Source organism: Schistocerca piceifrons, chromosome 11 (genome assembly GCF_021461385.2).
Source record: "Schistocerca piceifrons isolate TAMUIC-IGC-003096 chromosome 11, iqSchPice1.1, whole genome shotgun sequence".
NCBI lineage: Eukaryota > Metazoa > Arthropoda > Insecta > Orthoptera > Acrididae > Schistocerca > Schistocerca piceifrons.
In genome coordinates this window covers 285,975-358,063 of record NC_060148.1, presented here as the reverse complement: position 1 = coordinate 358,063, position 72,089 = coordinate 285,975, and the positions used below count along the sequence as shown (strand labels likewise).

The window sequence follows — 72,089 nt, the reverse complement described above, 5'->3', positions numbered from 1 at the left end:
GCGTATTGTTCTCAGCAACGTGATTTTGTATCTTCAGTTCCGATATCTTTATTGCGCTGCATTCTTAGACCAGAGTGGATGATGATATACAGGACATAAAATCCCGTCTGGGGCCTGAGATCCTTTTTATGTCAATAATTGGCAACCAGTGCTGTACAATAGCAATAAAGTCACGGGATGTTCAGTTGACTCTTTTATTAGAACATGTTACGCGCTTCGCGATTACACCCATCTTCAACATCTGTTACCAGAAAGTACAAAACATAAGTGAACAGCACACTCAACACGTCTCAACGTTACAGAAAATAGGATCTGGTCATACGAGTTACATACCACAAACTTCAACTCCTTCCTAACCAACCAGGCGTACAGCCTCGACAACTCAGACAAAGTGTCCGACAACATATGACTACAGCTGCGACACGAGCAGTCTTGAAGCAGAGCGTAAACTGACGGCAAACAAGTCGACTAGCAGCGGAGCGCCCTCGTTAGGGGGCTCTGCACGGTCATGTGCTCCATGCGTCCACACGTAATTTAATAATAATACACCCAGCATATAACATCTAACAGGGTGTACACTACTGGCCATTAAAATTGCTACACCAAGAAGAAATGCAGATTATAAACGGGCATTCATTCCACAAATATACTAGAACTGACGTGTGATTACATTTTCACGCAATTTGGGTGCATAGATCCTGAGAAATCAGTACCCAGAACAACCACCTCTGGCCGTAATAACGGCCTCGATACGCCTGGGCATTGAGTCAAACAGAGCTCGGATGGCGTGTACAGGTACAGCTGCCCGTGCAGCTTCAACACGATACCACAGTTCATCGAGAGTAGTGACTGGAGTATTGTGACGAGCCAGTTGCTCGGCCACCATTGAACAGACGTTTTCAGTTGATGAGAGATCTGGAGAATGTGCTGGCCAGGGCAGCAGTCGAACATTTTCTGTATCCAGAAAGGCACGTACGGGACCTGCAGCATGCGGTCGTGCATTATCCTGCTGAAATGTAGGGTTTCGCAGAGATCGGATGAAGGGTAGAGCCACATGTAACACATCTGAAATGTAACGTCAATGCAAACTAGAGGTGACCGATACGTGTAACCAATGGCACCCCATACCATCACGCTGGGTGCTACGCAAGTATGGCGATGACGGATACACGCTTCCAATGTGCGTTCACCACGATGTCGCCAAACACGGATGCGACCATCATGATGCTGTAAACAGAACCTGGATTCATCCGAAAAAAATGATGTTTTGCCATTCGTGCACCCAGGTTCGTCATTGATTACACCATCGCAGGCGCTCCTGTCTGTGATGCAGCGTCAAGGGTAACCGCAGCCACGGTCTCCGAGCTGATAGTCCGTGCTGCTGCGAACGTCGTCGAACTGTTCGTGCAGACGGTTGTTGTCTTGCAAACGTCCCCCCCCCCCCCCCCCCCCCATCTGTTGACTCGGGGATCGAGACGTGGCTGCACGATCGGTTACAGCCGTGCGGATAAGATGCCTGTCATCTCGACTGCTAGTGATACGAGGCCGTTGGGATCCAGCACGGCGTTCCGTATTACCCTCCTGAACCCACCGATTCCATATTCTGCTAACAGTCATTGGATCTCGACCGATGCGAGCATCTATGTCGCGATACTATAAACCGCAATCGCGATAGGCTACAATCCGACCTTTATCCAAGTCAGAAATGCGATGGTACGCATTTCACCTCCTTACACGAGGCATCACAACAACGTTTCACCAGGCAACGCCGGTCGACTGCTGTTTGTGTATGAGAAATCGGTTGGAAACTTTCTTCACGTCAGCACGTTGTGGGTGTCGCCACCGGCGCTAACCTTGTGTGAATGCTCTGAGAAGCTAATCATTTGCATATCACAGCATCTTCTTCCTGTCGGTTAAATTTCGCGTCTGTAGCACGTCATCTTCGTGGTGTAGCAATTTTAATGACCAGTAGTGTAATTAGGACTAGCAACCGGACAGTCATATGTTATTCAACACTTCCTTTGAGTTGTCAAGGCTGTACGCCTGGTTGGTTAGGAAGGAGTTGAAGTTTCTGGTATGTAACTCGTATGACCAGATCTCATTTTCTGTAACGTTGACACGTGTTGAGTGTGCTGTTCGATTATTTTTGTACATTTCTTGTAACAGATGTCTGAAGATGGGTGTAATCCCGAAACGCGTAACATGTTCTAATAAAAGAGTCAATTGAACATCTCGTGACTTTATTGCGATTGTACAGCATTGGTTGCCAATTATCAACAGATTGGATGACGCATCTGAAAGCATAGCACTATGACACATTTACAATTCCCTCTACATTACAAATTATAAAACGCAAGTGAAGTAAGGCGGGACTCGCTCTGTATTTTCTGTGTTGTTGTGTTGCAGTTGTGGTCGTGCGCAACACGCCCCTCCTGGCCTCGCCCTGAACGCCGGAGCGGAGAGAAGACGCAACGCCAACGTTGACGAGCGCAACGTGCTTACGTGCGTTCTTATAAGCAACTCTGACTGATTCTCACTTTGCGATGTCTCAATGAAACGAAAGTCTTGTTTTATACATAAAATCTAGAGGTGTATATTTTGAAGTAATTTTAATAAAGAAAGAAATGCCGTCGATTGTCTTATGTTTCTGTAGCGTATGAAAAACTTTGCAAATTTCACCTGAAACGTGTTACATAAACAAAAGAGTATTTGATATTTAGTATCTCGTTAAATGCAAGGTTTTTTTTTTTAAAAAAAAAAAAACATGAGTATGGCGCACTTTGCTTGTTGTAACAGTGACCTTATTTACAGTTTTCAGTTTTTTTTCTTTTTTTTGCGCAACTGGTGTGGAAATACTGACTTGCGTCCTGGAGTACACCTGTACAAATCCTCAAAGCTTTTTCCCAATAATACAGTGTGACCCGGCCATATATTCCAGAACGTGCAGTGTGTCAATAAATGCTGCCAATGCAGAGCTTTTGCATCGTGTAGAATCTGACGTAATACCCCAATGGCTTTATCTTTGTTAACTGTCTAAGGACGTATACGATAGTGAGTGTATCGGACGATTCACACCAAATCAGAAAAAAATGAAAATTTCTTTCCTCAAAGTGCACATAAAAAAATAAAATGAACATAAAAGTGAACGAAAACCGTACTTTCGAGTAATAAACCTATTGTTTGGTTTTCAGCACATAATACAATAGACGTCTTGGAACAATGGTGGTTTTCAAAAACCTCATACCAGTATTCATTCAAAACATAAAATTAAAACTCAGTTAACTCACAAAAGAGCAATAATTTCATACAACAATAACATGAGTACGTGCATTGTTGATTCCTGTGGTCGTGAATACCTTCCAAACGGCTCACAAAATTCGCAACTGTCCCTGAACATTCTACTCTATATTGCGAATAAAATTTACATGTCTTCGCAAAAAATAGGAATATCTGTAATTACCACTTGCAGTGACGTCGCATCAATGACAAAGAGTATTTTGATGATATTGTAAAAAATACTAATTAAGTCACTAATGTAAGCTCACTCCGGAAGACACTGAAAACAAGATTTATTCACCATATTTACATATGCTGGCAATTTGAAGAGCCAGTCTCTAAACGGTGTGCGTTACGTCGTGAGTTCCAACTCGTCCTGAAAATCAGTATTTTTCTTATATTACCGTCACTTTCCCACTTACATTTCTCCTATTACACTGGGCAATAAAAAAATAATTTTTGAATGTTTCGAGCACTTCATGAGGAAATTCCTACTAATTTTGGGTTGAGAAAAACAATTATGACAATGAAAAAATTTTATTAACTCTAATATACACAAGGTGGAAGTATTACATATTAACGGATTGAGAGAAAAGGATAAATTTTAATTACATACATGCTAACGACAATGAATTTTTTTAACTGGTAATTACATGCTAAGACTTATAAATTGCTGTAAAAATACTTCGCAGATGGTCGTGTCTGAAGAGAATCATGTGGTGGCCTATTGACTGCGTCGTCTTTTAGCTTGCCTCTTGTAATGGAGTCCCGCACAATCCCTACACAAAGACCAACAGTAATCCGCAAGTTCTACTTCATTCCAACGGCCCTGATATCTTTGCTCCATAACAGAAATGTCCTGATTGAATCTCTCACCATGTTCACCAGTAACAGCTCCACAACTAGGAGGGAAAAAGTCTAGGTGGGGGTGGGGAAAATGGATCTTAAGGGACACGTTGCAGCCAAGCTTACGGTATTTTTGCAGGAGCACTGTCACCAAATGCTTGGTAGTTGTCATCTCTCTGGTCGCCTAAAAATCCATGAACGACACCCTTGAAGGCTTCCCAAGCTTCCTTTTCTTTCCCCTCCAAAATTTGTGATCCGACAAAAATGCCTTCCTTAACTTTTGCATCACTTAATTTCGAAAATTTCTCTCTTATGTGCTTAAAGGCCCGTCTTTCTCGGTTCATACATAGCTTTGACAAAGTTTTTCATCAAACCCAGCTTGATGTGCAGAGCTGGAAGAAGAACGTCTTTTGGGTCCACAAGAGGCTTGGCAACGACATTTTTCTCGCTAGGGCGAAAATTTCTTGCAGGCCAGTATTCTTTAATATAACGCAATTTCCTATCTCTACTGTCCCACATACACAAGAAGCAGCAACGCTTTGGGTAACCCAGTTGCATTCCTAAGAGAATGGCAACGACTTTTAGATCTCCGCAGATTTTCCATTTGTGTTCATGATATTTAATTGAGTCCAAGAGAGCTGCCATATCTGCATATGTCTCCTTCATTTGAACAGCATGACCAACAGGAATAGATGAAAGAAGGTTCCCGTTGCGAAGTAACACAGATTTCAAACTAAGCTTGGAGGAGTCTATGAATAGCCTCCATTCAGTTGGATCGTGGCTCAGATTAAAAGATTTCGTGAAACCATTAATGTCACAGCAAAGAACAAGATTATTTTTCAAAACATCCACGGGTATGCTGCCGGTCTATAGTGTCCAACGGGCACTATAGACCGGCAGCATACCCGTGGATATTTTGATTATCAAATACGCCGGGAGAAACTCAGGAATCAAGATTATTTTTCTTCTCAAAAAAGAGAAGCAGTTCCATGTGAGATTCTCACATCACTTCGGAGAAGATTCCATAGCTGCAGTCGAGACCCAAGAATTTCTGCACTCTCCTTTGACAGGTCAAGGTCTCTAATGAGATCACTCAATTCCGCTTGACTCAGTCTGTGCAGTTTATCATCTTTTCCCTCAAAATCAGGGTCATGGGATGTGGAAGGCTTGTTTGGTTCTTCTTGTTCCACACTGTCTTCATTTTCTACTTCAAACACGCAATTTTCGGGTGGAGTAGGAACTGGTAAACTATCCGAATGTGGGATGGGTCGAATAGCAGATGGAAGATTCGGGGACTGAACTGTTCTTGTTTTCAACATAGACAATCTTGCCTATATAGGTGGAGTCAGGCAGAAATAGCAGTCATCTGTATGGTTTGTAGGCTCCCGCCAAATCGTAGGCACAGCGAAAGCCACAGACCGTTTCTTCTTTTTCAGCCATTCTCGCAGTGTGACTGAACATGCGTTGCAACATATATGTGGAGCCCAAGACTTATCCTGGTCCCCTACTTTCATACCGAAATAATTCTGATAGGCAGTCTTTACAAGAGGCGTCAGATTGCGTTTCTGTGAGGAAAATGTTATTTCACCACAAATATAACAAAATTTATTCACCATATTTACACATTTTCGTGGCATTTTTACAAATTTTACACTAAAGAAGCACTCACGATCCAGAAGTTTTGCATTAATTTGAGTAGAAACTACATGTAATTAACAGTCACAGCGACAGGTATCTATGTTTATTACTTACAAACAGCTGAAGAGCGTTTGTGTTTTGTTATTTGACAGGTGTGTCAACTCCCAAAAAAAAAAAAAAAAAAAAAATTCCCCAAATTTAAAATCTTCACCCTAAAAAATGAAATGTCACTTTATCTTCAAAACAAGAGCTAATCTGTCATTTTTATGGTCATTTTTGAATTCAGCAGATGGAAATACATGTAAATTTACTGTTTTTAAGCCCGAAACATTTTCATTGTTGCCCAGTGTTACCAAAGCCGCAGTACTACTCTGTGGTTGGAGCTTTTTTTGGAATGCAAACCAAAATATAAATTTTGATAACAGTTTGCAGAAATAGCCGCATCACTAGAGCCGAATGTGCTATACCGGTGTTTAAGCACTGACGCCGTAAGGAGGTGCAAATGTGCGGATTACCCACAGGTGCGTGGCTGGCGGACACTTTGACTAGGAACAACTCGCACCTCCACAGTCTCTCGCTACGATTACAGACTGATATTTACGTCTCGTTTCTCGAAGAAGAAGATGCACCGTCCAGCTCCGTTGCATAGGTTGCACTATAATGCAGTCATAAACAATGTGACTCTGTTTTCCAAAGTTTGCAAACTACGATGTACGCAGATATCATTTTCAGGATTAAGCAATTTAGAAATGAAAGAAACTGCCTCCCTATCCAGAAGATGTGTTGTAAAGACTTTTACACAAACATATTCTTACGGCATAAAGTCTAGCGCCGCCACGCCAGTCGGAAACGACGGAGAAGATACTCGCTGTGAGAAGATGTCAGCCAGTCGCACACTGACCGGACCTCTTTCCAGGATGACAATGCGACGGCAGCGGCCCCTGTGTGAAGAGCGGCCATTCGCGTAGGAGCTTCGGGAGCGGCGACTCGGGTAGAAGCGTCAGCGCTCGTTACTTCGCTTGTACGCTCTGTGTGGCTGTACAGACCTGGAATTGTTTACACTGAAGGAGATCGATGATGATACAACGAGCGTAGTGTTTTTAAAACACCTTCCGAACATGGGGTGGGAAGTACGTGTGGGTGACTGACATCAATTTTTACTACTGTTATAAATTTTTCAATCTATGCAATTTTTTATCATTTTATTGTTATTTCAAGTAAACAGATGATGGGGAAAATTAGATTGAAGGAAAGTAAAGTAAGTTTTCAACTTTCATGTTTATTTTAACATTCATCAGTGTTCAATGAAATGGATAACACATGATCAGTCTGTCTCAACGCTGGTGCCTTATTTTCTGTTGTAAATTAATTAAGAAAAGTGTTTGTTACTCAGAGGGGGTTCAAATAGCATAAAATGTGATTTTTGAAGAATAGGAAATAAAGAATAGGCAACGAGATGGGGTCCCACATTCAAACAAGCACACGAACATAGTTCAAGGGTACATAAAAAGGAAGTGAACCATCACCATTCCATTCCATTTAGGCAAAGAAATTCCGCTTCTAGCGTAGTCGTGTTCCCAATGGATAACCACAGACTGGTATTGGAAGTTAAGACAAAGATCACGTGGTTCAATATAATCACAATCTTTCCAAAATGCTCTATAAAAATGTTTATAGAAATGGTGATACAGCAAAACTGCTCGCGATAGCGATTAATTACATTTGAATACGCGATATATTATGCAAAAAAAGTAGCCGCGCACCAGTTTTGTTGCTACACCACATGTTCCACATGCACAACTACATTTACAGAAAATATTTAAAAAGAAATCAAGTCCAAACACATTAGTTACAAAAGAAACTTCCGAACTGCGTTAATAACGGCATAGTATTGACCTAATGGCTCTGTATGATAAGATTGACAATAACAGTGTGTTTATTGTATGACAACTTTTTCTTGTTTATATGTGAATATAACATATTCCACTGCTCGGTCTCCTCCCAGATAAATTTGAGAACACCACAGTAAATTTAGAGGAGCAAATGTATGACGTAAACAACAATACATCGAGGAAAGTGGCATGAAAGATTCTAACAGAGACCTTTCAATATTGTATGTCGGCCTTTGCTTGCGACACATCTATGTAGCTGCAAAAGGTAAGTGTTGCAATTACCGTTCTGAAATTAAACTCATTAATACGATTTGTTTGAACTGTTTGTCTAGCGAACCGAGGATGTAGGTTTCGTAGACACCACATATTTGACAACGAGGCTGGACGTAGCATTTATATTGTTGTCTGACATACACGTAGTGTGTCAGTAGTGGGGCAACTAATGTGTCAGCTCACTCTGCATTGTTGGCAAATTTATTCAAGATAGCGGTGATGCCGTCATCCAAGATGGCGGCATGTAGACTTGGCAACACCATATGACGTCATCCAAGATGGCTGCTTTGGCGGGAAAATAGGCCAACTGTGCTATGTCCACTAACCTAAGCCTCCGGAAGAAGAAAAATGGAGGGAAGTTTGAATTCCAACAGGATAACGCATGCAAAACCGTACTTGTTCAAATGGTTCAACTGGCTCTGAGCAATATGCGACTTAACTTCTGAGGTCATCAGTCCCCTAGAACTTAGAACTACTTAAACCTAACTAACCTAAGGACATAACACACATCCATGCCCGAGGCAGGATTCGAACCTGCGACCATAGCGGTCGCTCGGCTCCAGACTGTAGTGCCTAGAACCACACGGCCACTCCGGCTGGCAAAACCATACTTGTTCTTGTTACTAATCATTATCCTTTATTATCATTTATTATTATCATTCATTATCATTTATGATTATTGATTATCATTCATTATTATTATTATTTATTATTATTGGCCTACCTCCACTACAAAATTCCCTCCAAATTCAAATTCCAAAACGATAATGGCTGCAAAAGTATACTTTTCTTTATTATTATTAATTATCATTCATAACTTATTATTATTTATTATCATTTGTTAGTTATTACTATTTATTATCATTTATTTATTATTATTATTCACGTTTGGGCCCTACTGGACCACGCGAAGTACAATCACGGGGCATTCAGTTATTTTCTTTTAGACTTTCTCTCTGCCCAAATTGTTTTCATTCTCTCGGAATGAGCTCTTTTCCTTTCATCAGACCATGTGGTTCCAGTTTTCTTTGGTTTTTCAGCTTGACCAACTACCCAGTCATGAATTTTTTGCCTAAATAATTTTCTGTCTTGAATTTCATCTTGTTTTATATCTGCCTCTTTCATGTCCTCTTTTATAGCAGCAATCCATTTTATTGTCTCAAATTTAGCTTTACTTCGATTTTCGTAGAATTCCACTACTTGTTTAGTTAGTCTGGTAGCATCCATTCTTTTAATATGCCCATAAAATTTTAATCTGCGTTTTTTCATATCCGAATATATGCTGGTGTATTGTTGAATTTCACTATTTGCTCTTAGCCTGTATGTTTCTTCTTCAGTATATTTTGGACCTAGAATTTTTCTGATTACTTTTCTTTCTCTTTTTTGGATTTCTTGAATGTCCTTTTTTCTGTTTAAAATTAGCGTTTCAGCCCCATAAAGGCACTCTGGTTTTATGACCGTGTTGTAATGTCTCAATTTAGAGTACCTCGAGAGACATTTTTTGTTGTAGATGTCTTTTGTAAGTCTAAAAGCTGTCTCCATCTTTTGACAACGAATTTCATTTCCAATTTTTTCTAGACCAGTCTCTGAGATTGTTTCACCTAAATATTTGAATTGCGAAACTCTTTTGATTTTTCCATACTTAGTTTCCAAAAGTTTGGGTGCCAGTTTGTTGCTAGTCATATACTGTGTTTTTTCAAATGAGATTTGGAGACCTACTCTTTCTGCTGTTTCTTTAAGAATTTCTATTTGTTTCTGAGCAATTTGGATGTCCTGCGTTAGAATAACCAAGTCGTCTGCAAAGGCCAAACAGTCTATTCGAATATTTGTTCGTCCTAATTTCACTGGTTGGTCAATTTTGAACTCCAATTTTCGTTCGCGCCACTCTTGTATTACTTTTTCTAGAACGCAGTTAAATAGCAACGGAGAGAGTCCATCACCTTGCCTCACGCCTGTTTTTATTTCAAAGGATTCTGAAATTTCTCCTCTGAACTTTACTTTTGATTTTGTACCAGTTAGCGTGTCTCTGATAATTGCCGTGGTTTTAGGATCCAGGCCGTGTTCTTTCACAATTTGGAAAAGAGATTCACGATCCACTGAGTCATAAGCCTTTCTAAAATCTACAAAGGTACAAACTAGTTTTTTATTGTAAATTTTTTGATGTCTGAGAATTAGTTTGAGGACTAAAATCTGTTCTGGGCAAGATCTATTTGGCCTGAAACCTGCTTGATATTCGCCAATTTTCCATTCAAGTTGTTGTTGTGCTCGGTTCAGAAGACATTGAGAGAGGATTTTGTATGTGACTGGAAGAAGAGAAATTCCTCTGTAATTATTAACATCAGTTTTGTCTCCCTTCTTATGAAGTGGGTGAATCAGGGCGGTTTTCCATTCATCAGGAATTTTTTCAGTTTGCCAAATGTTTTGCATGATTGAAGTAATTTCTTTAACGGTTTTTGGACCAGCTGCCTTTAAAAGTTCTGCAACAATTCCATCTTCACCAGATGCTTTGTTGTTTTTCAACCTATGAATTTCTTTAATGATTTCCTCTTCATTTGGTGCAAGTGAAACTGGATTGCATTGTTGGGGAATTTTTGGTGGAAATCTTTCTGTGGGCTTGGGGCAATTTAGAAGATTCTTAAAATATTTAGAAAGTTCTTTGCAATTTTCTTGGTTGTTAAGAGCCAACTGTCCATTTTCCTTCTTGAAGCAAAGATTCTGGGGTTGGTACCCCTTTATTTTGGTTTTAAAAGTTTTATAAAAATTTCTGGTATTGTATTTCTGAAAATCTTCTTCAATTTCTAAGAGTTGACTATTCTCATATTGTCTTTTTGTTTGTCTAATTAGTTTTGAAGTGTCTTTTCTAGTTGTCAGGAATGTATCATATGTGTCTTCTGTCTTGTTGCTATTCCATGCTTTAAATGTCTCTTGTCTGGCTTTGATTGCATGATCACAGTTTTCATTCCACCAAGCATGTTTCTTGTGTTTTCGTAAAGGAATTTGATCTTGAGCTGTTTTGATAATCTTGTGTTTGAGTTGTTCCCAATTTTGTACACTTGTTTTGTCAAATTCGTCTGCTAATAATGATGGTTGGATTTTACTGGTGTCAAATTTGGGGATTAATGGTGTCCTTTTGTTGAAATTTTGGGGTTTTAGCTTTAGTTTCACACGGGTTAAGTAATGGTCTGAGTCAATATTGGCGCCTTTACGAACTTGAACATTTAAAATTTCTTTGTGACGTGGATACGAGATTGCAGTATGGTCAATTTGGAATTCACCTATGTCCTTGTTAGGTGATCGCCATGTCTTTTGTTTTGAAGGTTTTTTCTTAAAATGAAGTGACATAATTTTGAGATTGAAATTTCTGCAAAATTCTACCAGCCTCTTTCCATTTTGATTGGTCCATTTATGTGCAGGGAATTCACCGACCGTTTTTCTAAATTTTCTCTCTTTCCCTAACTGTGCATTAAAATCACCCGTTAAAATCTTTACATGATTTTGAGGAATTTTGGAGACTGTATTCTCTAACACTTCCCATGACTTATTTACTTTTTCTGGATTTGTTTTATTCTCCTGGTTGATAGGCATGTGTGCGTTAATTAAACAGTACATTTTATTTGCACATTTCATGGAAATTGTCATTAGTCTGTTGTTTACTGGATTTACTTCGATTACGGAGCCAAGAATGTCTTGCGAAATTGCGAATGCAACACCCAGATGCGGAGTGTTTTTAAGAATTCTTTTGTCTGTTTTACTTTTAAACAATCGGTAGTTTCCAAAATCCATGGTATTCTCATCAGGCAACCTTGTTTCTTGCAGGGCTAAAATTTTGATATTTTGTTCTTTTAGTGTGTCTCCTAATTTATAGAGTTTTCCTGGTGTCAAGAGAGAGTTAATATTGATAGTTCCAAAAAATGTTTCGACCTTGGGCATAAGTCGGTCAAAAGACTTCGATTTCCTCTGGTTTGGGATATAGCGTTTCAGCCTAGTCTCCCCAGAATCCGATAGACTAGTTGCGCCACTGATGGCGGAGGATTTGTTACCATCTGGGGTAATTTTGTAATTACTAAAACGCTCCATAATAGTACTTAGAATCAAAGGGTTGAGCTCAGAAAGGCTCAGTGGTTAAGACTGGAGTGGTTAGTTCCAGAATTTGTACTACGGCCGCACCTCTGGTGAACAGACGCCGACCACAGTGCCGCTTGTTACAAGTCAGACGCAAGGTGGATTTATTGTATTATGTGCCTCTTCCGCTAGTTATTATTATTTATTATTATTTATTATCATTGGCCTACCTCCACTAACATAGAAAATCCCGCCATGTTCAAATTCACACGCCATAATCTCTGGAAAACTGTACTTCTTTTTATTATTATTATCATTTACTATTATTTATTAGCATTTGTTATTATTTATTCAAGATGGTCGATTTTTGTGACAAGAAAGCCAATTCCCTTACACGATGATCTGTCACACGTACGAAAAAAAAAAAAAGAAACCAATTGGGCCATATGCACTAACCTAAGTGCACCTCATCCTAGGAAGTTTGAATTTTTCGCTGTCACTTATTGTTTCACTCCCAAGCTATGAAAATGGCGTCAAATAATAATAAAGTGCACTTTTACTGACGTAAGCCACCTCCTGTGAATTCGTGGGGAAAGGACTGTAGTCTTCATTTCAAACAGTACCATCATCACTTGTTCTCCAACATCACATCTTCGAGATCGCAGCAGCATCCACCGTGCTCGCTATGAGGTCTGGAGTCCAACTGTGTGTTAGTTCGTATCTCAGCCACCCGAGGACGTCGCTGTGACGTCATTTAAGATGGTGGCAAGAAAGCCGATTGGGCCACGTCCACCAAGTTTGAATTTTTGCGGCCACTTATGCTTCCGCCGCTAAATTATTATTAAAATCGCGCTACTTGTACTAACCTAAGTCACGAGGTGGGGAAAAGGACTCTTCATTTCAGGCATTACCGTCATGCAGGTGTGTCGCACCACGAACTCCAGAGCCCATACGGTTTAGTTCACGCCCTCGCCGGCAGAGGGACCTACCCCCCACCGGTCGGCGGCAGCCCACGCGCGCCGCTGGTCCAGCCAGCAAGCCGCCGCTTACGTCACAGGCGCCAACATCGGCCGGTCGGTTCGCGATCCACCACGTGGCTTTGTGGGACAAGCAACGCACCAAAACACGTTTGTCGCCGAAGTTGCTTGCTCAAGAGGGGAATCTGCCCTGACGTCACACCCGTCGATAGGCCAGTCGCAACCTGCTTTTGCTGTACATTCGAATCTGCCCATGTATTTCTATATCGGCACCCGGACATACATTATTAAAATCTCGTCACTCGTACTACGCAAAGTGACAAGGTGGGGAAAAGGACTCTTTATTTCCGGCATTAGGGTCATGCAAGTGTGTCCCAACCGACTTCGCCATCCTCACACGACGAACTGCAGAGCGCGGCTGACTTACGCGCGGCCTACCCTGTGCGGCTGAGGTACGCGCGGCCTACCCTGTTCGGCTGACGCGCGGGGTTCTCTCCGAAGACCCCAGGGGGCAGGCGGGCGTCGACCACCGCGCGCTGGGCTCTGCTCCAGAGGCCGCTACGTAAACCTCCTGTCGCTGGACACGACGGAACCTGTCGACCACGTGACTGTATAACAGCACGTTTGGTCGTCGCGAGAACGCTCGCTAATTGACTCTCACCACCCCACTGTATTAAATAATTGAATTTACAATTTCATATACGTATGCAAACGTGTTCAACTACCCAATTTCAACTACTTTTCGAGGACCACACAGTCACCTCTTCCTAGGAACCAGCACCGAGTTTGAATTCTGGCAGTAAAGAAAGGTCACTTCCGCTTTCTCTACCAACCTAAGAAAATTGTTCTGAAGAAAGGCCACTTGTACTAACCCCAGCCACCCGACCGCCACTTTGTCCTAGAAACCAGCGCCAAGTTTGAAATCCGCCAGTAAACAGAGCTCACTTGTCCTTCCGCCACCAACATAAGAAAATTGTTTCAAACTCAGCCACCAGCACTCAACCTCTTCCTACACGTTTCTGGTAAAAGGACTCAAATGGTTCAAATGGCTCTGAACACTATGGGACTCAACATCTGAGGTCATAAGTCCCCTAGAACTTAGAACTACTTAAACCTAACTAACCTAAGGACATCACACACACCCATGCCCGAGGCAGGATTCGAACCTGCGACCGTAGCAGTCCCGCGGTTCCAGACTGCAGCGCCAGAACCGCACGGCCACCGCGGCCGGCTAAAAGGACTCACCCTGTACTAGGTTCACGGATGGAGAAGCGAATTTATTTAGGAATGGAGTATATGTATGACACCGACATATCCCACATCATACAGACCTGCAAAACATTCCTACATATTTATAATGCTCTAGACACACGCTTGCTAATTGTAAACAGCTAAAAATAATGCACAGCCCAGCCTACAGATATGCGAAACACTCGTAAATAATGCAAAACATTTACGTCCAAATAGCCAAACAAATCCTAATTATGGGAAATAATTCAGTGCATAGGCTGATGGAAGCAGTGTACTTTATTTATTTGGGACATATCTTTTTGAGACTTTTGCATCTCATAGGTTTCGATGCGTAAGTCTGACATAAGGCAGGTTCTGAACTCGAGTAGTGCACTACACTGGCAACACAACCACACCCATCAAGATATTCATTCCAGTCCGGGGCTGTAACTCCTCTAGAGATAAATTTGTCCAGTTATTGGTCTACCCACTCACAGTCTGACCAGATTGCAGTTTTTGCGTAAAAACCGCTCAGACTGCGCTGTGCTGCTCGGGGAAGTAATGAAGGACTGAACTCTATTTATTTGGAGCCCCTTTTATTTAGTCGTGGAGTATATTTGTCACAAAACACTCGCACTGATCTGACTGTGGTCATCTGACACAGGCCACAAAGACGTAAACAACTCCTAATTTCACCACACAATAGCAAACTGCTCTTAAATAATGCAGTACACAATATCGGCAGACGAGCTCTGTACTCTTAAACTCTCCAAATAAAGCACAGCACAGTGCAACAGGCGCCCCCAACCACCTCCCAGCTGCCAAACCAGCCATAAAGTCTCTGCTCGGTCTCCCCCAAACATGACCTTAACACAGTCGCATTCGCGCCTATCACCGGAGAAATTGATATCGCCTAAGCGCCTTAGATTACGCTCCAAGGCAGGCGGCGCGCGCGTGCGGTCGGCGGGGGAGGGGGTTCCAGAGTCTCCAGCCAAGTTCAGCTTCCGAGCGCTCGTGACAGCCGACACATGTGAAAGCTGCATTGTTCTTCTCATGTATACCGCCGCCGTCTCAGGTCTGCACCTGCCTTCACGTGTATTGTCAGAATAGTGCATAGCTCGTCGACACACACGAATAACGCCACTGCGAAAAACTTACTGCCGTCACGGAAAACCGATCATTCTGATCTGCGCTGCATGGGCCTGTAATGACTGATAACACTATTTATTTTTTCAAACAACTTATTTAACCATACGGTACATCTATCACACTATCAGAAAACACCCAACCACATTTACCCTAGGCCACGTCTCACAGCCTACGGACACGCACTCAATCGTAATTCCAGTACACACTACAGCAAACTGCTACTAAATAATACATCACACAGATGTGTAGACACGCTCAGTACTCGTAAACTAGCCAAATAACGCATAGCCGAGCTTCCAGATCCGCTGCCAAAATAACTCAGCACACGTGCGCAGGTACCCCCCACTCCGCACCCTGTCCACAGGATCGTGAAGTCACCCATCCGCCTCATTTCAGACCTCGCACAGCCCCTGCTCGGCTTCCGCAAGCGTGAGTTGGCGCGGTCGTCAACGGTCAAAGCAGACACATACGTCCGTGCAGGACCACGATCCGCCACAACCCCGAGCCGCGACCACCGAACGCGAGTGAACGTCTACTTTATATCAACCTATCGTAATTCCAAAGCGCAGCCTCCATACGCTAGACACATCATAGGATGACCCTGTAGCACACTGCGCATTGCTCCTGACACGACATTACACGGCCCTTTAACTAAACATAACTACACATCGCTGCCCTCGCCTTGTCGCGTGACCAGCTATCTAAAACCTTCTCAGTATTATTATTACTTTACAACATTTTTTAAAAAATAAGAGCTAATTTACTCCTCCCACCATCAACAAACGGAAACGTCCTCAACCCTATCTTGACGCTCATATATCACCCCACAAACCATGTCCATCAATAAATTTACCATTCTCATCCCCTCTTTTCGAATTACAAACGTAGTCTCTATCTAAACACCCATCAACTCATCTTTCTCGCACTTTCAAGAGTAAAATTAATTTTACACACACCCCGAAGTACCAAACCCAATTAAAGATTGCAACTTTTAAACAGACCATCAAGCACATATCACACTCACACCAATATTCAAAGCCTTGTCCATATTTACCACCTCCAACTTGAATTAAATATTATTACCATGGCCCCAATTATACGACATTCATTTACAGGTCCTAATGATACCGACGTAGATGAGTCGTGTCATCCACTAGCTCACTCATTCGACACACGCTTTCACAGAACTTGTTCTACTTATATGCCACCCACTCTCTTATAATAATTTAGTACAATCATTTACGCCCCCACATACAACCCAGCTCATTAGAACATAATAATTCCTTTTTGCACAGATAGTCATATTGGTTGAACAATTAAACATAATAAATTACGCATACATCTAGTCAAATAAGTAAAATACTTTCACCGACATACACACCCCTCTCACTGAGGATAGTGCATTTAATATTATATACAGTACTTAAACACATACCAATGATGACAATATTCCCATGTACACCTTGTCCTTCTAATAAAGATAGAATTCGTTTTCCTATGTGGTACAAAATGACCATTTTACATCAGTGCACCTTCAGTCAACCCATTCGCTCTCATAACAATTCAGTTGATTGGAGAGCGTTTTTCCACTGGCAGAATTGCGTCAGTCTTTCTGATCGGAGCCTACCCCCCTTTTCTACAGATATCTACATACTCGCATATTAGAAGACCAAAAATATTTTTAATATAATATTATAAAATTCATCTCATACTCGTCCATATTAAGCACAGTCCTAGTACTTTAGTGTGACATAGACCTATGACTAACTAGAAGTAAATATAAAAATTTATATATTCAGTACTCAATAACAATCTCTTCTTTGTAAGACCTTCTACATTTAATTTATAATTTTTCTTTTAATAAATCAATAACAATCTCTTCTTTCTAAGACCTTCTAAATTTAATTTACAATTTTTCTTTTAATAAAATCACTAAATCCCTTCTCGTCTATAGAGAACCTACAAAGACAGAGAAAAAATATTTTTTTCCCCTTTCAATTAAATAAAAATATCGTCCTTGAAAGAGTGATCAAATTTAGATCAGACCCAATAAGGTCCTCCCCCAAACACACCACCCTCTACTTAAACCTCAACCCAATCACCACAGCTAACCATCACATATTAAATATTATATTTAACAATTTAAATTATATCGCTCTTAATTGAGCTACACTCACATCCGCAACAAATTAATTCTAATCTTTTATCACTCCCACATCGCTCACCTGCACAGCGGTCAAACATACACACACAATCATTGTATTAAAATCAGCCTCATATAACACCATGCATAGAAGTGAATTTTACCAAACGTCGTGTGAGTAAAGAGCTAGTTGTGTTTCACAAGAACGATATTTTCCAAATCGTTGTTGACTGTATGTCAATAGACCATTTTCTTCAAGGTAATTCATAATGTTCGAACACAGTATATGTTCCAAAATACTGCTGCATATCGACGTTAATGATCCGGATTTTCTTGAATACTGGTGTGACCTGTGCAACTTCCCAGTCTTTGAGTAGAGATCTTTCGTCGAGCGAACGGTTGTATATGATTGTCAAGCATGGAGCTAATGCATCGGCATACACTGAAAACAACCTAATTGATATACAGTCTGGACCAGAAGACTTGCTTTTATTAAGTGATTTACTTCTACGTTACTCGTGTTGGCAGCTGTTCTCGATTCGAATTCTGGAATATTTCCTTCGTCTTCTTTTGTGAAGGCATTTCGGAAGGCTGTGTTTTGTAACTCTCTCTGTGGCGAGTGCTGTAGTTGTGGTCAAAACGGAAAGTGTTTAGTTTATCTTGATTTTTATATAGGAACATCACCATCTCATACATGTAAAGTGAGGGGATAGACAGTATTTTTAAATTTTATAACAGTGGTCGACAGTATTCCCATTCCTTCGCAACACACGCTTCTAATTACTTTCTTTTGTAATACTAGGAGCCTAGTGACATTTGCTGAATTTCCCCAGAAGATTATGTCATAACGAATAACTGACTCAAAGTAGCAGTGATAACTATGTTCCTGGTATCCATGTTTGTGGCACCTGACAAAACACACATTACAAATGGTAGGTTGCTCAGTTTATTAGCTAAGTAATCTATGTGTACCTTCCAAATTAAATTTTTGTAAAGATTTAGGCCTAAGAACTTCATGTGGTTTGCTTCTGTGATATCCTGATCATTACAAGTTATCTTTATTTCAGTCCTTTCTACTGATTTAGATTCAAATTGCAATCATTTTGGTTTTAGTTACATTTAGTTTTAGTCCATTTTGATAGAACCAAGATTCGAGTTTTTCTAAAGTATTGTTGGCTCTTTCTGAACTATTTTCAGATACCTCATTTTCAATTAGAACTGATGAATCGTCAGCAAATAAAACTGAATGAACATCAATAGCAAGTGGTAGGTCATTTACGTAAAAAAGAAACAGATAGGGACCCAATATCGAACTTTGTGGGACTCCTTGGGGAACTGTTTTCCAGTCTGAGGAATGATTGGTTCCATTTTAAGTTAAAATTACTCTTTGTTTCCTACCAGACAGGTAAGAGCTAAACCCATTTAAAGCAGTGTCCCTGATTCCACACATCTGTAATTTGTAGAGGAGTAATGCATGGTTCACGGAATCGAAAGCTTTAGTTAGATCACAGAATATTCCTGTGACCTTTGTACCTTTAACTAATGTGGAGCATTTTTTTTTTTTTTTTTTTTTTTTTTTTGGATAAACTCATTCATAGCATTCACAGTGTTTCTACCCTGTTGGAATCTGAAGTGGGTTTTAAAAATTATCTCATTTACAGTAAGAAATTTATTAATTTGTTTTGCTGCAATCTTTTCAAAGACCAGCAAGAGAGAGATAGGGCAGTAATTCCCCACATTTTCTGTAAATCCTTTCTTGAATAGAGGTTTGATCTCAGCATATTTCAAAAGATTTGGAAAGCATCCCTGTTCAAAAGATTGATTTATAATAATTGACAGTGGTTGAGAAATAATATCATACACACACTTGATTACAGATGTTCTTTCATCCGACCCATGTGAGGTTTTGTTTTTTAGAGACAATATTTCCTTTTCCACATCCCTTTGGCTGATTTTTTCAAATTGTTTAAAAAATGTGTTCTGGCTGTTTTCCAAATTTGTGATGCCCTGATAGAATGTCGTATCTACATCCAATCTTACTACATTTAGCAAGAATTCATTGAAACAACTTGACATCTGAACAGGGTTTACTATAATTTCATTTTCATATATAATTTTCAAAATCTCATGAATTCTTACTTTGGCTCCTAATTCAGACTGAACAACTTACCACACTGCTTTTGTTTTATTTCTGTGTTCTTGTATGAATTTATTATTTGCCATTTTTTTAGCTGCCACTACAACTTTCCTACATACAGTTTTATACTGTTTGACATAAGCAACAAAATCCGGATTTATGTTTGATTTTAACTCATTGTGGAGCTCTCTCTCTCTGGGACTAGAAATTTTTATTCCTGTTGTAATCCATTAGAGTTTACCATTTACTTTCTTTTGCTGATATTTACGAGGAAATGATTCATTAAATACCTCTAAGAAACAATTTAAGAATTTGTCAGCTTTAAAATATGATGTAACTGACTAGATTTCAATATTTTTCAAAAGGTCGGCACAAAGTTCCCTCAGTACTGGGAAGGATAATTGTATTTTCACAGGACAATTGTCTATATTCAAGCATTTCCAGATGAGCTTTTTCAGCATTTTTTGAAGTTCTCTTATGGGTCAAGCAAATGTTTGATCATTTGTGCTGTGATTCTATCAGTACCTTTAATATCTACTCTTAGTTCTGTATGGTATGGGTGTAACACACTGGAACAATATTTGAAAAAATACAAAATAATTCTTTCATAAGTTTTTCCCTGGTATCCTGCCAATGTACACGAATCTGCCACCTACTTTAACTGCCACTGAGACTATATGATCATACTTAATCCATATCATATTCCCATAAACAGTTACACTTAGGTATGAATTGATTCCAGTTTTGACTCACTGAAATAGAAATCGTAGGGTAGTATGTTTTGGAATTTTGTGAAGTGCACAGTCTTATAATTATGAACATTTAAACCGAATACCAACCTTTGCATCATTTTTAAATCTTTTTTTTTTATCATATAGCACCTCATTACAGAGAAGTGTCTCATCTAGAAAAACTCTGATATTATTACCGATACTGTCTATCAAGTCATTAATATACAATATGAAAACAAAGGGTCAAACACACTTCTATGGAGTACCCCTGAGGTTACTGCTACTTCTGCCAGTGACTCGGCATTCGAGGTAAGATGGTTCTTTCCTACCACGGAAACATCAGTCTCACTTTAAATCTCTTATGATCGTACTTTTGTTAATAAAAGTCACTGTGGGAACGTCTTGTCATTTTCGAATTTATTAAGCACAGCAGCTACTTGATTCCCTTGACTAAAGGATTTCCAGTGTCATGTAAGAAAAAGTGAGAGCTGGATTGCACAGGTTTGACATTTTCAAAATCCTAGATGGCTGACCTGGAGAAAGTCTTTCTTTTTGAGGTATTCAATGATTAGGTCAAAGTATGACACATTTATATTGGTGGCCTGGTCTGTTGGTTTCTTTCAGGGTTGAGAATGCAAATCAGGTGAAGCTTTAAGTACTCAATGCTGTTCCAATGACATACCAAGCCCACAATGGACATATTAAATCTGACTCATACACAACAAAACAACTTTGAAATATGTTTTAAATGAAAACTTCTCATCAAAGTTTGAAACTGTTGTTGATAACTTACTATATGAAGGAACTTACTCTACAGGGGTATGCAGCACTGGTTACCTGCATTGATTCAGAAAACTCACCACACTATCCACTTCCACTCACAACACTATCCACTTCCACTCTCAACAAAAATTAGGAAACTGTATAATTTCAATCAATAAAAACGTCTACATTTCAATTAATTGACTTAATAGCAAGTCACTTGTAAATTAGAATTATTTAACTTAACCATGAGCCAAAATAGAGAATTTTATGTCTTGTACTTTTATGATATTCCTTGCCACTTTACCTACTTGAGTCTACCTGAAATGGGTCCCATTTTGTGTACAGCAATGTGAAATATGTTTTGTTATATTGTTGCATTCACAGTTGATTTCTCAACTATCGCTTCAAGTGCAACTTCAATTCATTGGACAATTGTAATTCAATAGCAAAAAGTATTGATGACAATATTATGAGGATAGTACTTTTACTTGTAGAATGTGCTGTCTTTCATTTATGACTGTATTGCTACTTTTGGTAACTTCAGGTCTTTTACAGTGAAAAGGAAAGTATATCTTCAGCAGAAATTCCATAGTTGGTCTTTATGTCAAAATTCAGCAGCTAAATTTTCCTACTATTAAACAGAGTATGTTATGTTACCATTATTTCAAAATTGCTACTCAGTAGTCAGTGGCAATCTACCATCAACAACAGACTTGATTGTATTGATTTATTAACTATTTTAGTAAATTGCAAAGTTCTTTATGTCTACAGTTTGGAGAAATATTATGAGATATTGTGATCACTGTTGCTTTTCATTCTTTTGGAAGCAGAGTAGCACATGTGTGATGTACATAGTTTTGTGATTCAAATGTTTGCACAAATTCCTAACATAGCCCCATCAGCTGTATTGTTCATTCGAGCCATCTGGGCAGTGAGAGCAGTGTCAGAAATGGTACCTGTCGAGCCAGAGTTGCCAAGTGGCGACCCCTGTAGGCGCTCTGCCTAAGTGACACTGGGCTGAGGGAAAGGCACTTAAGATTGTGCAAAATCTGGAAAGCAGCAAGACTTCCTGCAGTATCCTGCAAGGTGAGAGCCAAGTTTGATGTTACCTGCCTCAAGTTAACAAGTTTTATACCATCAGAAGTATAGCTGTGTTCATGTGGGAAAGAAATCATTTGATGGGGTTCTTCGATTCCCTTTAGTTCAACATTAACTGCTAACATAGTACCAGATGATAGGCCCATCATGTGGAATGAATATTGCCACCAATGTCGCATTACAATTAAACACATGAACTGCTACTGCACTGCACTGAACTGAAGAAATATTCTAGCTACATAGCTTACACTGGAAAGGCAAAAGATTATAACCACTGGCCACCGTGACATCGGATGCCACGCTTTGACGCTGTGGGCACCTGACGCAGTAAAAAAAAAAGGATGTAATCGGATCATATAGAAATGGGGAATCACCTAGCAAGCATATGGGCTGCAAACGCCGAAATACATTCAGGTAAGCGACTTTGACAAAGAGGAGATTATTAACACGCAGAGCCTGTGAACGAGTATCTCGAAAAATACTGAAGCTGGTCAAATGTTGACATGCTTCTATCATGAGCATCTACGGAAAGAGGTAGAAGATCAATGAAACTAACACTAGCTGCTAAATGGTTGGATCTCAATGTCTCTTCACAGAACGTAGAGTTCAGAGGATAGACAGTGATGATGTGGAATTGTGGCATCTCTGCCAAAAGACCAAAATACTGGCGCATGTACAAGTGTTTTGGAGCGCACCGTTCGTCGTACACTGTCGAACACGGAGCTCCGCAGCAGACCGACCGTACGTGTTCACATGTTGACCGAACGACATCACCAGTTACGATTGCACCGGACAAGGGACCGTCGGGATTCAGTTTCAACCGAAGGAAATGTGTCAGCGCTTTGGGTGAATCACATTTTTGCTACTAGGTCGATGGTCATCTCCACAAATACTGTCATCGAGGTGAACGGCAGCTGGTGGGACCAGTATTATGCTATGGGAGACATTCTCCTGCACTTGCACGGTACCTGTGGTAGTAATTGAAGACACGCTGACAGCCTGCAACCACCTGCATCCCTTTATGCTCGAACTCTTCCCTAATGGTGATGTCATCTTTCAGTGGTAGAACTGTCCGCCTCAGAGTCAGAACGATGGTACAGAGGTTTGAAGAGCATTACAGTTAACTCACTTTGTGTCTTGGCGATCAAATTCGCCTGAAGTAAATCCTCTGTGCCACCTATCTGAGTCGCTATAGGTACGCAAATTGGCAGCCTGTTATTTATGCAAATTACACGACTTGTTCGTAGACATCTAACGCCACACACCTCCGTAAACTTACCGACTGACGGATCCCTGATGTGCAGAATGAGTGATGTATTTCATTCCAAAGATGGACAAACGAGCTATTAAACAGGTGGCTGTAATGTTTGGGCATGGTGCAGTTCACACTTGCTTGACATAGCAGCATACAAGGTCCAACCAAGTAGTTTTGAGAAATCAAATAATGTACAGGATTTGTTCAAACAATTTACAGAACCGCAACTATGAGAAATCTGCACAGAACGCTGATATTTCGCTGAGTGTACTCTGAAAGCATTTTTCTGCTCACCTTTTGAAATATGGAAGCTGTCAAATCAGCATCCGGCTGCATTTCATTAAGTTGTCAACATTTTATGTGCTAGGAGAAACGAAGGCACAGGACTTGAGTTAACAGGTAATGAAGAGATATTTCAGTTGATATTTCCTACTGTTTATTTTCAAAATAATGGAAAGTCACATAGCAAAGTTTTGCTCAACTCCGCGTTCCTCGGTAGGAGTCCGGTCTTCACGTCAGCAGCTGCACGAGCTGCTGGTGGCTGTACAGCCGGGCCTCGTCCAGTGGGGTGTCCCCCACATCGTCCCTGGCCAGCCTGTCGGCCCCTGCCGCCAACAGCGCAGCCGCCGGCTCTGCGTGGCCCCACCTCGCAGCCAGGTGCAGCGGAGTGCTGCCCCGCTGGTCCCTGGCGTCGGGGTCCGCCGAGGCCTCCACCAGCAGTCGCACCACGGCCGTGTGCCCGCCCCCTGCAGCCGCGTGCAGAGGCGTCTGCTGCCTGTGGTCCCTAGCGCCCACCTGCGCGCCACCCCCCACTAGACACCTCACCGCCTCCAGGTGTCCCTGCTTCGCTGCCCAGTGGAGGGCAGTCTTCCCGCTGCCGTCCCTCACCTCCAAGGCCGCTCCTCCCGCCAGCAGTGCCCGCAGCTCCGCCACCGACCCCTCCTTAGCTGCCAGGGTCAGCCTCCTGCGTTTCTCCCATGCTGAAAGATTCCTACAAAACAAAGAGCCTTACTATTGACTACAAACATACAACACAAAAGAAGCAAATCATTATAGAAACAAAAACGTTAGCAGTTCTTATACACATCTGACTAACGGCAAAGAAATCTAGAAACACCCCTCACATTATACACTGAAGAGCAAAAGAAACTGGAACACCTGCCTAATACCGTGTAGGGCCCCCGCGACACGCAGCAGTGCCGCAACGCGACCTTGCGAGGACTTGTCAAATGTCTGAAGTAGTGCTGGAGGGAACTGGCACCGTCAAACCTGCAGGGCTGTCCATAAATCCGTAATAGTATGAGGGGCTGGAGATCTCTTATGAATGGAATGTGGCAAGGCATCCCAGATATGCTCATTAATATTCATATCTGGGGAGTTTGGTGGGCAATGGAAGTGTTTAAACTCTAAAGAATGTGCCTGGAGCCACTGTGCAGCAATTCTGGACGTGTGGGGTGTCGCATTGTCCTGCTGGAATTGCCCAAGTTCGTCAGAATGCTCAATGCACATGAATGGATGCAGGTGATCAGACAGGATGCTTATGGAGATGTCACCTGTCAGAGTCGTATCTAGACATGTTGGGGGTCCCACATCACTCCAGCTGCACATGCCCCACACAATTAAAGAGCCTCCACCAGCTCAAACGGTCCCCTGCTGACGTTCAGGGCCCACGGATTCGTTAGGTTGTCTTCATACCTGCACACATTCATTGAACCAACTTTTATCACTTGTCACAATGTTGTTAAGCAAACTATTATTTTCATGCTCAAAACGCGAAATGAATCGTTGACAGGTGCCCAATCTGCTCTGCTTCATGCGAGGACTGAGCAGTCAAGCCAGCCACCACACACAGAGTTTCCCTGTACCGCAGTTCTGCAGTGATGGCCCTGTACACGCTCTCGTGATCCCCCTCACGTACCCGACACCTGTGTCTGTGTTATCTGCAGATTTTCTCGTGCGAGTTCATCAACTCAATTCAGACGAGTCTCGTCGGTTTCCATATGCAATCGTCCACTCCAATCTTTGGCACACACATTGAGGTTGGCACACTGTTACCTTCATTAAGAGTACTAATAACCCAATGTCGCACATTACTGATGCATATAAAATCAGAATGTACATGGCTTTCATTCTTCTTTAGATTTCAATTGGAGACACGTTTTGTGCATTTGGAAATTTGGTCACAACAAGTTGTTTCTCACACACCAACATATTTAAGTTACACACCGCCCTTTTACACGCTACAATTCAGAGCCCACTAGTGCCAAAGTTTTGCAACATGCGTCAGCAAAATGAGAAAGTTGTCCAAGTAACATGTGTGACATTTAAGTTTTCAACCGATATTAAAAAAAAAAGCCACAAACCGAGAGGCATTGCTTTTCAGCACACCCTCGTGCTTTACATGTCTAATTCAGTGGTTCCCATTATCTTCCCCATCCTCGAACCATTGACCACTGCTGGTTGTTCTGCCTTTATGGGCAGTTTACCACCCCATAGGCAAGAGAGTAGCGAACTTCCGCTTGCTCCTTTTCGCTCTTTGACATGGCTATTGGGAAAACAAGCATGACTTCTTACGCCACAAGTGTTTGCCCACCATTGCTACTGATTTTTATTCAGAATTTAAGCAACGGTTGGGTTCTAACCTGAGACCAAGGACACTGTGATTATTATGATGGCCTAACATATGTGAAACCCGAGTTTCTCCTGGCATATACAGTTTTCAAACAACTTACGGGAATTCAGCCAGTTAATATGCCGACCGGAGTGGCGGAGTGGTTCTAGGGGCTATAGTCTGGAACCGCGCGACCGCTATATTCGCAGATTCGAATCCTGCCTCGGGTATGGATGTGTGTGATGCCCTTAGGTTAGTTAGGTTTAAGTAGTTCTAAGTTCTAGGGGACTGATGACCTCAGAAGTTAAGTCCCATAGTGCTCAGAGCCATTTGAAGCATTTATGAACCGGTTAATATGTTCAGTGACCACCGATATTACAGCAGGAGTACACCCCACCATTTTCAAGGCAATAATCGGTGGTCGCTGAAAATATTACCTGGCTGAATTCCCGTAAGTTGTTTGGACTAACATAGTTTATATATTCTAAATGGCCGTGGTGTTCTGACAATGACGTGAAACGGTGCTTGATCTTTTATATCAATAGCGAGAGAGGTTACGTGAATTCTGAACGACTTTACAGTGGCCACTGGAAGTGGGTTTGACACCCAAAGTGCTTTCCTAGGAGCAGCTATGGTGGAGGTGGTGGACCTTTGACTAGTTTGGAGTGTGTACGGGTTCACACGAACCCACAGACTGCTACGGAATGCTAGGAATGGTAATACTTCATTTAAAAACCTGCACAGCATGGAGAGATGAAAGTCATGTGTACTGATTCTACTAGTGTAGGTCAAACCCTGAACTGTGGAAACTGCCTGGTAAGGAGCAAATGAGGTGGCTCATGCCATTCACCGTATCTGCTGTTATCATAATGAGATGCAAATCTGGTTGCATCAGTGATGTTTTAAGACCCTGTTTGTCCCACATCCTCTCATTATTATTATTATGCATTTTCTTCGACCTGCACTGTAATTAACACCTGGTTGTATCATTATTGCTTCCATGCAAGAACTCCCTCCCTAGCCCAAGTCCAACACATGTTCTGGAAAGCTGAGTTACTGCAAGTCTACAATCTGATATGATGGGATAATTCGTGGTGGCGCTTCTCTGTTTTCGTGTAATTGGCTGTTAAGAGAATGGGGGTGAACTCAGTAGTTCAAATCTGTTGTTGAAGCAGACACGTGTTTAAGGCTGAGAGATGTTCAGTTTCAGTTTCATGTATGTGTAGTTATTGGCAACAGGCAGAGCCACCAACCTGCGGAGGTGTGAACGGCAGACGTGTTTCCTCTACAACCAGAGGAATGGTGGCAGGACACAGAGAACCAGGCAGTCTGGTGATTGACATTCCTCTCACAGATTTCAGCAGGTACTGTCAATGAGTTATGGAGAGGGCGATGAACAATCACATGTGTGAGTATGTCTGACGAGGAATCCATTGAGTGTGAGGTTACAAAAGACCAATGGTGTTTACGGCATTTGACACCCCACATATAGTCCTAAGATGCAACGACAATGGGAACAGGGGCGGGACTGGAGGTATCGATCGGTGAGCACACCACGAGACTACAGAGCTAATTGAATACCTTAGTCAATGAGTAACTCACAACAGTGCCGCAGTGCTAGTGGTGTTTATGCACAGAAATGACAACAATAAAGAAAGCAGACATTGCATTATGTCTACAACAACAGTTGTCAAAGTTGACATCTTGTTAGCAGGGAACCCAAGGAATTTTCCAGGGTGAGAAAGAAGTGACAGATGAAATATTAGCATTTCTGCAAGATGAGTCAGTGGAATGTGTGGAGTCGTATATGCTCGACTGTGCAGATAATGCACACGACGAGTGTAATGACGATACATGCTTAACAAGTGAAAGTGATAGTGAAAAACGTGTTGGGCTATGTAGGTCGTGGTACTTGTCGGACAGTGAACCACAAATCCCATCTGCAGTGAAACGTAGTAAAAGACAATTGTTGTCCAAGCAGCAGATACTAAACATAATTAAATACATAGAGGATCATCCACAGCATAGTAAAACAACAATTATGAACAGATTTCAAATAAATCCATAGCAATATGACAGTCTAGTGCACAAGAAAAACTACATATATTCAAGGGAGGACATGGTGCAGTTCTTACAAAAACTGGCATTTGCACATTTCAAGGATGCTCAATACCATTTACGGGATGTGCACGATAATGACCTAGTATGTTATGCACATCAAATTCTGCGCAACATATATTACAGTGATTTCAAGGGAAGCACTGGATGGCTGCATTACTTCAACCACATCTATGTCACAAGACATATCAGACATCAATTTGGATGCAAATTTCAACATATTTTCTATGCTGCTCTTCATTTTCATGTAGCTTTAATGGTTTTCTCACAAACAGTGTTTCTGCTCATACGGGTTCTACTTTGCATCCTTATACCACTAATAAATATTAAACAATGAAAGTAATTACAGTCATGAATGCCACAATCACCACCTCACCATCCATTACCCCCAAAAAACGAGCAACACAGACAAGATAAAGGCTTAGGAAACATGAAACATTAAAAACGGCAAACATGAAAGAGCAAGGAGATTAAAAAGGTGGGACGTGTAGGGGCCAGGCTAGACAAACAAGAAAGGAGTGCTATGGGATTCGTAGGCCACACCAAGTGAGGGCCATCCCTACAATCCCTCAGTCGGTCAATAAGGGCAAGTGTCCCACCTCACAATGACGAGTAGAAACCACCTCTGCAGGTGGAACGCAAAACCTGTCCGCTAGCATCAGAGGTAGAATGTCTGCAAGTTTAAGATATTGCTACACTGCAGCCAAAATTGGGTAGTCTAGCTGCACGTGGGCCACCATCAGCTGGGCAACTCGTCAGCAGTATGGGGGTTTCTCACATCAGAAAATGTTGCGGTGCTTCAAATGAGTGCGAATGATGCATAGCTGCCACGGACAGAGGATTCCCTATGAGAAGCATGGAGGGAACACTGCATGTAGTCGTGGTCTCCTTTACTGCCCTCTGTTTGGGCAGTCGAGGGCGAACTATCCCGAGTTCCAGAAATCCAACAATTGGTGCCGTCAAGTCGACCGAAGGTCCAGTTGCGGTGCTCTATCGACAGATTCTGCTTATGGCATTGGAGAAATCACTAATAGTCTTGTGATTTCTGAGGCCCACCAAAATATAGTCTTCCAAGTGGGGGAGAGGGGTATCCCGAAGAATAAGGGATTTCCACATCGTCTGCCAACAGGTTGGGTGCTGCTGTATTCTGGACAGCCACGCCAATGCCTCCACGTAGTGGGAAGCTCAGAATTACAGTGGAGGCGAAAACATCTCAGTAGGCACCGTGGAGAGCCAACCTAGGTGGGTGCCCACGTGAGTGTCGCTGAGGGAGAGAAAAAGAAGACTGGGAAGTGGTCACTACGACAATGGTCATTGTGGAACCTCCAGTGGGTGGATAGGAGATCAGGCTTGTAAACATAAAGTTCAATGGCTAAGTAAAGTTCCATGTACTGCACTGAAGTGTGCGGAGGCACTAGTATTCGAGAGACGGAAGTTGAGATCTGCCAGGAAGTTATCGATGTCTTTACCACGGCCACTGATTGTGGTACCACCCCACAAAGGGTTATAGACATTGAGTTGCCAAAGATTATGAAATATACTACATCCTGAGGCACTCCACCGTTGGGAGGATGATAAATGTTACAGATGGTATAATCCTGAAATGCCCTTGCCCGAACAGCTACAGCCTTCAACATTTTATCCAGAGGCACAAGTTCGCTATACATAAGGTTCAAACATATGTGCAAATTCCACCTGATACCCTATCATCATCGGCACAATTCTTAAAATATCCCCAATTACCCATGAAGGGCAGGGGTCTAAACTGTGTGAAACCAAGTTTACTGAAGACAATGCAGAAAACAGAGGTGGAGCTTAGAAGATGTTGCAGCTCAACCAGGTGGTGGGAAAAACTGCTACAATTCCACTGTAGAATCGTGGTGTCAGTATAATGGGAGGATTTGAAGGGAACAAGGAAATAGGGTATGTCACAGGGTCACCTGCAGCCACCGGTTGAGTGTTGGTGTTGTCAACACACGTGGGATCTAAGAAATGTTATGTGGTGCGTTCTGGAGCCCCAGGGGCTGTCAGGATCACTGCTGTGGCCATATAAGCAGAGCATGTGGGATCCTGTGGTGTGGGAACACTGGAATGTCCTCCATCTTTTTGAAGGCCTCTTTTTATCTTTTTTCTCCTTAGTGGGTTTGGATGACTTCCCTGCGTTAGCTGCAGGGACTGAAGAAGACCGTGAATCCATACGACCAGCAGCCTGCCTCTCCTACAGCCACTGGCTGATATCCAGTTGGAGACCAGCAGAAACCGTGGAGGGGAGTGACCTGAGGGACCCTTTCCTGGCAATAGAAGCTGGACGAGGATGATCCCCAAAACATGCGAAAGGAAAAACTCTTTGCGACACCTTCAGTTCTGATTTATCGAAATACGGTAAAGCAAAATTCGCATCTCTTTCTACAACATGTGGTTGACTGACCTATAAATGGTACTAAGAGTGCAAAAATTGTCCATGCTTAGTGATGAAACTTACCGCATACGAGAGACAGTGGCGGCATCGAGTGGAGGAATGTCGGGGGCAGCCGCGGGCGGCGCAGCAGTGGCAGGTGTCTGGCCGTGGTCGCTGTGGGCGAGCGTGTTCACGTGAGGGCCAGGGGACTGCTCGCTACACGAGTTGCTGCTGAGGGACTGTCTGGAAAGATAGAAGAACACACACTGCCTGTGACAATAGCAGTTCCAGTACGATGAATGACTTACCACTGTGCAAATCAGTTAACACACCGCTTCTCCCAAGTTCTCTGTAGCAGTAGATCAGCATACCAGACAACAGCTTCTTTAAATGAAGCACAAATTGAATGTATATACATCAGCTGCGCAAAATTTTGTACATGGCTGCACGTTCAGAGACTGTGAATAGTTAGAATTGAAAGAAAACAGCCCTCGGTCACTATTTTTAACGAATTAACCGGGTTTCAACACTGCTAGGAGTGCCTTCCTCAGAACTTAAATCAAAGAATGGTCTATAACATGGTCACATAATTATGACTAAAAACATATGACACAGAGTATAAGTACAGAATCATCGTGAAAGACTGGCAGGACTTGTATGTCATTTATAAAATAATACCCCACTCCTACAGCTACTCCTACCTAATCTGTATTTTAAAAAATACATAATTAGCCTGGTACTGGCAAGGGAGTCTAAACCAATTTCGTTACGGTATTTATGGGCACATCACATACACGTACCAAGAAAGTGAAAGAAATTTGCCGTGCACAAAGCTGTAGTCCAGATGTTGGTGCAGTGATTACTCTGTCTACTTTACAACACTTAATGTTTCCACAGATCAATGTTTGGAACAGAGCAACATCAGAAATGAAAAATTTTAAGTATGCTGTTGCCCTCCCTGAACTGTACTAGTGCATACTACAGGGCCCCTGGTGCTGGTAATGAGTGACAAATTTGCTCCCCATCTTCATCTTTCGTTTATGCAGCAGGACAGGTGTTATGTACATGTACCTCACTATCAAAGGGAGCAGACAGCACACAGTTTCAAATTCTACTCTCTGTGGAGAGGTTTACAGCGACCAGTGCAGTGTGCAGAATGAAGGACAAGCACTCAGCAGCCCTGGATGCAACCTGTCCGACTGTGCCCTTTGCTGCACATTTTGCGTTCATGGCAAATATGGTTTATGCTGTGTACAAAGTCAGTCTGCCCTTCATTGAAACACTTGATCCCAAAACGTAAATAATCATTAGTTTTACACATTCAATGAACACAGCTTATCACTGCAAGTAACTATGCATTGGTCGGTTTGCTTTTCGGAGTAAAAGGGACCAAACTTGGACGTCATAAACCTGTTCATCTAATCCCCAGAGGAAGGATACAAAAGGTAAATCTAGGGAGCTTAATTGTAACTTAGATACAAAAGCAAGGAGAAGTAGGAGAGGAAAGAGAGGGAGTCATGTGGGAGAGTCACGTGGCCCAGAATGCAGTCTGAGGTTGGGGTACAGTATGCAAAGTGAGACACAACCTCTGCATCCGACCAGCACTATCTCACCCTCCACTGCCCCAAGAAAATGAGCAGCTCAGACATAATGATTACATTTTAAGAAATAAAAACATCAGAAACAGCAAATATAAAACGGAAATAGAGCATAAAAAGGTAGGAAGGGTTGGAGTGTGGCTGAACCACTGAGCAAGGGTCACCATGGATCCTTTGGACCAGAGCTGATGTGGGGTGTCCCTTCACCATCACAAGCAGTCAATGAGATCGAAGTGTCCACCTTACAGAGATGAGTAGAAATCAAGTCAGCCACTTTGGCATCATCACTAACACCAGGGGTAGAATGTCAGGTTTTAAGATATTGCCGCAAAACAGCCAAATTTGGGCAGTCCATTAGGACAAGGGCCACTGCCATGTGGTCACAACAGTAGAATGAGTTCTCACGTTGGAGATTGTAGACACGGCTCAGCCAAATGCTGCCAATGTGTAGCCAACAAAGGACGATGGTTTTCCTGTGAGAAGTGCAAAGGAACACTGCTATGTGATCGCAGTCTCCTTCGTTGCCCTCAGTTTGTTTGGGGAGTCCAGAGTGAACCATTCAGAGTTCCAGGCCTCCAACAGTTGATGGTGCAGAGTCGACCAAAGTTGCACTTATGATGCCTGGATTTCCAAAATCGTCATCCTGGTAGCCGACTTTGAAAACAAGTCAGCTTGTTCATTCTCAGAGATCTCCACATGACCACAAGTCCAATGATGACTGACTGTCCTGCTTGATGGAGGCCAGAAAAAAGATTCTGGATAGTCGTGAATGATGGGTGATATATAGCCTGAAAGCTGCTCAGGGAGTGACTGCAGATCAGAAACATCTTGTAGGTGCAAGTACAAGGATGACTAAGGGCTCGTTTGATGGTCATCAGTTCGGAGTGAAGTCACCGCATCCATTTAACAAGGAGCATAGTTCACTGCACCCTGAATGTGTGTGCAAAATCAGTTCATCCATCGACCACTGAGCCGTCAGCGTATGCAATTTCCAAACCCAGAAATCCATTGAAAACTGCCAGGAACAGGAGGTCAAAAACCACGGGCTCAACTGAATCTTTTGGTTTAAAGGATAAATTGAGACCGACCCAAGGTCAGGGTACATGCCACGGGAGCTTGCACTATTGCTCCCTGATGGGAGGTGACAGTGGGGGAAGTAGGAGTTGAGAAGAGAGACACTACACGAATTGCAATTGTGATTCTGGGTCTCTGTTGTGGGAGATGGATAGCCCTACTATGAAATAGTTTGTATGCTTGTGGGAGCTGTGAACATTTATAACATAACTGAGAAGCTATTATTGGTGACTAATCTGTAAGTGGAGGGACCCCAGCCTCCACGAGTAGGCTGCTCACGGGGCTAATTCGAAAGGCTCCTGTGGGAGGCTGGCCGCCACAGTTGTGTCCTGTGACGGTCCTGTGGCTACAGTGCTGAGAGAGATGCTGAACCATATGTTGGACTCCCATAATGAAGATGGGGCACGATGAGGGTTTTGTACGTCCACAGAAGGACAGAGCAGTCTGCACCCCAGATGGTGTTACTGATGCAGCGTAGTGTATTACTACATTGTAGCCGGCACCTTTCCCTAAGTTGGTAACGATGGGGGAAGGCGTGTCAACCCAGCATCAAAGACCAGCACAATACATCTCCACCACATTGAGTAATCAGTCATCAAGGTCTGGTCACGGATGAACAGTGACAGAAGTGCATTACGTAAGTCTCGCCAGCAGAAAACTGAGCGCCATAGGTGAGGACTCACGACTACGCCTGTCGAATGGCGCTGCAGTCAGCATTCGGCAAGACCCATACAGAGGAGCAATAATTAAAGCAAAAATTGTCAGCACAAGAAGTGTGACACTGAAGACCCTAGAGCTTCAGCAAGACCACTGATGGTCACTACAAAGAGAGGGATACTCAATACATTGAATCCACAAAGTATGGAGTGACCAGAAGTTCTGAGCAAAAAACTGGAAGTGGGCTCCAGAGACTCCATCCATGTAAGGTAGTGAGGATGTGGTGTCACCTTGTGGTGTCACCATGTGGTGTTATAAGTCTTTTGTAGTTCAAAGGAGACAGCAATAAAGTGCTGATGCCAGGCAAAAATTCTCCAGATGTCAGAATCCAGGAAAACCAAATTATCAGCAGTGTAATGACCTTGGCAAAAATTGCTCTGCGATAGAGCTAGAAGGTCCCGAGACTCAAGGAGCCAACACAGTCACTGGCTCGACATGCATTCGAGCAAATTATAGAGAAGATCGGCGAGACTAATTGGGCAATAGCTACCCCCCTCTGCGGGATGCTTACCCAGTTTCAGTACTGCAACAATGGTGCTCTCCCCCCCGAGGAAATGGGAGCTTATCCTCACCCCAGATACGGTTAAAGATAGTAAGTAGATGATACCAACAATCCACAGATAGATGTTTAAGAATTTGTTTGTGAATGTGATCTGGACCTGGGGCTGTATCGGGCCAAAGGCACTGAAGAATTCCCACTCAATGAATGAAGCATTATACGGCTCTAAGTGGCGTACAGTGAAGGACAAGTTCAGTCGCTCTATCCACAGTTTGGGGGAAGGAAATGCAGGATCACAGTTCTCAAATGCAGTTGGAGAGATGGTCTGCAACCTCCAATAGCCTCGGCAATTTCAGGGGTCTGCCAGGGTACTGTCTGGGTACTGTCTTCCAAAGACTGGGGGATTACTAAGATGCCTGCCAATAGAATAGCTGGTGTTGCATGCTGGACAGCCACATCAACACCTCTATGCAGCAGGAAGCCAAGAAAAACAACAGAGGTGAAAACGTACCAGTCAGCATTGTGGAAAGCCCATCTGGGTGGCGCTGTGTGGAGTGATGCTAGGGAGGGATAACTCTATTGTCCTATGGCCGCCTATGGACATGATGGACAAAGTGTACACTCTGTCACTCTAAGCTGGTGTGTAGCTCATCACGAGACTGCAAGGTGGTTATGATGGAAAATGATGCCTTTAACCATATTTAGACTTCACCAGAATGTCAACGAGCTTGTTACAAGCCAGCAATACCCATGACTGGGGCGGAGATGCTGTTTCGATCGAAACTGACTCACACTTCACAATGCAGATGGCTGCAACTTCCCCAAATTTGTTCTCTATACTCCAAACAAAGAGTAAAGGGTTTGTGACCAAAAAGAGCCCCCATATGTCCACGTACAAACCCGGTATCGTGGCAATTATTTCTCTGCTTGTCACTTAGCCCTATGTTCCTCCTAAAGTGTAGCCGGAGAAGGAAACTTTCTGGGGCCGAATCTCTCTGTGTTGAATGAGTTCCTTCCTTTTGAAGAGACTGTTGGGGTTGTATAACCACAAGTGGCAGAAAGATTCAACCACTCGATACGAAAGTTACCTACTACGGTGCCATCCACTCTGAACGGGAGCTCTCCCCACGGGCGTCACTCAGACTCGGCAATAGCTACCCGGCCAGCAATCTGTCGCTCTGAGTCCCCGTGCCCCATTCGTGTTGGGGACATAGTCTTTGGCACACGTGGGCAGTCTGCAGCTCAGGCACCAACAGTACAATTACTGTGTGGTCAGGTACTTGGTGGATTATCCACAATAAGATGGCTACTGTGTTTGATTTTGGGCATACTACCTCCTTGGAAATGAAGGCTGTTTAAGTGGAAAGGCAAACATCACCACACTGCACAACTGACACTTCATGTAAATTTGGAAATGTTGTGGTCACACAAACCCAGCAATGGGGACCATGAACATACTAATAAAAAGGTGTGTACAGCTCCACAACTGAATGGAAAACCTAGGGTCCTAAATCATCTACCAGGTCCGAGTGGGGACTGCACTGGGAAGACCATCTAACGGAAAGGCAGAGGGAGAAAGGGATAGTGCAAGTAAAGACTCGCTACACGGAAAGGGAAATAGTGCTGCAAAGGCTGGGCCCCCACAGTAGCAAAGCGTATACTCAGAAAAGAGTTGTCGACCGTCAGGGGATAATTAGGCATAGCTAAATTGCCAAAAGAATTTATAAAGTTTCAAAATACTTTGCCGTTTCAAGATTTTTGTCATCTAATTTAGCCACATCTGGTGAACCAGTTATGAGGATGTAAGGAATGTGCTGATGCATACCTTCATAGAGGTTTCTGTAGCTGTCAAGCATGTATTTCATAGTTATGGGAGAATATTTGAACATATTGTGTAAGCATACCCGGGTCGTACAGGTGGCTGTGCAATCAGGCGAGTCAACTCCGCTACAAAGTGCGGGTGTCGGAGCACGGCGTCTGCCCAGCCCCGCGTCACAGCCACCCGGTGGAAGTGGTCCTTTACGAATGCGACGGCAGCCCCCTTCAGGCCGGAGCAGCAGTGGCTGAGTGCGAGGACGGCCGTGGCCGCGGCGTTCTCCACGGTGAGCTGCCCGGCCACCTGCTCCTCGCACGCGTCCTTCAGACCCGACAGTCCGTACTTGTCCGCGGCCGCCAGCAGCTGCGGCGCCATCCCCGGCAGCTGGGGGGCCTTCAGGGTGTATACGTAGGCCACCAGCTGGCGCAGCACCGGGCCCTCCACGTCTGCGATTTGGACCCAGCCGCTGCGCGCCTCCAGCATGTCGTGCCGGAACATGGCGGCGAACACGGGGCTCCTGGCGGCCAGGACGGCCCTGTGCACCACGAGCCTCGTGCCGCCCGCGGCCAGCGTCACCGTGGCGCCGTCGCCCGCGTCCAGCAGCGCACCCAGGTCCCCGGCTGACGTCTCCTCGGTCTCGTAAGTGGCTGCCATAACGCGGAGTCCGGAACACGGTGTAACTCGGCGACCCTCTGTCCGTCACAAGTCAGTTACACCACCATGTTATCCTCCTCTGTCAAACAGATGCCAGTGCAGTTATTTCGAACAACACATCCACCAAATGAGTTGAGAACTACACTACTGGCCATTAAAATTGCTACACCAAGAAGAAATGCAGATGATAAACGGGAATTCACTGGAGAAATATATTATACTAGAACTGACATGTGATTACATTTTCAAGCAATTTGGGTGCATAGGTCCTGAGAAATCAGTTACCAGAACAACCACCTCTGGCCGTAATAACGGCCTTGATACTCCTGGGCATTGAATCGAACAGAGCTCGGATGGCGTGTACAGGTATAGCTGCCCATGCAGCTTCAACACGATACCACAGTTCATCGAGAGTAGTGACTGGCATATTGTGACGAGCCAGTTTTTCGGCCACCATTGACCAGACGTTTTCAATTGGTGAGAGGTCTGGAGAACGTGCTGGCCAGGGCAGCAGTCGAACATTTTCTGTATCCAGAAAGGCCCGTACAGGACCTGCATCATGCGGTCGCGCATTATCCTGCTGAAATGTAGGGCTTCGCAGGGATCGAATAAAGGGTAGAGCCACGGATCGTAACACATCTGAAATGTAACTTCCACTGTTCAAAGTGCCGTCAATGCAAAGAAGACGTGACCAAGATGTGTAACCAATGGCACCCCATACCATCACGCCGGGTGATACGCCAGTATGGCATTGACGAATACACACTTCCGATGTGGGTTCACCGCGATGTCGCCGAACACGCATGCGACCATCACGATGCTGTAAGCAGAACCTAGATTCATTCGAAAAAATGACGTTTTGCCATTCCTGTACCCAGGTTCGTCGTCGAGTACACCATCGCAGGCGCTCCTGTCTGTGATGCAGCTTCAAGGGTAGCCACAGCCACCGTCTCCGAGCTGATAGTCCGTGCTGCTGCTAACGTCGTCGAACTGTTTGTGCAGATGGTTGTCGTCTTGCAAACGCCCCCATCAGTTGACTCAGGGATCGAGACGTGCCTGCACGATCCGTTACAGCCGTGCGGATAAGATGCCTGTCATCTCGACTGCTAGTGATATGAGGCCGTTGGGATCCAGCATGGCATTCCGTATTACCCTCCTGAACCCACCGATTCCATATTCTGCTAACACTCATTGGATCTCGACCAACGCGAGCAGCAATGTCGCGATACGATAAACCGCAATCGCGATAGGCTACGATCCGATGTTTATGAAAGTCGGAAACGTGATGGTACGCATTTCTCCTCCTTACACGAGGCATCACAACAACGTTTCACCAGGCAACGCCGGGCAACTGCTGTTTGTGTATGAGAAATGGGTTGGAAACTTTCCTCATGTCAGCACGTTGTAGGTGTCGCCACCGGCGCCAACCTTGTGAGAATGCTCTGAAAAGCTAATCATTTGCATATCACCGCATCTTCTTCCTGTCGGTTAAATTTCGCGTCTGTAGGACGTCATCTTCGTGGTGTAACAATTGTAATGTCCAGTAGTGTAATTTCTTTCTTTTCTAATTTCATCTCAGTGTCAGTCAATCACGAAGTCTTTCAAAATGGAGATCTAGCGCAATACCAACACGGCCATAAAAATACAGGGTGTTTCTAGAAGGACTTTAAAACTCTGAATATTCATACAAATTAATTCCTAGTACCTACACAGGTGGTTGTAGCGTCAATCTGTCGGGAAATACATCAAGTTTTGTCTCGCGTATTCCGCTAGTGCCGAATCGCACCGTAAGGAGCGCTAGCGGCAGTTGCGTTAAAGATGGCTACCTCCGCCGGACGTGCTACCGTGCTAGCTGTGTGTTTTGCTTTGAAGAATCTAAGTCTGCGACAACAGTTCAGCATAATTTCGGTGCCGAGTACGCCGAAGATGTTCCTTAGTAGGCCCACAATTTATGAGTGGCATAAATGTGTTGTAGAAACAGGGTGCTCAGTAGGACATGGGAAATCGACAGGTCGTCCGAGCACATCTTACGACTCTGTTGAGCGATTGAGACAACGTTTTGTCAACGGTCCAACGAAATCGACTCGGCATGCATCTCACGAACTGCAAATCCCACATACAACTGTTTGGCGTGTGTTGAGAAATCGTTTGCATTTGAAACCGTACGGATTAACGATCATGCAAGCAATAAAACACAAATTGAAATTTCTTGCAGGAACTTCTGGTCGGATGTGTAAAATCCATCACGCAAGGATGAAAATTTCTAGGATAAAATGTTCTTTTCTGATGAATCCACTTTTGACTTAAGTGGCAAGGTTAACACACCATATCAGAATTTCAGGCAAGGAAAATCTATATCAAACATTGCAACATGTTCGTGATAGCCCTAAACTGAACGTTTTCTCTGAATTGAGCAAGAACGACGTGTATGGCCGCTTTCTTCCATGACAGAACCATCAACGGGATAGCGTACCTGGATATGTTACAACAATTTCTGATACCACAAATCGATCAGGATGACCGAGAACGAAATGTTTACGTCACGCAAGACGGTGCACCACCCCACTACCTGGCTGATGTCCAGCATTTTCTGCGACCGCCTTCCAGGTGAATGGATCGGCCGTGATGCGCCAATAGCACAGACCTGACACCACTCGATTTTCTTTTTTTAAATGGGGATTCATCAAGGATATCGTGTTTGCACCTCCTGTGTCGGCTTCTGTACCTGAGCTTTGAGCAAGAATTTACGCCACCATTGAGCAAGTTACACCTTCAATGCTAAAACGAGTTTGGGAAGAAATTGACTTCCGATGGGATGTAAGCAGCAGTACCAACAGAAGCCACACACAACCTCTTCAGTTTAATGTAAAAATACTTGATGTGTTTCCCTACAGAATAACACTATACCCAGCTCTATCTCTTCTTTCAATAAATTTATATGACTTTCTAAAGTTGTAAAGTCCTTTTTGAAACATCCCGTATTGGTGATCTGCTAAGCAACTTACCTTCGTAATCTCAACTGGTGTTTACGAAAACTATAATTGTCTGGGACTGGAATAGGTATTTCTCTGCTCTTAACAGCTAGTGCCCTATGTTGCCAAGATACACGAGTCACAGAGTCAACTGACCATCTGCTGGGCTGCCTCACAGAGAGATTACTTCAGCGAAGCTGCCACCATGAGAATGGGCACCGAAGTGTGTTCCTTTATTATGAACTTGAAATTTGTCTGGAAATTACGCAGCTACCACATTGTCCTAATGGAGTGCACAGTTAGAAGGGCAAGCACAGCCAATATAGCAAACCAATAAAGAAAATAAAAAAAAATTAAAAAAGCTCTTTCAAGCTAAATATATTAATTTATCATAACGAAACCGAGGTAAAGTACCCCGAACTCAAACCCAAAAGGTATAATAGCAAGCTTAATAAAAAAGAAAGAATAAAAATCACCACCTGAAAAAATTACAGCCAACAACATTCTCATAAAAAGAATTCTAGTATATTCAGCCAAAAAATCAAAGTAAAACCGTCTGCACTATATTCAATATTAAACACTGAAACTAATTCAGACTCACTCTCAGCAAAATCAAAAGTTCAATTAGTTTCAGCCAAATAAGAAGCAAAACAAGCTGGAGCTAAAGGAAAAGAAATACTGATAAATCAACAATAAAATTGATAGTTTATAAAATTAAACATGTTAAAACTACCAGTTAGAATAATCAAAGACAATAAAATCAAAGCTAGCCTACTTTCATATGACATTGTTTGAGCAACAGAACGCAGGGAACCTAATGAAGAATAATTTGAATTAGATCAACCAGCAATTATAACAGTATAAACACCCAATCTAGTGCAACACAAAAAACAAACAAAAAACCATAAGAAAAAGAACTCATGTAAGTTAAATAAGGAAAGATTACTCAAACAGCCAAGGAAAGTATTAAATTAAAAACAGGAGAAAAATAATATAGTAAATAGATATAAAAGAGATGGGCTCCTCCTTATAAATCAACTTAATGGCATCACTAAAAGGTTGCGGAATCCATACAAACCCTACTGTATTTGGACCTACTGCAACCTACATCACTCTGAATCTGCTTAGTGTATTCATCTCTTGATCTCCCTCTACGATTTTTACCCTCCACGCTGCCCTCCAATACTAAATTGGTGATCCCTTGATGCCTCAGAACATGTCCTACCAACCGATCCCTTCTTCTAGTCAAGTTGTGCCACAAACACCTCTTCTCCCAAATTCTATTCAATACCTCCCCATTAGTTATGCGATCTACCCATCTAATCTTCAGCATTCTTCTCTAGCACGACATTTCGAAAGCTTCTATTCTCTTCTTGTCTAATATGGGTTAATAATCTTAGGATAGAAACCGACCTGGCTCACGCCAGTCTGAACTGAGACCAAGAAAGAATTTAGAGGTCCAGCAGACCTAATCATTGGGATCCTGCTCCCAAAATTTTTCTTATTCCGACATCGAGAGGTCGCAATCTGATTTGTCGATATGAGCTCTCGAAAACAATTACGCTGCTTTCCGGAAGGTAACTTAATCTTATGACCATAAATTAAAAATTGATCATAAAAAATGACAATAAATCAAAAATTTCTTAATCAGCAATAAAAAGTCGAGAGCAAAGAGAAGACAGCAGAAGGACCACCACTCTCTTTATCGTAGCGATAGTGAGTTAAAGTGCGTGTGACTTACGACGGCGGCCGAGTTTAGGATCGTTCTGCGCATCTGACATCACAAAACACAGTCAGCCAATGAACAGAGAACGACGTTGCCAGAGCTCGACTGCAGTGCAGAGCACGGACGAGTGTCTTCAGTTTTAGAAACGTTCACTCATAAATAAAGTAATTGAACAAAAGCAATGTCTTGATAGCAGACTATCTTTTATAGAACGTTTGGAAAAAGCATTCTTTATACCAATTGCTTCATATACTATTAATTAATTAAACCAAACAAGTAATAAGCCTCCTAATTCAGGCGATAGCAAAGAAAGGTGTTTGTATCATTCTCACTAACCGCTTTTTCGCAATAAAGAACAGCGGTAATTGTTTATTTCCTATTGTACTTCGATGAAACGTGAGTAATTTATAGTCATACCAACAGTGTTTGTCGGTCTTTTGCGTCACATTTTGAAGTCCTCCGGGAGTTCTATTGAATGACCAGCTGCGTTAGCATTGTGGTTAAAGTGTGTGGCTGCTATGTGAAGGGTTCTGAGATTAAACCTTGTTCGGTGCTTAATATTTTCTTTATTTAAAAACAATATCAAAGTGTCTTACTTCATGAATTTTATTCGTTTGAATTTTTTTTTTTTTTTTTTTTTAAATTTCTAGTAGCAACTAAAATCGAACATATGGAAAGTATACACTATGGACTTTTACCTCTGCAAACTCTTCAAAATTTCGTGCAATGGTTTACTATACCCGGGCCGCTGAAACATTGCACTTTACGTTTGCGCATGAAGTTGGCAGCGTAACAGAGTAACAAGTGAAGAACGATAGGCGCTGGGCGTTCAGCGTGGGGCGCCAGCCAATCACAGCGCAGTGAGCACAGCTGTTACTCACGTGCTGTGACGTCAAAGTTCCCGCGTTGCCGGCTTTGTTTAGTGAATGTGTATACGACGTGAACTGTATGTTGTTTACCGCGTATTTTCGTTGTACTGTGTGCTATATCGTTGTGACTTTTGTTACGTTGTTAGTGTACATACTTGGAAAATGCCACCGAAAAGACTTCGTTCACTTAGTGACAATCCTTTGCGTCGAGGGGGGCCGCTAAACAGCCAGGCACTGGAGTTATTACGCAGAACTCGTGAGTTTTACGAGCAGGAGAAAAACTACGTAAGCATTCATGGACAGCCATCAATTTCTGCCGACAAAGTGGTGGAACGTACGTCGAAAACTCTTGGTATTAGTGCAAGAACCGTAGTAAGTAAGGGAGTCTTACTACAAAACTTGGAAGATACTGAAGTGAGCCGTAATGATTCCGAGCTGTCTGGATCAAATAATACATTTTTATCAACCCCGGGAAAGAAGAAAAAGCGGCCTAGTCCTATCACAGATTCAGATTCTTTCCAGACTGATGCAATTCGTAGGCATGTTTATGCTTACTACAGCAGAAAAGAGTATCCGACTGCAGCTAAGTTATTAATCTCTTTAAAAGAAAGTGAACTCTTCAGGGGTGGTAAAACATCACTAAAAATAGTGCTAAAAATATGGGTTTCCGTTACAAAACGCTAGACGGACGCAAAGTACTGTTAGAGAGGGCACATATTGTTACCGCTCGTAGTATTTTCTTGCACAAACTTGTGGGCAGAGACATTCATTCCATAATTTGGCTACACGAAACGTGGGTTAATGCCGGGGAAGCTGTCAGTAAATGTTGGACGGATAAGACACCCAGCAGTAGCGGCCATCAGCCGACGGGAAGAGGAGCTAGATTATAATTGTGGCTCATGCAGGCTCCTCCAGTGGTTTTGTCCCTGACGCACTTTTAGTTTTTAGATCGAAAAAGACTGGTGATTACCATGAAGATATGGATCACACACGATTTGTTGAGTGGTTCAGGAACCTTTTAAAACAATTTCCTGTCCCTACAACAATTGTAATGGACAATGCTCCATATCATTCGGTGATACAGAACAAAGCCCCAACCACAAATGATCGGAAAGAAGTTATGGTGCAGTGGTTACAGGCTCGAAATATTGCAGCGGATATGAGTATGACAAAGGTTCTGTTGTATTCTCTTGTTAAAGAAAATAAGCCTACGACACCTACATATGTAGTAGACGAAATTGCCAAGGAGCAGGGTCATACTGTAATAAGGCTGCCACCATATCACTGCCATTTCAACCCTATTGAGTTAATATGGAGTGATGTAAAAATGTATGTAAGGAACAACAACAAGTCCTTTACAATAACAGAGGTGGAAAAGCTGTTGCGTGAAGCTCTTGTGGCTGTGGATGCAGCCTCATGGAGAAAAAAAAGTAGAGCACGTCGAGAAGCTTACACGAGCAGCACAGACAATAGGAGGCATTATCAGTGGCCATGAACAATTAATGATTTGTCTTGCTGATGACGACGATGAAGACGGTTTTGGCGATGAGTCGGACAACAGTGACGATGGCGAGCTGGATGGAATTGCGCCATTATCGCTGTAAATTGGTGAGTGAAAAATTACTAATATTGGTTATTTATTGCAATCTCCGTTATTATTTATTTTGTAAACTACGTACATTATTGATTTGAAAGTACCAGTCGTCAGATGCTTGTTTTTTTGTATTTCTTTGCTCCGTTATCGAAAGGGTGCGCAGTTATGCTTTTACATGTATTGTTATACGGTTGTTTACTTCCTGTCATTGTAGTACAACTAAAAACGAGTTTTTATATACACTGTAATTGCTCAATCGCTTGCATTTACGAGACGGGACGGAAAACTGTATCGTCTGCTGTGTGTATAGAGGCTGCTGTTGCAACATCGCTATTACAGAGTAGCCAACCTAAATAGACAAAAAGCAAACTGTCAAGTGCAATGTTTCGCCGGCGGGGGTATACATCTAATGCTGCGCAGTAACTGCGTTGAACATCGAAACAAAATTATGTCATTTATGGGGGGAAGGTATCAGTCAAGAAGATGTGTAAAAATCAAATTTTTGTGCCAAATAGTTTTTGTGAAATCGAATGATAGTGTGACAAAGCAGTCTAAACACCGTGTATCTGCACAGGCGAGCAGTGCAGTGATGACAAAATGCGGGGAGCACGTCCCTGTAGCAGCGAAAGGGATAATGCGGCCGTGGTGGCAACACTTCATAAACTGCGCGCTCCCCCCTAAACCTAAGTCTGCGACGTATACTATGCTATACTATGCTATACTATACTATGGCACTGCTTCTCTTGGCGCGTACAACTGGCAACGCAGCAATATCCCGCGTCTGGGCGGGCATGCACGAATGCGTAACATTTCAGTGGCATTCGGCAGGGCGATTTTATGGCTGACTGTTTGATTTGTAACCACAATACTGGAAGTGAAAATTATCTCTGTTCAGACCGTGCATCACTATCTAGGGATCCCGGGGAACTTTTATGCTGTGCAGTGAAAGACCGTAACAGAAGGTCAGTAGACATCAGGTACACACCGTGCAGAGAGACGAAACCAAAGAGAGTACCTTATTCATCGTTCCTCCTACAATTCATAAAAATATTTGAACTCGCAGTCAGGAATTTCACACGAGTGATGTATGTATCGAGCGGTTCTCGACTTGCGTAACACACACGGCTTGCAGTGTTTCGTTCCAGACGACATAAATGCTTTATTCGAAGTCTCGGACAAAAACAGCGGCTGACTGGCATAACGGAAGGGGCAGTAGCTTGTTTCGCACTGTTCTTATCCCCGTACGGGATGGTAACAGTCTGGCTGGAAACCTTGCAGTACGGGTTATGTTGGCAGATAATTGTCAAGGAAAAAAACTTGGGTATGTTGCGCTTTTTCCGATTTACGCAACATCGCAGTTAGCCGACCAGGTCGTTGCGTGCAGAGCCTGGGAGGGACGGTGCTGACAAGGGTTTGTTTTGTTTCCTAAGGGTGAGAGAGAGGGGGCGACCTGATAACTGGACACGGGACGAACAGTGACTGAGCAGTCTGGTCTACGAGGACGACTCGCGCTAACTCCATCTGGCGAGCTGCTCGGATTTGCGCGTGCAACGACCATACCGGCTAACTTTTCGCTAAATACATCGGAAGCGGCGCAACATATGTAAGTTCTCTCTTAACAAATATTTCTCAGCACAACCTGCCCTGCAACACGCTTTTATGCGCAGTGAGATAATTGGTTTTGCGGCTACATGCTTTCCTCATTCTGATGTGCAAGCACTGCTCCAATGATTTCTCAATCGTTTACACACACTATGTGATCAAAAGTATCCGGACATTTGGCTGAAAATGACTTACAAGTTCGTGGCGACCTCCGTCGGTAACGCTGGAATTCAATATGGTGTTCAAATGGTTCACCTGGCTCTCAGCACTATGCGACTTAACTGCTGAGGTCATCAGTCCCCTAGAACTTAAAACTACTTAAACCCAACTAACCTAAGGACATCACACACATCCATGCCCGAGGCAGGATTCGAACCTGCGATCGTAGCGGTCGCGCGGTTTCAGACTGAAGCGCCTAGAACCGCTCGCTCACTTCGGCCGGCCGATATGGTGTTGGCCCACCCTTAGCCTTGATGACAGCTTCCACTCTCGCACGCATATGTTCAAACAGGTGCTAGAAGGTTTTTTTGGCGAATGGCAGCCCATTCTTCACGTAGTGCTGCACTCAGGAGAGGTTTCGATGGTGGTCGGTGAGGCCTGGCACGAAGTCGGCGTTCCAAAACATACCAAAGGTGTTCTGCAGGATTCAGGTCAGGACTCTGTGCAGGCCAGTCCATTACAGGGGTGTTGTTGTCGTGTAACCACTCCGCCTCAGGCCGTGCATTACGAGCAGGTGCTCGATCGTGTTGAAAGATTCAATCGCCATCTCCGAATTGCTCTTCAACAGTGGGAAGCGAGAAGGTGCTTGAAACACCAATCTATGCCTGTGCTGTGATAGTGCCACTCAAAATAACAAGGGGTGCAGGCCCCCTTCATAAAAAACACGACCACACCATAACACCACCGCCTCCGAATTTTACTGTCGGCACTACACACGCTGGCAGATGACGTTCACTGGGCATTCGCCATATCCACACCCAGACATCGGATCGCTACACTGTGTACTGTGATTCGTCACTCCACACAACGTTTCCCCACTGTCCAATCGTCCACGCTCCTTACACCGAGCGAGGAGTCGTTTGGCATTTGCCGGCGTGATGTGTGGCTTATTAGCAGCTCGACAGTGAAATCCAAGTTTTCTCACTTGCCGCCTAACTGTCGTAGTACTTGCAGTGGATCCTGATGCAGTTTGTAATTCCTGTGTGGTGGTCTCGATAGATGTCTGCCTGTGACACATCACGACCCTCTTCAACTGTCGGCGGTCTCTGCCAGTCAACAGACGAGGTCGGCCTGTACGCTTTTGTGCCGTACGTGTCCCTTCACGTTTCCACTTCACTACCACGTCGGAGACAGTTGACCTAGGGATGTTCAGGAGTGTGGAAATCTCGCGTACAGGCGTACGACACAAGTGACACCCAGTCACATGACCACGTTCGAAGTCCTTGAGTTCCGCGGAGCGCCCCATTCTGCTCTCTCACGATGTCTGATGACTACTGAGGTCGCTGACATGGAGTACCTGGCAGTACAATGCAGCTAATATGGAAAACGTATGCTATTGGGAGTGTCCGGATACTTTTGATCACAGTGTATATACCCTTTTCAAACAATTTACTTCTCTTAGTCGAAGCGGATAAAAGTCTCTCGAATTAGACATAATTTTTGACACGAGACCATACTTTAATGAATAAAAATAAATAACTCCAGTAACAAAATGTTTACTTTCCAAATGAATTCGCTTCTATGATCTTTTTGAGTGGCCATCCACAGCTTAACTGGCACGTGTTAAAAATGTTGTTAAAACCTTCCAAAAAGCTTGCCATCCACAGCTTAACTGGCACGTGTTAAAAATGTTGTTAAAATTGTTGTTAAAACCTACCAAAAAGCTTGCGGAAACCGCATTAGCAGTTCTTAATCCTTTATTCAGAGATTACAGGCGACGAGTTTCGCGATACTGTAATGGCATCATGAGGTGAAAAGAAAGTGACGTACCCAAACTGAAAAGAGGGTGAGAAAGATAGACGTGGCGAATTTAGAAATAGGCGATTGAAAGAGCACGGTCTCCCAAAGTTCGGATGGCATCCGACAACAGCACTGCCAGTTAAAATGGACGGTAAGTAATCCGGAAAGAGAAAACCAAAATTAGTCGTTGCAGGCAGTATAAGTGACACCTGGAAGTCGCGTTGTTGTCTCGAGGACGGCGTGCTTCGGCAGACACACGCCAGGGCATCACACACACTGACTTCCCGCGCAAACTGCTGCCGAAACCGGCGTGACGTCACTGGGAATAAGGGAAGCGAGAGCACTGTTAGTGAAAACAAATTCCAAAATCTCATCTGGAAATAAATAGAACGCGGCTCCTTGTTAGCTATTCTCGGCGCTGGCCGCTTTCCAGCACTACGAGCAAAACTAGAAATCACTGTGCTTTTTGCGGAATGCGAAAATGCTTCACGTAACACTGGGAGTGTAGTTTATCGTCGATTTCCGAAAGATAAGAGAACTTGTGTAACACGCCCGGAAATACGAATGGGTGTGGTACTTTAAACTGACTTCTCGTTTCGTGACCTTGCTTTTCTTGACCGTGCGCCCTGTCCACAACACGTACCTGGTAACCCCGCGGCGGTCGTACTGTTCTGCTCTACACTGCTGCTGGCTTGCCTGGAATTATCTATCGAAATATGCAAGCGGGTTTAGGGGAGAAACTCAACGTTAAAACTCAACACTGTCCTATGTCTGGTATGAACGTCTATATTCTGGGACGATATGGAAATCACAGGTTGCACTGTTTACACTCTAAATCGCAAATGTTTATCCCAATTAACAATCTTGATGACTGAACAGTCCAAAAAGATAATTCGGACGCGCGTACGCGTAACCGACACGACGCGGGTGATTGTTGATGACGCGGAAGCCGAATGATGGAACGAAAGTTCTTACGCTCGTCACGCTTACAGGTATCTGGTAATAGTCCTCCTTGTCACTGTTCGTAAAGTTAATTTTTCGGTTCTCAGTTCTCACTTGTACGGACGTGCGCGTGACCGTCGCGGCGCGGCTGATTGTTAACAAGGCGGAAACGCACGCCGTCACGCTCGCTACAAGACGCTGGCTGGCACTTGACTGCACTCTTTCGTGGTAACTAATTTCTACTGATTCACGTCGGTTCATTCTGGGAGACGGAACACGGCGCGGATGATCGATGCTGTGCGACACGCAACCAGAGGAAACATAAATACGTTATCGACGGCACTGCTCATTTTTTCATCACTTCTTGACACACTTTCCTCTGAATCACTTCCATATTTCACCACTTAACTGTAACAGCAGTTGTAACAACACTTCAACCTGAATACTAAAAAAGAAAAAGCCTCTCACATGCAGAGCTACACACTACTCAACATAACCGTCCCGCGTTTGACTCGCTACACACTACAGTTGTGGCGATTCGTGAATGAGTCGTTCATTTGAATGACTCTAAATAAATAATCGTAAGAATCGAATCGTGATACGGACGAATCGTCGTTCAAAAGAATCGTAAGGACGGTGGCGTGTTCCCGAGTCGTGACGATTCCAACTTCCAACGATTCGTCGATTCTTAGTACGCTATGCTTAGAAGACAACTTCCGAATCATGCCGAGTCGTGCCGAATGATTACGACCGCCGGATGGCAGTCAAGTGGAGGATGCGTGTGAACAAAGGAAGCTCGGAACGAACAAACGAAGTTCGTGGGCCGTAATATTACTCGTGAAAACCAAGCTGACGCTTGGCCGACGCTGACGTGAACGAGCGTAAAGGCATTTCCCATTTACCATCGCTACCATCAGCCACCGCGCCGACGTCAGCTTAGTTTGCGCGAGTAATACACGAACTAGTGATGACAGAAACGATATACAGCGAGTAGACAGCTCCCAGTACACACGATTAAAACAAAGAAATCCAAGTATGATGAACAAATACGTACCTCTTATTTGTTGCAGATGCAATGCAAAACACACACACCTTCTTTACACACGAGCAATAGCACTTGGATTATGACTTGTAACGTCATATGCATGTTTACTCATAAATAAACTATTTCTAGCACATCTTATCATGACACAGTTCGATTCTAACCCCATTGACAATTTCAGACATGTCCTGCCATCTGTGAGTAAGACGTAGAACTTTTTGCATTCCGTAAGAATCGTGCCGTCGCAGACTAGAATGAATCGTGAAATAATCGTGAACGAATCGTAGGAATCGATTCGCGATGTGAGATTGAATCGTAGGAATCGAATCGGGAAAAAGAATCTTGTTGCCCAACTCTACTACACACGCGGCTGCCCGCAAAGATCCTCCACAACTAAACCAGCGATATGACGACACGCTTACAAACTGCAGCGCAAACGTGTGCCAGATGCCATCCTGTTTTCGTGTACAATGCGAGCTCGTGCTCACGTCATTTCCTCTGTACCGCGCTGCAGAAGATGCGATCCTGCCTTCACACGTGCCTTCCGTATCAGCGATGACGACAACTCGGAATCGGCGTTCAGTTTTTTAAAGACGACACTGAAGGCAAATGGGTATAATAGTTATTCAATCGACAGAGCTTTTTAGGCGGAATAGTTATACCGCTAATAAGAATGACGAGGAACCGCCTCCTCACTACGTCACGTTACCGTTCGCTTCTGGGGTCACTGACCGCACAAGCAGAATTTTAAAGAAAAATGGTATTCAGACATCTTCCTTAGTCAAAATAAAATGACTTTTTCCGCAGGAAAACGGATGCACATGATTACCTCCACAGTGCAGGCGTCTATCGAGTGTCACGTGGGTGCGGCAAAGTGTATACAGGCGAAACGGGAAGAACTGTTAAAGAACGCATTAAGGGATACGAGCGGCACATGCGGCTTAGGCTTCCGGCACCGTGGCTCCCCGCCATCAACGAAGTAAATACGCGGCCGCGGTGTGTGAGCGGCGTAAACAACGCGCTGCAAGTCGCCTCGGCGGACAACAATATTTTGGGTAAACATTCCCCGTCTTGCTCTGTCCGTTTCCAATGTATGCACTGATGACGACCAACCAATAGCGGTAGCAGGCATTTCAACCAATAACCCTTCTCCAGCACAGTGTAGAATAGTGCCTTTCTATACGATAACCATGGACCGTGTAATGGTACTTGAATTACGTAACCATTACGGAACCTCACCTCAACCTCTCGATACCAGCAATATTCTACTATGTTTATGGAAAATAGTTAACATATTTCTGTGACAACATTCAGATTTCATTTCATTAATGTAGAGGAACTTTGATACATCGATATGTTTATATTGCAATGATATTATTATTATGTGAATTCTTTCTTTTTGTCACTTTGATCTTTGTCTACTTGTAACTCTGATTTTTGGGCGCGTAAGCGGTTATTAGAGAGTCAAGTCTTGGACGTCATGTTGAAAAGACGCAAACTGTAGTCAGTTTATAAAATGTGAACTTTAACAGTGAGGAAGATATTTTCAAGTAAGTTTTATATTGTGAAGTGATGTTTTGTGAGTTACGTGATATTGCAACAAAAGTAATAAAAAAGAAGTGTAACAAATTCGGAGTGCTGATTACTTTTTTTACTTCACTATTGTGCTAACTTTGAGAGGTTTAATCTTCAAGAATGGTTTGTGAAACACATCTATAAAACTTTTGAATGTCGCAGAATAACACCTAGGCCTCTTTGCATCCGAGCTCGGAATCACAACCACCTAGATTTTCGACGATAGAGCCACGAGTTCACAACGAGACCAGCGTGGGAAACACGAAAAGGTAAGTGCCTAGTTTATTCATTATTACATGAAATGACTTTATCAACTGTGCTCTAATGACACCTGCCACATAATATAACTTTGTTGTTGCCCGAAAATGCAATATGCAGCAGCGTGAGCAACACTACAATCACAATTAACTTTTGACCTTTGTTGTGGTAGGTTTGTTAGAACCGCCAATGGTACCCACAGAAGATGAACTACCAACGCCCCTTGTTTTGCATCAGAGCGGAAATATTGGCCTATGACTATGGCCTGCCAATAGTAGCCACATGAATTTTAACCAATACTGTCACTTCTCCAGCGCCAACGCCAGAAAACTCCCCGTTTATAAGTGGACGCGACACTCGTCTCCGACAGTGTTCTAGCAGTAGTGGACACAAGAAGATCCTGAGGAAGATCCCAACGGAGGGGTCGAAACGTCGATCACTTTAGTAGAAATATGACGCGACCTAATAACCCAGAAGATTTTAACTTCAAAACTAGAAATCACTGTGCTTTAGCGGAATGAGAAAATGCTTCACGTAACACTGGGAATGTCGTTTATCGTCGATTTCCGAAAGATACGAGAAGTGAGGCGCAAACGTGTGCCACTCTGCAGCAGATGCGATTCTGTTACTGTGAATAACGCAAGGTCACGTTCGCGTCATTTCCTCTCCGGACGTTGTGAACGGGACTTGAAAAATGAACTCCTGGTTTTGCCTACGAAATGGAAACTGATGGGTGACGTCGTTCCGACACAAAAAATTCCAAACGCAGCGATGCATTCCAAGCTGTCGCAAGCAGCAGCAAGTCATTGGCAAATATTCATTTCCTTTAGAAATGTACTATTCGTTTTGCAATCATTCGCGCAAATTTTATTTTATTTTTTTTTTTTTTTACAGCGATTACAAACATTTCATTTCTACGGGAACAGTAGTAATAGTAATTATAATAATGAAGCTGTTCTAAAGTAGCTGAGCATGAGATCGCCAATGACCTTGTGGATGACATCGGAAGTTCAAAGAGACTTTTTGCGGATGATGCTGTGGTATATCGAGAGGTTGTAACAATGGAAAATTGTACTGAAATGTAGGAAGATCTGCAGCGAATTGATGCACGGTGCAGGGAATGGCAATTGAATCTCAGTGTAGACAAGTGTAATGTGCTACGAATACATAGAAAGAAAGATCCCTTATCATTTAGCTACAATGTAGCGGGTCAGCAACTGGAAGCAGTTAATTCCATAATTAGGAGTGATTTAAAATGGAATGGTCATATAAAGTTGATCGTCGGTAAAGCAGATGCCAGACAGATTCATTGGAAGAATCCTAAGAAAATGCAATCCGAAAACAAAGGAAGTAGGTTACAGTACGCTTGTTCGCCCACTGCTCGAATACTGCTCGACAGTGTGGGATCCGTACCAGATAGGCTTGATAGAACAGATAGAAAAGATCCAACGGAGAGCAGCGCGCTTCGTTATAGGATCATTTAGTAATCGCGAAAGCGTTACGGAGATGATAAACTCCAGCGGAAGACTATGCAGGAGAGACGCTCAGTAGCTCGGTACGGGCTTTTGTCGAAGCTTCGAGAACATACCTTCAAGCAGTATATTGTTCCCTCCTACGTATATCTCGCGAAGAGACCGTGAGGATAAAATCAGAGAGATTAGAGCCCACACAGAGGCATACCGACAATCCTTGTTTCCACGAACAATACGAGACTGGAACAGAAGGGAGAACCGATAGAGATACTCAAGGTACCCTCCGCCACACACCGTCAGGTGGCTTGCGAAGTATGGATGTAGATGTAGATGTAGAATGTGGAAAGAAAAGGGGATGAAAGAGAGAGTCGTCTACGTTAAAATCTTTATGTCCGAAGAGAATTAAATCTGATCGGTCGACGAGCACAGAGGCTATTGTTTAACCCAGAGGAGGAAACGCGGGAGTGAACAGACACAGATTGGGTTGCATTTTGTCTCCGTGTTGGACAGCAGGCCGAATCCCACCTTTTCTTAGTAATAGAAAGAGGGTGGAGTGGAGCCTGAGAGTTATTGCTGAGGTTCTCATCTTAAAAGCGATTTCTCCTCTGAAACTTACCCCTTTTCCCTGCCCTTTCCAGAAACGGGCCAAACAATTCTGAAACAAGTGCTGGATGTTATGAAAGCTAAGATACATCTACATCTACGTCATTACTCTGCTATTCACAGTAAAATGCCTGGCAGAGGGTTCAATGAACCATCTTCAAGCTGTCTCTCTACCGTTCCACTCTCGAACGGCACGCGGGAAGAACGAGCACTTAAATTTTTCTGTGTGAGCCCTGATTTCTCTTATTTTGTCGTGATGATAATTTCTACCTATGTAGGTGGGTGCAGACAGAATGTTTTCGCAATCGGAGGAGGAAACTGGTGACTGAAATTTCACGAGAAGATCCCGTCGCAACGAAAAACACCTTTGTTTTAATGATTGCCACTCCAATTTACGTATCATCTCTGTGACACTATCTCCCCTATTTCGCGATAATACAGTACGAGTTGCCCTTCTCTGAACTTTTTCGATGTCATCCGTCAGTCCTACCTGATGGGGATACCACACCGCACGGCAATACTCCAGAATAGGGCCGACAAGCGTGGTGTAAGCAGTCTCTTTAGTAGACCTGTTCCACCTCCTAAGTATTCTGCCAATGAATCGCAGTCTTTGGTTACATTTCTAGCATTTGTAGACTTAGAGAAAGCTTTAGACAATGTTGACCGGAATACTCGCTTTCAAATTCAGAAGGTGGCAGGGGTAACATACAGGGAGCGAAAGGCTATTTACAATTTGTACAGAAACCAGATGGCAGTTATACGAGTTGACGGGCATGAAAGGGAAGCAGTGGTTGGGAAGGGAGTGAGACAGGGTTGTAGCCTCTCCCCGATGCTATTCAATCTGTATATTGTGCAAGCCGTAAAGGAAACAAAAAAGTTCAGAGTAGGTATTAAAATCCATGGAGAAGAAATAAAAACTTTGAGGTTCGCCGATGACATTGTAATTCTGTCAGAGACAGCAAAGGACTTGGAAGAGGAGTTGAACGAAATGGACAGTGTCTTGAAAGGAGGGTATAATATGAACATCAACAAAAGCAAAACGAGGATAATGGAATGTAGTCGAATTAAGTGGGGTGATGCTGAGGGAATTAGATTAGGAAATGAGACAAAGTAGTAAAGGAGTTTTGCTGTGTGGGGAGCAAAATAAGCGATGATGGTCGAAGTAGAGAGGATATAAAATGTAGACTGGCAATGACAAGGAAAGCGTTTCTGTAGAAGAAAAATTCGTTAACATCGAGTATTGATTGAAGTGTCAGGAAGTCGTTTCTGAAAGTATTTGTATGGAGCGTAGCCATGTATGGAAGTGAAACGTGGACGATAAATAGCTTAGACAAGAAGAGAATAGAAGCTTTCGAAATGTGGTGCTACAGAAGAATGCTGAAGATTAGATGGGTAGATCACGTAACTAATGAGAAGGTATTGAATAGGATTGGGGAGAAGAGGATCTTGTGGCACAACTTGACCAGAAGAAGGGATCGGTTGGTAGGACGTTCTGAGACATCGAGGGATCACCAATTTAGTATTGGAGGGCAGCGTGGAGGGTAAAAATCGTAGAGGGAGACCAAGAGATGAATACACTAAGCAGATTCGGAAGTATGTATGCTGCAGTAGGTACTGGGAGATGATGAAGCTTGCACAGGATAGAGTAGCATGGAGAGCTGCATCAAACCAGTCTCAGGACTGAAGACCACAACAACAACAACACCGCGTAATCGAAATTTAGTTCATTTCTTTCAGTACCCATGTGAATAACTTCACTCTTTTCTTTATTCAGGGTCAATTGCCACTTTTCGCACCATAAGATAGAAACAATCAAACCTCTAGAGAAAACAGGAGTCCTATGTTTTCACAAGATGAATATAAATGATCATTTGTGGTATGAATCAACGGATGTTGTAATTTTACGGCCAAACAAAAACGTTATGTTGGTCGTAGTTCGTCGTCGTCATGGGAAATGCTTGCATATTTTGACTCCCATTGTACCATGACCTGTGAATTACTACTGAACAGAATAAAACAGTTGGAAGCAGCTGGATCCCAAACCGCGGCAGTAGTTCGTCGCGTGGGAGGCAAGGTGGTCTGCAAGGAGTTGCAGTTTCCGCGACAAAAAGCTGCTTTCCAAGCGCTATGGATCGAGCAAGAGGGGCGTCGGTTGGGTTGCCTGTGAAGTCCCAGACCTAACATTGCTGTGGAGAAAAGCAGTGCCTCTTACCAATGCGGAAGGGTTCCATAATTTCAGTTAACTCTCTCTTTGGAGTTAAAGGTGAATAAGGAATACGGGAGCTTTGTACGTCTCGACTTCTAGGCTGAACCAAAACTGTTTGAAGCACTTTTTTCCTAAAATTCGCGATCTGGGCGTATTTTTCAACAATGCAACATCTTTCGAAGTGAAAAACAGTACGCGGCTTCCAATACTGACTGGTAGTACACAAGACACCCCCTTGTAGACAAATACATCCGTTACGGAGGGTACCAGTGAGTGAGGTGCCGTCATACGTTCCTCCAACAGAATAAACTGAACAGGACTTCATAAAGTTCATCACACGTGAGTTGCGAGTCGATATAACTGGAAATGTGACAGCTCTAATTTCAGCGAAGAAGAACTAGATCCGTTGCTACGTCCTAGTGATGAACCAGCAACCAGAGACGACTGCGAATATCGAGACACGCTGCAGTACCTCGCGCGTCATGCAGCACTTACATGCAAGTGCACTGGCACTTTTTTGGGTCTCTGATTACATCAGCGCTAATGACCGGATCTCCGTAATCATCAGAAGTGGGCTCACCTCTCGTTCAGTTGACTGACTCAACAAAATATAGGAGTATGAAGTGACATTTTGCAGTTTTCATGGGCCACATGTAGCTAAGTATGACGGAGTGATGAAAATTTAATTTCTATGATATTCTCAAAGTTTCCCGAGATAGGACAAGGACATTCATTAGAACTGAACACAAACACTAAAACAGAAAACACATAAAAAGCTTGCCGCGAAGAAAAATCTTCAGTCGGTTGTGTCATCTTCCTGGGCAACAGTGAGTATTTACGAACGCAATAACATGTTAGCTCTTCATCTATTTTAAGGTGGCTATTAATATTATTATTATTATTATTCTTTCTTTTCTCAGACGTTATGTCTGGTCAAAGATGGAAAGTGACGCGGACCTTGATCAAGCGTGACTTCCTTTTAACTGTATGGTATGTGTTATATTGCATTTAGGAACTTTCGGGTAATTGAACATGGATCAATAATTACGTATTTCTGTAGGTGTATATATAAGTTTGGATGTAGCTGTATTGCGTTGATGTACTGGCGGATATTGTGTGGTATGACTCCTGTAGTTGATAGTATAATTGGTATGATGTCAACTTTATCCTGATGCCATGTGTCCTTGACTTCCTCACCCAGTTGGATGTATTTTTCAATTTTTTCTCCTGTTTTCTTTTGTATATTTGTTGTATTGGGTATGGATATTTCGATTAGTTGTGTTAATTTCTTCTTTTTATTGGTGAGTATGATGTCAGGTTTGTTATGTGGTGTTGTTTTATCTGTTATAATGGTTCTGTTCCAGTATAATTTGTATTGATCATTCTCCAGTACATTTTGTGGCTCATACTTGTATGTGGGAACGTGTTTTGTAAGTTTATGTTGTAAGGCAAGCTGTTGATGTATTATTTTTGCTACATTGTCATGTCTTCTGGGGTATTATTATTATTATTATTATTATTATTATTATTATTATTAGTCGCAAAGCCCCCAGAGTGGAAGAAGCTAAGTAAAGATGGTTCATTTTCCGTTCTTCTTCTTGTTCTGGTTCTTTTTATTTGCCCACCAGATTTTCACTGTTTGCGAGAATTTCGCTCTTCTTCATTCGCTCCATTTTGTTCCGTTTCTTCAGGCTTTTGTCTCTGGTTTAACTCTCCATCTTTCTACTTTTATTCTATTATTGTTATATAATATAAAAGTTTTTATTTTTAATATTTTTACATTTGAACGATGCATAACAATATGCGTCAGCACTTAACGACGCTCAACTCGTAAGGCCGGTGTTAAACTCTCGCGGTGGAACAGTATTCCCGATGACGTCATGCGCGTCAGCCAATAGCAGCGCGACGCCCCGGAATGGCCCACCCAGTCGCCTCTGGCGCGGACCGCGCCATTAGTATTTCAAAATTGTCAGCGCGACGGTATGTCATACCTAACAGCCCGGGTTCGATTCCCGGCTGGGTCGGAGATTTCCTCCGCTCGAGGACTGGGTGTTGTGTTGTCCTTGTCATCGTCATTTTAGCCGGCCAGTGTGGCCGAGCGGTTCTAGGCGCTTCAGCCTGGAACCGCGAGACCGCTACGGCCGCAGGTTCGAATCCTGCCTCGGGCATGGATGTCTGTGATGTCCTTACGTTAGTCAGGTTTAAGTAGTTCTAAGTTCTAGGGGACTGATGACCTCAGAAGTTAAGTCTCATAGTGCTCAGAGCCATTTGATCCATCGCCATTTCATCCCCATCGACACGCAAGTCGCCAAAGTGACGTCAACTCGAAAGACTTGCACCAGGCGAACGGTCTACCCGACGGGATTTCCATTTCAAAATTCAAAGGCAGAAAAGGTCCGTCTCGGGACTTTGTACATAACATGTTAATGGTTATGGAAGATGACTCCACGAAGGACTAAAGCTCCAGCCATGGGAGACTCAATGGAAAGCAAACAGAAGCTGTTGAAAGTGAAGTAGTTCTGTAATTAGTCTAAGAATGCATGAGATTTCATTTTTTTGTCTGTCTGGGAATTACTTGCATTTTAGCTGCTGTTCTGTAATGTTTACAGCTCCTTCTGTGGGTATGTGTGTGTACATGAATTCAGTTTCAGAAGTTTTGCCGTTTCCTTTACTATGTCTCTTGTGGTTTTGAGCCATGGGGTCCCCCCCATCAGTGGAACCTTAGCCAACACTTTCTTAGACCATATAGAAAACACAATATGTAAAACAAGAGGGGCTCAAAATAATGTGCTGGTACCAATGTGTGGACTACATCATCGTTTGTCTTTCACATGAAACGAAATTAGGACAGAAGAGCTACACAGTAACATCAACACTGCACCCACAAATCCACTCCACGGTGGAAGTGGAAAAGAAAAACAGGAAACTAAATTTCTTGGATCACAAGAAACAACCACCACCATTAATTCTCCCACGTCCACAGGCACTGTTATCGATATCCCACAGAGCATAAATATGCCAGTTTCACACACACATGCTCCACAGGATAAACAGAACACCTCTTGAACCACGAAACTACACACGGGAATTGAATATAATCAAACAAATAGCCGTTGCAAACGACTAAAAAAAGACATCATAAACAATCTCAACAACAAGGTAAAAATGAAACACAAAAATAGTGGCCACGCACCCAAGAATACGACCAAAGGGTCTGAAAACCCAGAGGCCGAACACACAGACAACACAACAGACCACATCACATCAGGAAAAAAGACACAGGTGGTACGCACTATCATACAGTAATAAAATATCACATGGAATTGGAAACATGTTGAAAAAGCTCGGAATCTCAATAGCATCCAGAACAAACGACACAGTTCAAAAAAGGCTAAGATCAGACAAGAGAACGCAGACAAATTCAGCAATGCCGGAATACACCAGCTCACGTTTAACTCCTGTCAGGCCCAGTACATAGGGCAAACGAGCAGGAATTTCCGAACGAGGTTCACCAGAGTTGAAAAGCGCGTGGCGGCGAACATTCAGCTCTCGCAGAACACCGACTGAAGAAAAACCATAACCCCATTAATATCGAGAGCAAAATAAACAGCAACAGTCTATACCGACAGCTAACAACAGATGAAAATTACTGCATTCAAAAGGCTGTAGTGGAAGGGAAGAACGTAATAGACGAAAACACAGCACTTTGCAACAAAACACTGAGAGAAGTGACCTAGGACACAGAACATAAAGCACACACCCGCAAAAAGAAAACACGGAGACAGACATGAGGAACACACCTCGTGACGGCTCCCGCCACAGGTTTCACAGCCTTCTCGCAACTCGCGAACAGCAAGATGGCGTAATGTTTTGGATCGTAAACAAACTGCGAAAGTTTTGCTTTTTCTGTGTATAAAATTTGCTGCAAGCCGTCCAACTAACGTGAGTACACGATAAACTAAGTGACCGCCTAGTACGCACCGAAACTGTATCCACAACACTACCGCAATTACAAATGTATAGCGCTGAGATACCTAGGTTCACGCTTGAGTGTTTGTTCACTAACAGCCGCTCACTCCGTCGCGGATGACGAGATGTACGCCGAGAAAAGCGGCAACAGAGAAAGCACAGAAGATGCGCTGCAAACAGCGACATCAGTTCTGAAGAGCGTGCTATGGCGTACAGTAAGACAGTATCAAAGTACCCACAGAAAACTATATTCAGAAAACCAACAGTACAAATGTAATAACGCGTTACAGCGTTTATAACTGCGTTATTTTCTGCGTGTTTTAGATTTAAAGGACCCACTGATGATGGCGATATTTGTGGCTGAAACTAGTCTGTGGAATACAGAAGTACCGGGTGATCAAAGAGTCGGTATCAATTTGAAAACTTAATAAACCACGGAATAATGTAGATAGAGAGGTAAAAACTGACACATGCTTGGAACGACATGAGGTTTTATTAGAACAAAAGAAAAATAAAAGTATTGCTAGATGCGTGAAAGATCTCTTGCGAGCTTCGTTTGGTGACGATCGTGTGCTCAGCCGCCACTTTCGTCATGCCTGGCCTCCCAGGTCCCCAGACCTCAGTCCGTGCGATTATTGGCTTTGGGATTACCTGAAGTCGCAAGTGTATCGCGATCGACCGACATCTCTAGAGATGCTGAAAGACAACATCCGGCGCCAATGCCTCACCATAGCTCCGGACATGTTTTACAGTGCCGTTCACAACATTATTCCTCGACTACAGCTCTTGTTGAGGAATGATGGTGGATATATTCAGCATTTCCTGTAAAGATCATCATCTTTGCTTTGTCTTACTTTGTTATGCTACTTGTTATGCTGATCAGATGAATCGAAGCGCCATCTGTCGGACATTTTTTGGTTCTAATAAAAACCCATGTCATTCCAAGCATGTGTGTCAATTTGTGTACCTCTCTATCTACATTATTCCGTGATTTATTCAGTTTTCAAATTTATACTGACTTTTTCATCACCCAGTAAGTAAATAAATAACAAAGAGTTTTGCATCGAGGCGGACTCACAATTCGCATAATGTCGTTTTGCGGATCTCCTCATATCTCAACATAGACCAATCACGTGTCAGATCTTGGCTGCAATACGTCCACGGTCTGTTCCATTTCGCCGTCGGTATAAGTTTAAAAAAGCAAACTGGAATAAGTTTACAACTCTTCTTGATGAACAGGTAACACACACCCTGAGCAATACGATCGTTTCGTAAGAGCTGTGAACAAATCTTCTAGATTGTCCATCCCTCGTGGATGTCGAACTAAATGCGGGCAAGGACTCTCCCCTGAGATAGCATCATCAGATCTTGATCGCTATTACACAGCATTTGAGCAAGACCATTTTGGCGAAGAAACAATGTCTCGTCGACTGCAGTTACTCGAATCAATATCAGCCGCCAAGTTGGATCAGTGGATCAAGCTTATGGAGGAAACTGACTTCAGCAAGAAAGCCTGGAAACTTCTCAGACGCCTTAATAATGACCCTGCTAGCGCGACCCTTCCTGCAAACATAACAGCTAACGATATTACCCATCAACTATTATTAAATGGGAAATCAGATAAGCGAAACATCAAGCCAAAGTCTAATGACATGCATACTTTTGTTACCGACCTGTCTAGACCTTTCTACTCGGAAGAGCTGCAGAGTAAGATTAAAACAGCAAAGGCTGCTGGGCTGGATGGTCTTAGGAAAGAGCAAATGAAACTTTTTGGTTCTGCAACACTAAAATGGATTCTAGATCTTTTCAACAACTGCTTACGTTCTGGTAGGATCCCCAAAGTCTTGCGGAAAGTTCATGTCATCGCAGTCCTTAAACCCGGTAAAGAGAACGATGACCGTAAGAACTACCGTCCCATACCTCTTCTTTGCCCTTTGTATAAAATCTGGGAGAGAATGAGTTTGAACCGCTTGACAGAAACAATTGACTCTGCGCTGATACCTCAACAGGCCGGCTTTAGACCGGGTACGAGCTGCACATCACAGACCAGTACATCGAAGACTGTTCTGAATCACGTACGCTAACCGGCGTGGCCTTCGTTGACCTGTCTGCTGCGTACGACACTGTGGACCATAAATTACTCCTGAAAAAGTTTCATGACATCACTAATGACTAACCACCTTAATAGCCAACTTCCTTATCAACTTGATATTTTTCGTGGAATTTGAAGGACGGCTACCCCAGGCCCCTATACTCTTTAACACGTATACGGCGAATGATCAACCACTCCTGCGGTACACCAGGAGTTTTCTGTACGCGGATGGTGTCGCATTGACCACCCAGGGAAAGGATTTCCATGAAGTCGAAAATAATCACTGGAAGAACTAGGACGGTTCCACAAAAATAATAACTTACGGCCTAACCCTACGAAAACGCAAGTCTGTGCTTTCCACCTAAGAAACAGACAGGCCAACCAACAAAAAGTCTCTCCGCAGTGCCGTATGATTGTTAGCCGCGCGTCCCGTTTGATTGTTTGCCTGCCTTGGTTACTTCAAGCGGACTCTGCCGACATTCCACTCTTTCGGTTATCTCGGCCAGCGTCAGTATCATCGTTGGTGTGTGTCGTTACGTGTCGACGTGAACGTTCAAGTTTACTTCCTTTGTTCGTTTCGTTTTTGCCGCTGTGAAAATGCTAACCACTGAAGAACCTTTTTTTTTAGTCGAACAAGTGTTCAAAGCTGGCGGTAAATACACAGTTTCAGTTCGTCAAACATTTAATTCAGTTTTCCCGGAGACGACACTCCTACGACGCGATACTGTGCGAGATTTGATTAACAAATTTCGAAGTACGGGTTCAGTGACAGATACACCGACAAGTGGTCGTCCTACCGTTTGGTCAGAGGATAAACTACTCGATATTCCCGATAAAATGTCCACGAGTCCGAACAAGTCAGTAAGAAAACTCGCCCACGAAATCGATGTTAGTGTCGGGGCGACTCACACAGCTGTAAGGAAAAAATTCCATACTAAAAATGGTTCAAATGGCTCTGAGCACTATGGGACTCAACTGCTGTGGTCATCAGTCCCCTAGAACTTAAGAACTACTTAAACCTAACTAACCTAAGGACATCACACACATCCGTGCCCGAGGCAGGATTCGAACCTGCGACCGTAGAAGCAGCGTGGCTCCGGACTGGAGCGCCTAGAACCACACGGCCACCGCGGCCGGCCAAAATTCCATACTAAGTGACAGTCGTGCAAGAACTGAAAAATACTGATCATGGCAAGAGACTGCATTATTGAAACATGGTTCAAAAATTTCGTTCAAGAAAATAAAAGGGATATTCGTAATGAAACGTTTTTCACTGATGAGGGGCGGTTTCATTTATCGCAAAATTCTCGTATGTGGAGTACTGCAAATCCACTGTGCATCCACGAGGAACCACTTCATTCTGTGAAAATAGGAGTTTGGATTGCAATTTCTAGACGTCGGACTGTGGGTCCGATATTTTTCAACGAAACAAACGCACAACGATACTGCAGTGATATTCTGTACCTACTCATAGGAGAACTTGTGTCACGTGAAATACTGAATGGTTATTTTGAACAAGATGGTGCAACCGCCCATACAGCTCGCGTTTCAATGTGTCTGCTCGTGGATGTTTTTGGTGATCGCGTAATTTCAACAGGGACTTTGGCCTCCACGATCGCCTGGGCTAACACCACCTGACATTTTCCTCTGGGGTGCAGCGAAAGCCAATGTCTATAAAAACCGTCCAAAAGCCATCGATGAAGTGAAAACTGCAATATCCACTTCCACTGCTTCCGTTACAGAAGAAACGTTACACCTTATGTTTGAAAACACGATTAGACGACTTGAATTGTGTATTCAACAACAGGGGGGACACGTTCAACATTTAGTGTGAAAATTTGTAAGTAAAAATGAATATTCAATAAATTAATAACATTTATTTCACTAAGTATCATTTCGGTATTTACAAATCTGCCTTCCATGAAACACAATGACGAGACAGTTCTCTAGTACTTTCTCTAGGTTTGAGGTTATTTCTTAGTTTTTGTTGTTTGTATCTTAAATTTACGGAGCGCCATTCTATGCTAAAGTGTAGACTGGCAGCATACCGTGTTTTATTATTTTAACTAACCACATAGCTTCTTATTTATTCCTAGAGGAATACACGCTGTCAGTTGTAGAGTTTCTTCGCCTCACAGACAATCTTGTTAATTTTTTACACATTTTGAAATAGAAATAATTCAGTCTCCTTTATTCTGGTGTAAGCCACACTAGGGCCTACTCCTTTTATTTCTTGCAAGAAATTTGTATTCCTTCTTACTAGCTTTGTTGCAGTGTTGTGCAGATGTAAACCTGATGGGAAATGCTACATAACAAGAATGCAGAAAACGGGGTCGACAGAAGCGTCCGATCCCACGCGTCGGCTTTGACCCGTGACGTAAGGGTGTTGTGTGTGACGTCATGACGGCGCGGAGTTTGGTTTGAGTGTGGCTGTCTCCAGTTCTGTTTTATCTTATTTTATTTACTTTTCTGATCTGTTCGTTCTATCTCGTGAGATTTTTTTTAAAATTTAAAAACACTTATTACTTATTTTAATTATCTGTTTCCTCGAATTTCTGTTTTAGTTTATTATATTTATCTTTCTGATCTGTTCGTTCTATCCCGTGAGATTTTTTTTTAAGACAAAAAACACTAATCAGCTACTGAAGCATCTTTATCTTCTATGGGTTGCAGGGGTTACGACCCCTGGGGAGGTGGGTGGGTATTCATGCATGGCTGTCTTCACTTACACGTTGTAGCTACGCAAGGCGTCTAAATTTGTTTATATTTAGTTTGCCCCCCACCCAAAACACCCCATTTCCCGCGCTTGTCCCGTTAGTGTCATTAGGCTTCTTGTGGAAAGTGTGTGTGTTTGTTTTTGTTTCCGCCATATTTGTGACGTCATGGGTCAAAGCAGACGGGTGGGATCGGACGCTTCCGTATTTCCAGAAAACGAACTATAAAATCTATCTTTAAGTCACCACATTAGTAAAATGTTGGGGTACTTTGAACTGTAGTGTATAGTTTTGAAACGATTTACGCCAGGAACTGCTTCCTGATTTGCATTCCTTATCTGGGTACAATATGATAAAACAATTGCCCCAGGTAATACTCCCAGTCCTCTCCGGTAACAGCTCAAACAAACCTTACATCTGACAAGTGTGTTGCGAAAAGGGATAGCACTAGAGAAGTTTGACGTGATGCTGAAGTGACGGATCAACACCGAAAAATTTCCTCCTTTCTTCATTGGGAAGGGGGGAGGGGGCAAGGAGAATCAGCGACCAAAAGTTACTACTCTTCCTCAAGACAAGCACAGAGTTTCTAACTGTACTGTTTGTCTTACGTGTTAAACCGTTAACATAAGTTTACTACTCTTAACGAACATACTTTGACAGCATTTTTAAATTCGTCAATAATCACGCGAAATATTAAAAACATTATTTTTGTTGACCCTGGAAACCGCGGGCAACTGGTAACGGCTTCCAGGACAGCGCTTTACTAATACACAAGAGGTCGGCTGACGTTTCGACGCAGAGGCACGGACAGAAACGCGCCGCGCTCATTTTAAATATCTGAGTCACGGCAATTTTGCACAACGCGACAACGGCACTTCTGTACACTTCGCAACAGAATAAGGCGCCATTTTGTGTTCATTGTCTGTTGCCCCGGCTCACGCCTGAACGATTCAGTGGCGAAGACCGCGTCTTACGTAAGCGACAGAAGCGACCGACAGCTTCAGGCGACAAACCACAACCGCAGTTATGGTTCCAGAAGTGTCCTACGTGAGCGACGTCTGTGTCCCGCCTGCAACTGGCGACGTTTGATTCAGACGTGTTTGAATCTCTCAGAGCGACAGCCACGCGTCTTCTTCCGCATCTTATAGCTTGACATCTTTGCTCGACAAAGTTCTGAATTTATTTTCGTTATTCGTCATTGTTACTGCGCTGCACGAAATTGAGTACATGGCTGCACGAAATTTTTAAGAATTTGCGGAGGTTAAATCACATTGCGTAGACTTTCCGTAAAGTTCATTTCAGGCCACACATTATTGCGTCTGAAATGCAACCAGTAGATCTAAATTGTATTTAAAGTTGAGACCGGACTGCTTTTCATTCTTGATGTATTGGTTGTTATACCCGCGGACGGGTCGCTCGCGGCGCGTCCGAACCTTTCCTGCGCATCGGAAATCAAGTGGTTGTAAAAACCTCATAAATGGTTCAAGACGATTTTTGGAAATGACAGCATGCAGAAAGGACTATTTTATCGTATGATTAATACTCGATACGTTTTTGTAAACGCTTGAGCAGAGCGAAAACAAGACTCCCTATAAATTACACCATGAGGTTTTGTCCGTATTTTCATAGCCAAATAAAGAAACAGGTAAATGGGGTAGCCAAGTGACCAGCGTGAGGTCTAGTTTTGCATGAAAATATTTAACTGCTTGAAAGTAATCAGAGTAATTAACGAAAGCTTAATTAATGAGTTGAGGCAAAATTGAAATATTTCGCGAAAAGCTGCTGCCAAGCTATGTACATGAAGTATCAAAAATTGTGTGTATTCAAGGCCTAGCTACTTTGCACATAAAAAGATATTGGTGCGGCATTTAAATGTCAAAAAGGCTTCCTTCGAATCAAGTACATTAGGAAGGCAAACGAGGAGTCAGTAAGATCATGCTTTCTGAATAAAACTTGAAATTAAAAAAAATGAAAGAAATCAGTAAAATATTCTGTGAAATGATTTGTGTAAAAGAAATAAGTAGAGCAGAGAAACGTTCTATGTGCCTTTGAATGACTCTCGAAATAGTGAAGAGAAAATGAGTTGCACAAACGTTTGCCTGATATTTATTTCATACTTTTAGACAAATCATTACACAAAACGTTTGACTTTTCTTTTCAAATATTTGGTATGCTTTACTGTTACAGACTCTTTAGATTAATTGAAACGCTTGGCCCTAAGACTGACTGCTGATTAATTACGTTCGCATCATCAAATATCTGTAAAATTTCATTGTTCCTTGTAATTAGGAATTTAATGTGTGTGATGTACTGGGATAGGTGTGTATACACTTAAAGATCAAGTTCTTTGGGAAGACATTAAAAATATACTTAGCGATGCAGTGTAAACGGGATACATAAAGCTTGGTACACAGAATTGTAACTGAGTTAGTTTAAGAGCAAGCTGGGATGGAACCCACAGCCTCTTCGAAGCCATAATCATCTGTAACGCTACCACCACACCACAGCTCGCTGATAATCTGTGTATTTCTATCTGTACGCGCAAACAAAGTTGACACTCGGCGCGGCGGCTGATGGCAGCGACTGCAAAGGCATTTCCCGTCTACGGCCGCGTTTAATATCTGTGTATTTACGGTAGTCATTCTTCCGCATTTATTGGCTGTTAAAAGTTCTTGATCATGTAAAAGAGAAACACTCGCCTTTAATTTATTAAAGAGACAGTGGAATGCTGCTCTGCTCATTCACCTGTATTCGAAGAATTTGTCTGATGATTTTCGTAGTTGATATTTATGAAATTCTGCACGGAGATTCCTCCCTTTGTAAATTTCACGCACAGCATTCCTTTTCGCTTTATTTTCTTAAGTAAACCTATTTTTGTAACCTTACTCCCCCGATACAGTGCTCTGCAGTTTAGGGGCGCCGTTTTATAGAAACAGCTGGTTGGCTCTGAGCAGCCATCTTGTAACGGGACATAGTCGCCCGCTCGCACGCACGACATCCGAGCTTGTCGCCAGATTCTGCTGCGTATCCAGACGTCGCCCACGTACGGCAAGGCCTAACTGGGCGACGAGTACCGAGGGATAAATTGTTAAACGGTCGGCACGGAAACCTACTGCACTGTTCTTCGTACAGATTCTAGTTTTTCTTAAGACACCAGAACAAGAGCGACATTACAGCAGACACGAGCAGTTGCTGTGTCACGAGGCAAGCAGCAATGCGTACACGCAGAACGACACTAGCAGCTCGCTTATATATTTAGTAGACGCCAGCTAGCCGCCTACCTTTCTCCGGTATTCCCAGGGACAGGCGTGTCTGCTCGTCGCACTGCTAACCGCGTGGCCGCTACGTCACGACTGATCCGCGGCAACAGCTGAGGCGCGCGGCGCGGCGCGGCGCTGACGTCACGGAGCGACGATGCCAGCGCCGCCCGCGGCCGGCGCCCGCACTACAGCTGCCAGGTGACGGGCTGAGGCGTCCGCCGTGTTTTCTCCGTCTCCCTGACGTTCCAGCAGTGTTTACCTTAAGGGTAGTTAATGTATTCACAAAACTTCATACGATCTTCCTTGTAAGATATTTGATACTGCACGTGTGAAGTGAACCACACAATAATTAATGTTTATACAGATATTTTGAATGCCCTTTTAATATAACAGCAAAATTGAAATGTAACGTTATACGGCTACAGAAACGTAGCCTCACAACTTACGTACCAATGTCTTCAAATACGGCTGTTGTTGTTGTCGTTGTTGTTATTGTTATGGTCTTCAGTCTAGAGACTGGTTTGATACAGTTCTCCATCACACCCTATCCTGTGCAAGGTTGTTCATCTCTAACTACTGCAACCTACAGCCTTCTGAATCTGCTTAGTGTAATCATCCCTTGGTCTCCCCCTGTGGTTTTTACCCTCCATGCTTCCCTCGAATACTAACTTGGTGATCCCTTGATGCCTCAAAATGTGTCCTACCAACCGATCCCTTCTTTTAATCAAGTTGTGCCACAAACTCCCCTTCTCCCCAACTCTATTCAGTACCTCCTCATTAGTTATGTGATCTACCCATCTAATCTTCAGCATTCTACTGTAGCACCACATTTCGAAAGCTGCTTCACGTCTAAACTATTTATCGTCCATGTTTCACTTCCATAATGGCTACACTCCAAACGAATAATTTCAGAAAGGATTTCCTGACACTTAAATCTATATTCGATGTTAACAAATTTCTCTTCTTCACAAACGCTTTCCTTGCCATTGCCAGTCTACATCTTATATCCTGTCTACTTCGACCATCATCAGTTATTTTGCTCCCCAAATATCAAAACTCATTTACTACGTTAAGCGCCTATTTTTCTAATCTAATTCCCGCAGCATCACCCTATTTAATTCGACTACATTCCATTATCCTCGTTTTGCTTTTGTTGATGTTCATCTTATATCCTCCTTTCAAGACACTGTCCATTCCCTTCAGCTGCTCTTCCAGGTCCTTTCCTGTCTCTGACAGAATTAGAATGTCATCGGCGAACCTCGACGTTTCTATTTCTTTTCCATGGATTTTAATTCATACTCCGAATTTTTCTTTTGTTTCCCTTACTGCTTGCTCAACAGACAGATTTAATAACGTTGGGGACAGGCTACAACCCTGTCTCACTCCCTTCCCAACCGCTGCTTCCCTTTCATGCCCCTCAACTCTGCCATGTGGCTTCTGTACAAATTGTAAATAGCCTTTCGCTCCCCGTATTTGACCCCTGCCACCTTCATAATTTGAAAGAGAGTAATCCAGTCAACATTGTCAAAAGCTTTCTCTAAGTCTACAAATGCTAGAAAAGTAGGTTTGCCGTTCCTTAATCTTTCTTCTAAGATAAGCCGTAGGGTCGGCATTGCCTCGTGTGTTGCAACATTTCGACTGAATCCAATCTGATCTTCCCTGAGGTCGGCTTCTACCAGTTTTTCCATTCATCTGTGCAGAATTCGTGTCAGTATTTTGCAGCTGTGACTTATTAAACTGATAGTTCGGTAATTTTCTCACTTGTCAACACCTGCTTTCTTTGGGATTGGAATTGGGTGTTATGCTGTAACAACCTGTGGCTATTTATTAATTTTACCTGAATATGGTTACTTGTAAGAGAGGTGTTTATGTTTTTTTGTTCAAAAGTAGGTTTTTTTAGGAAATGCCACATTTTTATTGTACAGGGATGGGGGAAAGCATAGTTTCATGTTACAGTGAAATGAATTTTTATTAATAGTTTCATCCCCCCTCCCCCCCCATTAACCATGGACCTTGCCGTTGGTGGGGAGGCTTGCGTGCCTCAGCGATACAGATGGCCGTACCGTAGGTGCAACCACAACGGAGGGGTATCTGTTGAGAGGCCAGACAAATGTGTGGTTCCTGAAGAGGGGCAGCAGCCTTTTCAGTAGTTGCAGGGGCAACAGTCTGGATGATTGACTCATCTGGCCTTGTAACACTAACCAAAATGGCCTTGCTGTGCTGGTACTGCGAACGGCTGAAAGCAAGGGGAAATTACGGTCGTAATTTTTCCCGAGGGCATGCAGCTTTACTGTATGATTAAATGATGATGGAGTCCTCTTGGGTAAAATATTACGGAGGTAAAATAGTCTCCCATTCGGATCTCCGGGCGGGGACTACTCAAAAGGATGTCGTTATCAGGAGAAAGAAATCTGGCGTTCTACGGATCGGAGCGTGGAATGTCAGATCCCTTAATCGGGCAGGTAGGTTAGAAAATTTAAAAAGGGAAATGGATAGGTTAAAGTTAGATATAGTGGGAATTAGTGAAGTTCGGTGGAAGGAGGAACAAGACTTCTGGTCAGGTGACTACAGGGTTATAAACACAAAGTCAAATAGGGGTAATGCAGGAGTAGGTTTAATAATGAATAGGAAAGTAGGAATGCGGGTAAGCTACTACAAACAGTGAACGCATTATTGTGGCCAAGATAGATACGAAGCCCACACCTACTACAGTAGTACAAGTTTATATGCCAACTAGCTCTGCAGATGACGAAGAAATTGAAGAAATGTATGATGAAATATAAGAAATTATTCAGATAGTCAAGGGAGACGAAAATTTAATAGTCATGGGTGAATGGAATTTGAATGTAGGAAAAGGAAGAGAAGGAAACGTAGTAGGTGAATATGGATTCGGGCTAACAAATAAAAGAGGAAGCCGCCTGGTAGAATTTTGCACAGAGCATAACTTAATCATACCTAACACTTGGTTTAAGAATCATGGAAGAACCCTGGAGATACTAAAAGGTATCAGATAGATTATATAATGGTAAGACAGAGATTTGCGAACCAGGTTTTAAATTGTAAGACATTTCCAGGGGCAGATGTGGACTCTGACCACAATCTATTGGTTATGAAGTGCAGATTGAAACTGAAGAAACTGCAAAAAGGTGGGAATTTAAGGAGATGGGACCTGGATAAACTGAAAGAACCAGAGGTTGTACAGAGTTTCAGGGAGAGCATAAGAGAACAATTGACAGGAATGGGGGAAAGAAATACAGTAGAAGAAGAATGGGTAGCTTTGAGGGATGAAGTAGTAAAGGCAGCAGAGGATCAAGTTGGTAAAAAGACGAGGGCTAATAGAAATCCTTGGGTAATAGAAGAAATATTGAATTTAATTGATGAAAGGAGAAAATATAAAAATGCAGTAAATGAAGCAGGCAGAAAGGAATACAAACGTCTCAAAAATGAGATTGACAGGAAGTGCAAAATGGCTAAGCAGGGATGGCTAGAGGACAAATGTAAGGGTGTAGAGGCTTATCTCACTAGGGGTAAGATAGATACTGCTTACATCAAGAGCTCAGATGGAAACCCAGTTCTAAGCAAAGAAGGGAAAGCAGAAAGGTGGAAGGAGTATATAGAGGGTCTATACAAGGGCGATGTACTCGAGGACAATATTATGGAAATGGAAGAGGATGTAGATGAAGATGAAATGGGAGATGCGATACTGCGTGAAGACTTTGACAGAGCACTGAAAGACCTGAGTCGAAACAAGGCCGCCGGAGTAGACAACATTCCATTGGATCTACTGACGGCCTTGGGAGAGCCAGTCCTGACAAAACTCTACCATCTGGAAGGCAAGATGTATGAAACAAGCGAAATACCCTCAGACTTCAAGAAGAATATAATAATTCCAATCCCAAAGAAAGCAGGTGTTGACAGATGTGAAAATTACCGAAGAATCAGTTTAATAAGCCACAGCTGCAAAATACTAACACGAATTCTTTACAGACGAATGGAAAAACTAGTAGAAGCCGACCTCGGGGAAGATCAGTTTGGATTCCGTAGAAATACTGGAACACGTGAGGCAATACTGACCTTACGACTTATCTTAGAAGAAAGATTAAGGAAAGGCAAACCTACGTTTCTAGTAGGTATTAAAATCCATGGAGAAGAAATAAAAACTTTGAGGTTCGCCGATGACATTGTAATTCTGTCAGAGACAGCAAAGGACTTGGAAGAGCAGTTGAACGGAATGGATGGTGTCTTGAAGGGAGGATATAAGATGAACATCAACAAAA

The 72,089-nt window shown here is 43.0% G+C and overlaps 1 protein-coding gene across 1 annotated transcript; it reads right to left on the bottom strand.

The window, feature by feature from the left end:
* Nucleotides 1-23,938: 23,938 nt before the first annotated feature.
* LOC124720173 (ankyrin-3-like) lies at nt 23,939-67,898 on the bottom strand. Its single transcript, XM_047245499.1, has 4 exons — nt 67,834-67,898; nt 36,392-36,995; nt 30,684-30,842; nt 23,939-24,463 (listed from the first exon to the last, which is right to left on the bottom strand). The coding sequence occupies exons 2-4, from the start codon at nt 36,955-36,957 to the stop codon at nt 23,983-23,985; spliced, it is 1,206 nt and encodes a 401-aa protein (XP_047101455.1). The 5' UTR covers nt 36,958-36,995; nt 67,834-67,898; the 3' UTR covers nt 23,939-23,982.
* Nucleotides 67,899-72,089: the final 4,191 nt, after the last annotated feature.

Excerpts from the sequence above, each read along its gene's own strand:
- LOC124720173 (XM_047245499.1), bottom strand. The coding sequence starts at position 36,957 with ATGGCAGCCACTTACGAGACCGAGGAGACGTCAGCCGGGGACCTGGGT. Across the intron at positions 30,843-36,391 it reads CAGCCACCTGTACGACCCGG|ACAGTCCCTCAGCAGCAACT; the intron begins GTATGCTTACAC and ends CTATCTTTCCAG. Across the intron at positions 24,464-30,683 it reads GCCACTGTCTCTCGTATGCG|GAATCTTTCAGCATGGGAGA; the intron begins GTAAGTTTCATC and ends TTTGTTTTGTAG.